The sequence below is a fragment of the Pelodiscus sinensis genome, chromosome 5 (genome assembly GCF_052426305.1).
Source record: "Pelodiscus sinensis isolate ZL-2025 chromosome 5, ASM5242630v1, whole genome shotgun sequence".
Classification (NCBI taxonomy): domain Eukaryota; kingdom Metazoa; phylum Chordata; order Testudines; family Trionychidae; genus Pelodiscus; species Pelodiscus sinensis.
In genome coordinates, this window is record NC_143056.1 from 61,619,480 (window position 1) to 61,686,289 (window position 66,810).

The following is a 66,810-nucleotide window of genomic DNA, read 5'->3' on the forward strand; positions in this document are numbered from 1 at the left end:
CTCTTGGAAATGGAGTTGTCTCATGTCCATGAATTCTTTACTGGTGGAATATTTGAAATACATTTAATTAAATTGGCATCTGAACATTAAAGTCACTCGATTAGATTAGAGAAGTGTCAGATTCTTCTATTCTGCTCTATCAATATTTGTTTCGCTTTCTTTTGGTCACATGCACTGCTCAAAGGTTATCTAATTATTGTTGCTTAAACAAAATTGGTATGGCAGTATGACACCAAGAAGGATCAGCTTTTGAATGATAAGATCACAGATGAAAGGCAAATGCTGGAAGCACCTTCAAACTGTCAGCTCTACTCTTCTGCTTAGTTTCTGTGGATTTTCTTATACTTGCATTTCTAGTGCCTTGCAGTCTCTAGATTCACTCCCTTACCATATCTCTTCAGATATCTAGGTTCTTCTACAAGCAGTCCCCGGGTTACATACAAGATAGGGACTGTAGGTTTGTTCTTAAGTTGAATTTGTATGTAAGTCGGAACTGGTACATATTGTAGGGGAAACTCTAGCCAAACATTTCTCCAGAGCTCAGTTTTATTCTCCCACACCTCACTTCCCTCAGTCCTTTATTCTCAAGCTGAAGTGTCTGCTGAGAAAAGCCGCTCCGCGTCTCCCTGGTCTGCTGGGGGGGGGGGGGGCGCTAGCTTCGCGTCTCCCTGGTCTGCTGGGGGGAAGCAGCTAGTGCGGGGTTGCCTCACCCCGTTTGTAAGTAGGGATCCGATGTAAGTCGGATCCATGTAACCCGGGGACTGCCTGTATTTGAAGCTAGAGCAGCACTATACCGGTATAGCATATTAATTTTAATAATCATCTGCTCCCATAAGTAACCCTTTTGGATACTATTTTCTGCTATTGTAGATAGGGATATAAAATTTCAATTAGTTGGCTAATTGAGTAGTCGATGCAATTAATTAGTCGATAAGGGCACCTCCAAAGCTGTTGCTACACTTCAAAAGTGAAAGCACTGCGGGAAGCACGGAGCTAGCGGGGAACTCAAGCAATCCCCTACTGGCCCCATGCTCCCCATGGCATTTCAAAGTGTCAGTGCCACATGGAGCGTGGGATCCCCAACTGACCATGGGCGCCACACAGAGCTGCTGCTTTGAAATGCTATGAGCAGCCCGGGGTCAGCTGGGGACCCCAGACTGCACATGGCATTTCAAAGCAGCAGACCCGGGGCTCCACATGGCGCTGCTACTTTGAAACTCTGCGTGTAGCCTGGGCCAACTGGGGACTTCCAGCTGACTCTGGTCTGCACTCGGCATTTCAAAACGGCAGTGCTGCATGGAGCCCAGGGTCTGGCCCTGGGTTCTATGCGGTGCTGCCACTTTGAAGCACCCTCTCTTCTTCCTCCCACCCCTTGCTGCCTCTTTCTGACAGAGGCAGCAAAGTCAGGGAAGCGACTAGTCAACTAGTATGTCGACTATCCATCGACTAGCATTTGCTTATCAGATAGTTGACTAGTCGTTCACATCCCTAATTGTAGAAGCACATAGGCTAAAATTTTATTAATGTCCTGGAATAGTTAATAGTATATTCCCATGACTTCATGGTCCAGACCAACATCTTCCGAGGGTCTGTATGCTGAAATCATGTACTACAATGTTGACTGTTATCCTGGAAATTAATTCCAAGAAGACCTTGAACTGCAAGCAGACAAATAAGGATGTGGAGATATACTCTTTCAGTGTCACTTCATGTAATTCCTACCAAGTACCAACAGTGCAGGGGGAACTGTATGTTTCCTCTATATACAATTCATGCTGGAGTGAGTCTTGTTCTTCCCCTACACTTGGAAAATGTTTCTTAGATCAGAGGTTCTCAACCAAGGGTCCGTGGCCCGCAGAGGGGCTCCAAGAAGGACCAGTGTTAGACTTGCTGGGGCCCATGGCAGAAAGCCTAAAGCCTGGGGTCCTGAGCCCACCACCCAAGGCTGAAGGAAAAGCCTGAACAAGTTAGCTTTGCAGACGTTACCGCAGCATGGAGCCTCATGCAATTGCCCTGCTTGTTATCTCCTAACATCATTCCTGGCTTTTATATGCAAAAAGCCAGTTGTTGGGAAACAAGTGGGCTGTGGAGCGTTATAGCATGTTGGAGGGTCCTCAGAAAGAAAAAGATTGAGATCTACTGCAACCAAAGCCACAATTCGTATGTCAAACTAAAACAGAGATGCTGTCTGAAGGCAGCCTCTCAGAGAACTAATTTTAGTGACTGTGTTGGACAGCCAGTGCTGAGCTTGACAGATTGCCATCTTCCTTATGTGTAAAATGCTTACTGGTCGATTTAAGCGTCTCTTAAAATTGATGAAGCACAGTGGCACTTTAAGATACCACATGACACAATGGGTGCAGTCAGCAGTTGTTCAGGTTGACAAATAACTGGCTTAGTGCCCTTGATCTGAACAAGTATGAACTGAATTAAGTCTCTGCTCTCTTTGTCTGTCTGTTTTCTCTTGGCGGGGGAGAAGGAGAAAGATTTCATTGTGTAGAGAAAATGTCTAAGTAGCCACTAGATAGCAAACAGGGGAAATCTACTACCAGTATAGTCAAGGCAGACTGGCTATAACTCTGAAGATTCCTCTAGTGACTTTTCCTGGGAAATCAAGTCACATAAATTGACATTTTGCGGCTCCAAGAGTGAATAAGAAACTAGACCTGCATGACCAAATTAGTTTGGACCCACCCTACCTCTGCAACTTTAATTTCTAGGAATTGTTTTCTTATATCATATTCCTGGGAAAGATCTAAATTGTTCTCTCGGAAGACCACCCCAGCTCACTTATAGTCACAGCTACAAATGCTAAAACTGGGAAGGAGTCATCTACCATTACCAACAAGGAGTCCAAGCAATTGAACACGTTTGGCAGGAAGGCATATCCCTCTGAGGCCTGCTAATTAACAGGATGTTATGGGCAAGCATAACTTTTCATTATAGTCTAGGACAGGAGTGGGCAAGATATGGCCCATGGGCTGGATCTAGCATGCCAAGCTGCCGGATCTGGCCCGCAGGCCACCCCACCAGGATCCTGAGGCACAGAGCAGCCCATGCCACTTTAAGTGATTGGCTGCTCCCTGTGGCATCTGCTTCAGACACTGGGGATAAATTTACCAGTGGGAGCTGAGAGATTGTGCTGGGGCTGAGGGCTCAGAATTATTTTGAAATAGCGTGTCCACAGTGATTGGAACCTGCATCAGATTTAAAGCGCCCACAAGTACTCTGGGGATGGCATCAAGAGGGTGGACACTTCCTGTGGCTGCTTGCTGAGACTAACTGAGATGTATGCTTACAGGGGCTCCTCTCCACAGCTGTATCTCACATACCACTCCTCCACTGCCTACCCCCTCACGGGATGCCAAACTCACATCATGTGCTCTGGTTGCCCTTGTGGACACCACAGCACTCACAGTATGGAGCCAGAGCTGCTGCAAAGCAGTGTCAGGCTCACAGACCTCATGCTGCACCTCATAGCACAAGTCATCCAAATTGCCCACATGCTGCTCCAGCAGGACAATGACTAGCCCCAAATGGAGGACTCCTTCACTCAGGTCCTGGTGCTCCTGCAGCAAATGATCCTCAATGCCTTGGACCCTGTGGAATGCCACTTCTGGCAAAGGGAGACCAGTTCAGACTTGTGGGACCATGTTCTCCTGCAGTTATGGGAAGGTGAGCAGCATCTCCAGAACTTCTGCATGAAAAGGGCCCCCTTCCTCAAGCTCTGCGAGTAGCTTGCCCCTATCCTCAGCTGATTTGACACCTGACTGTGACCTGCCATCCCTCTGCAGAAGTGCTTCGCCATTGCCCTGTGGAAGCTCACTACACCAGACAGCTACTGCTCCGTTGGGAACCAGTTTGGTGGGAGGAAATCCACAGTCAGGGCCATCAACATCTTGCTGTGGAGAGTCATCACTCTGGGGAACGTCAACCCCATCCTGGGTGGCTTTGCCACCATAGGCTTCCCCAACTGCGGGGGGCCATATACATCACACACATCCCCATCCTGGCCCCTGACCACTGTGCCTCAGACTGTATAAATTGAAAGGGTTACTTCTTGATGGTGCTGCAGGCCCTGGTGAAGAACAAAGGACAGTTCATGAACATTAACATCAGCTGGTAGGGGAAGGTGCATGACACTTGCATCTTCTGGAACTCAAGCCTGTTCCAGAAGATGCACACTGGCACTTTTTTCCCTGACTGCACCATCAGGGTCAGGGATGTGGACATGCCCATCTGCATCCTGGGTAACAGTCTGCCCCTTGCTCCCCTGGTTTATGAAGTCCTACATGGGCACCCTGGACCCCACCAAAGAGAACTTCAATGCCAGGCTCAGCAGGTGCTGCATGGTTGTGGAGTGTGCCTTTGGCCACCTAAAGGGAAGGTTCAATAGTCTCTTCACCCGCCTGGACGTCAGCGAGCAAAACATCCCCTACGTGGTGGCGGCATGTTGTGTGCTCCACAACCTATGTGAGAGCAAGGGGAAGACTTTTTTGCCAGGTAGGGAGCAGAGGCTGATTGGCTGGTCAGGGCATACTAGCAGCCAGACATCAGTGTTATATGGAAAGCACATCAGGGGGCTATGTTCATCTGGGAGGCCTTGAGGGATAGTTTCAGCCGAGGCCACCTGTGAGACTCTCATCCAGGCTTCTCCACAATGAGTGCCTGCATTGCCCCTGTGTGCCTCTCCCACCACTCCCTTCCTCTGCTCTTCCCTTCCCACCTTCCTCTCCCCTCCAGAGCAAATAAATAAGCTTTTATATTTGGAAAAAACAACTCAGTTTGTTTCTGTAGGGGAAATACAACAGGGGAGGGACTGGGGAAAGAATCTGGAATGGGGGAGGGGAAAGTGGGCTCAAAGATGGGGGGGACTGGTGCCTGCCTCAGGTAGCTCAGCTTTGGCTGCCCGAGAGGTCCCACTGCCATATGTTCAGGGGTTCCAGCGGTCCCTAGGAGGGGAATCCAAGGGGGGGGGGGTGCAAGATTGAGGGTCGGAGAGTTGGGAAAGTAAGGGTGGGGAGGTGGCTGGTGGCCTGCTCTATGCATGCAACCATGCACTCCATCACAGAGGTTATGGAGGAGCACATGGCTTCATGCTGGCATGCCAGCTGGTCCCACATGGCCTTCCACTGCTCCCAGTCAGCTCAGCGCTCCTCCCGGTTGGCGGCCTGCTCCCAGTGCTCCTCATTGAACCCCCAGATGAGGGACTAGAAGCAGGCCATTTGGTCCCGCAGCAGGTTTTCCCATGCTCACTTCCTCTGTTGGCTCCTGTGAAGTCAGGAAGATGGGGTGAGAGTTGGCCCAGCTGTAAAGAAAAGTGACAAGGGCAATCATCCCAGGAGACACTGTGCATGAAGTCTGCCCTAATCTCTGTACCGACACTGAAGGTTTCAGTTCAGATGATGGCAATGTGCTTTGAGCAAGGCCATCTATTGCCTAGACAGCAGGCACTTTCCTGCAGGACACAGGCATCCCAGGGATACTTGCTATACCCACAGCCTGGGGCCAAGCAGGCATGGGAAGGTGCCATCCAGGCCAGGAGCCTGCAGGTGGGAGGTGGTACCTTTAGTGCTTTATAGCATCAGCATAGGGCACTGCTTCACTGATTATCCCTGCTGTACCTGGGTTAAGGCAATTAAATTTCTATGGCTTTTTGTTCTTTATATTACCACTTTTTAAGTAACAAGCCATTGTTTCTCATTCATTCAGATGCAAGAAGAAATGGTACTTCCTATTTCTGTCTCAAATATAACTGGATCTCTCAAGTTATATTGTGAATTGGTAATAAGTGTTGTCATGTTACACTGGAAGAACTGGTGTTCATGGTCACTGAAGGAGATTTGTAATCTTTAAACACTATGAATCTTCTCCCAAGGGTAAAAGTCTCATGTATTTCTGTGACCTTGTTTTAGCTTCCATACTCTGCCTTGAGCACTCACTGTCTACTTGGCTCTAAGTTTTGATCTGAATATTGGAGCAGGTTGTAACTTGCATTGCCTCGTCTTCACCCATCACTTCTCGCTGGCCCGCTCAGCTGACCTGATACATAAATGTATCATAACCTGCTGCTGGAACAGGTTACCAGCAACTTAATATCTTCCACCAACCTAGAACAAAAAGGAATGGTGGCTCCAAAGTGTATCTGAAGATACGTCTACACAGCAACATTATTTCAAAATAACTAGCATTATTTCGAAATAACTTAGTCCATGTCTACACAGCAGGCAGTTATTGCAAAATAATGTCAAAATGCATTATTTGTGTCTACAAAGGGGCACTAATACCTTTTTATTCGCCCTCAGGTCAGTCAGGCTTGCTGGTGATTGAGGCAGTAAATGAAAAGGAGGAGAAGCAAGGTCAGCAAGCCTCATTACCCAAGGTGCGAGAGGCCAAACCCTTCGATCTGTTTGGTCACAAAGTTTATTTCACCAGTGAGGCTGATACTCAGGATCGCAAACCAACTAGCAAATCAGCTAGTGTCTGGCATTCTTCTCCTCCAGAAACCACAGCCCTGGCTTGATTGTGGTTGTGTTCCTATTTCCATGGGGAGGCCGCCTTCCCACCATTTCCACTGGTGCAGAAGGTGAACTGTGGACCATGTTGCCACTCTGCAGATCTCCTGCAGTGGCACCTAGGCCAGGAATGCAGCTGACAAGGCTCAGCCCTTGTTGAGACCATGGCATGCACAGATACAAGCGGTGATCCAAGAGGAGATGTGTTGGACGGACACCAGAAGTCCCTTCATACACTTTACTACCACCACACAGATTTGTGATGATTTTCTGAGTGGTTTTGTGCAGTCAGTGTAGAAAGCTAGTACCCTTCTAGTGTCTTCTAGGGTGTGCAATCTGTGCTCATGTGGGCTGTTGTGGGGCTTTGGGTAATATTGGCAAAATGATGTCCTGGCTGGTATGGAAATGGAACCCTACCGTGCACAGATCTAAGTTGAACCTCTCTCACTTGCTCTGAGCAAGCAAGTGCAGCTGGTTTTAGTTGCAAAACCTCATTAGATCTTTTTTTTTCCCTTTGGGAGGCTGATTTATATCTGCAAATTAGGATGGGGTTCCTCCTTCCTCCTGCCAACAAGGGGCGTGTCTGTGAGTGAAAAAGTAAGTACAAGCATATTTACATAAATTAGATGGTCAGGATTTTGATCATCGGTATGGAAGGGTGGAGGTGCAGAGTGATTCTCTAGCCTGCACGAGTTTGAATGTTACTGTTGTATTCATCGAGTTCCATGCAGTGGTTTAAAAAAAAAAAAAAAGCTTTGAGACCTTAAAATGAAAGCCAAATTTAAGACCCTGGTAGGTATCCTTGCTTATAATCAGTTTGCTCCTCGAAGTGTACTTTAGAATGAACTCTGTCATACCCAAAGGTATTACTTTCCCATTGTTTTCACCCTGGCATCCTGGTATTTGGATTCTCTCTCTATTTTTTTAAATATTGCTTCAATTTGCTACTGGTTTAAATAAATATTGATCAGGTAGGGTGGAGAACTGCTTTGTAAATGAAATGACTGTAAAGATATCATGATTCTTATGGGTAAGAGATTATGTTTGCTCCAGTGGCCTTGTCAGAAATTTCCTTTCTCCTCACCTTGGGGTTACATGCAGTGCGCTATTTTGCTGTTACCCTTTGCCCCAGAGGTGACTACATTTTAGTGGTGCTGTATGGATCTTTTAGGATGAAAGATGTATAAATGTAAAATACTATCTGACCTCTATTTAGGACTTGAAAGCAGGTGTGAGCTGGGATGCTAAATCCAGATATATGGAATAAATGAAGTCTGAAACCTAACAGCATTCACTAGTTTCAGGGATTTGGAGAATTCTTTTAATGAGAAAATTCATTTTTGAGATTTGCCGACAGGAATATGTAGAATGGAACTGCCGCCTGCCCTTCCTCCTCTACTTCAGCACAGAAGGGGGGAAAAGCAGTTCTTTATAAATAGCTCTGTTCCTGTCCTATTTGTAAATTCAGTGCTTTTTGTGTCAATGACATCACCCTCCTCTCCATGGCAACTCCCTACGATGTTAAAATTTCCAAGCACTATTTGAGAAACTTAAAGCTCTAAATGAACAGGTTGATTCAGGATGATCTAATTGAAAATAAAACAGAGCAGGGGGTGGGGGAAGGGGGTGTGGATGGGAGCAAATGGGCTCCTCTGAGCTCTAATCCTCTGGAAAGCTTGCATCTGTGAGTGCATTTTAGAATTCAGCTTGCCCCGTCAATCTTCTTTTTATAAATATCCTTGTCAAAAGAAGGAGGTGGGTGGACATCTTATTTTCCTATCTCCAGTGGCCTGGAGAGAAGCACTACAGGTGACTAAGCAGCAGGATCCAGATTGACTCACTCCTTAATTACTTTTTCTCTCTCCCTTTTATTGTTGTTTGTTCTTACCTTTTGGCCTGCAGCTTGTATTTTTTCCCCCAGACCCCAGTGAGACAGAATTAGCAGCAGGCTTTATTGTTCCCTAATGTTCCTGAAAATATGTGCTTGTGGTTATACAAGTGAGGAAATAAAACCAAACCTTATTGTCAAGAAAATTAATCATAGGCTTTCACTTGGCAGCAACATTTTTATTAAAAAAATTATTTGTGCTTTATGAGTTTTGTCCAGAAAGAACTAGTATGTCTAACACAACACTGTAACATTTCTTTGTGCAAAATGTGATTGCTTCAGTAGTGAGTCTACTGGTTTTAACTTTTTTACTAGAGTAAGTGGAAGTAGTTCTATCTGGAGGCTTATTTATAGAATTGGATTGTGTTGTGTTTGAACTGGGCCTCATAGTGGGATTGTAATGGCTTCAACTGAAATGTGAAAGGAAATTTTCAGGTTGGTGCAGAGTAATGTCTCACCAGTTACTCCAATGGAGCTGTTCTGATTTGCATGGGTGGAGGATCTGGGCCATGGATGTCTAAAATCCTGGGAAAATATCCCTTCCTTATACTTCACGGTTGTGACATTCCAAGGTCTGTTGCAGAAATTCAGCTTCCTGAAAGGTCAACTCCATATTGCATGTCTGATTTTAAAAATTGCTGGGGACAGATGTAGGACAGTTACATGAGAGCTGATGTCCATGATGTCTTGCCCAGGAGCACTTAGTAAAATAAAAAGAAACGCACCTATCTACTCAAAGAGGGTCCCGGAGCCCCAATCTCTGCTTTAGAAGAGCAAGCAATAACGGCTCACATTCTCCATTTTTCCAATGTGCATGGCAAAGGATTCTATAATCACAGATTTTAGAAGTACTGTATGAGGTCATGTTCCACTAATTAATCCTCCTCCACTTGGAGGGGAACATTAGTCAGCCATCTTCTGATCTCAAGGCTTAGCGGAATGGAGATGCATGAATAATCTTTGTATCTAGAAATCTTGATTAAAATATTGTCCTTGCTTCTGATGTACATGTCACTTAGCCCCTATTCCCATCCTTTCTCCTGAGATCACAGAATCAATATATAATACTAAGGGGTCCTAGAAAATGTCTGTTTGTTGCAATACAAACCTTAATAAGAGCACACATCTACAATGAGATCCAATCAGTTTTAGATGCCAGACTTTAATGGAATTTGTCACTGGTCTCATCCATGCTTCAGTGTGAAGACTGTAACTTCCTTCTATTCTTCAGACACCTTTCCTTATTGCCAGGGAGAGGGGGCGTCTGGCACTTTCATATACTCCTCCACGGCAGCTGGCATTAGGCTAGTGCTGGTGAGTAAGCAGCTGCAAGGATGATGTGTGTGTTTGCCTTTGTGTGACACACAGAACCAGGATCTTTCTGGAGAAGCTTTGAGATGAAATTGCTGAGAATTTTTGCCTGAAGCGAGGGATGTTTCCCTAATCTAAGGCAAGCAGCAGCGTGTAGTCAGAGAGAAGCAGTGGCCAAAGTCACTCTAGAAGAAACAGTTCTCACAGATCTTCTCAAGGTAAGACCCCTTTGAGACTTACTGCTATAGGAAGGCAAGAAGGTCCCACAATAGTGTCCCCATGTGTGAACAGTGGGTGTGATGAGATGATTTTAAAGCTTGGGTTGGAGGTTAGAAAAATCGCAATAGTGAGACTGATCTGAGGAGCCGTGTCTGACACTCCCTTTTCAGGCTGGAAATTTAAATCAGCCAATAGGAACCATCTTCTTTTGCCTGAAGCCACAAACAGAGAAAGACTTTTAACCCCAGAGAACCTACTTCAGCCTGGGCAAATGGCGAACAACACTGACTAGCTATCCTTCTAATTCAAATGCTAGGTGCCAGGATTCAGATCCCAGTCTGATGTCACTGTGGGATTCAAAGTGAAAATGAAATTCTGCAGAGATCAGCTCAGAAATTTTATTAGTTGTATTTTGTGTTTTTTAAACCGGGGCAGAGTGCGTAGGGCTCCGCAGAATGTTTAAAATAAGATGGTCCCTGCCTCGGAGCATATGTCTAAAAGACTTTTGTGATGCTCATAAGATTCTTATTTTGAAACTATAATGTGGTGAAATGCTACTGAAATAAGAACTATGTATTTGTAAAACATGCATCTCAATTACACCTGACTTAGCATTCAGCTGTGCTGACAACTATTCATGAAGGGGCCAGTAAATATTAGAGATCTCTCTGTCTCAGCAGTAAGGAGGCTTTTGAGGGGATTATTTGTTTTAATATCCCATATCTTCTTTTCAAGTGGAACAAAATAGATTTTGAATGTGTAGAGGTAACTCTCAAAGAAGAACCAGTAACTAAAGATACTTTACCCCTAAAATGTAAAACACACACAAACCAAAAAAAAAAAAAAAAAAGAGAAGACAACAAGCTGGAAAATGTATGCTGTGGGATGTAGCTGATTGCTTCCTTTTTGTAAATTATAATCCTGGATGAGACATCACACTCTGACGCACTTTTTCAAGATACCAGAGCCATTAAGAAATATACTTGCTAAGCCTTGAAAGTGGAGTGGAGGAGTATTCTGTTTTTTCTGTCTATGAACTCGATCTCTATTCACAGTAGTTGGTCAAATATCTGCAAACAGATCCCATTTTGCTCTTGGACACAGTAAAAAAAAAAAGTACTCTTATGAACAAAACCATTGTGGATCCAAAGAAGTTAGTATGACTGGCAAATTATAATAGCTGGAGTTGGGATGGAAGAAACAGGCAAAAAGGACATCCCAAGTGACAGCTTTTTGTGAGGTAACATCAAAGTCTTTCTTCTTTGCCATTTCTCTTCCCCCAGCTTGTGTGTGGTGCGGGAGGGACTACTGCCCAGAGACAAGGGCTTGTGCACAATCATGTTGTGTATGGCAGTAAAAGCGTTGGTGAGATTCCCCAGGGAAGGGATTTTGTGCCCAGCTGTCAGGGAGGGAGTCTGATGCCTTTTTGGACTCTGTTGCTGCCAGTTAGATTCCGCTGTGTGCCCATAGTTGAGACATAGTAATTACTGCCAAACTCAGAAATAGAAATCTTTATAATAGAAAGATGTCAGATGGACTCAACAGCAGCATACTTGTGACAAGAAGGCAGGGGAGCATTGGCAACTGCAGGCAGTTACAGGGACAGTATAGAAGGTAGGTACTACCACTTACTACTGGAATTCTGCATAATTAATTTCCAGCACCAGCATTATGTTCTATGTGAGATTTTCCTTATTCAGCAACATTTTCTCTACATTTTTTGGTTTTGGTGGCAACTTTTGAAGGTCCTAAATGAGCTAGCGTAATTAGAAGGAAAAGAAACATATTTCTAGGGAATATAAATTGTGGTAAGCCTGGAAAAGTGTCCTTAATTAAATACTGATTATCCTTCTCAATTACAATTACTACTAAAAATTAGGCAGTCTGGTAGTTAAAGGAAATAATCCCAGGACATGAGGAATATCGCTCAAATGTACATCTGAGGCACAATTACACAAATGCAATAAAAAGGGGGGGGAGGAGAGAGTGCAGCTCAGAGGAATAGAAATGGAAAGCTTTTCATGGCTACTTTCAAACATGGTTCCAGTCACAAATGGGTTTGATATCTGTTTTACCTCATGACTCTTTGGTGACCTAAGAGAACATTTCCTTTTGAATAGTTGTTTGGATCACTGAACCACTGCCAGAAATGGAATCCTACTTAGTCTCAGAAGAGAAGCCAAAGGCCATAGGGACTGAGCTTCTCCCATGCCCTAGCAATTGTCTTGTTATCCCAGAATTATGACCTATAAAAACAGCCATAACAGGTCATACCAAAGTTCCATCTACCCAGTATCTTGTCTTCTGACAATGGCCAATGCTAGTTGCCCCAGAGGCAGTGAACAGAACAAGTAATCATCAAGCAATTCCTCTCCTGTCATCCATTTCCAGCCTCTGACAAAACTGAGGGTAGGGACACTATTCCTACCCATCCTGGCTAAACAGAGTGAATTGCCTTGTAGGCTGAGAATAAGTACACACAACCCTGAGATTAAGAGTCTCATGCTCTACCAATGGAGCTAGCCAGGCTTTATTGACTGGTATAATATGGAGAAGCTTACACTACTACTGTTCAGTTTGTGCATGTTCTGTGGATAAAATAGAGTTGATTTCAAGCCTAGGTTCTGGGTTGTACATGGTGTATCTTGGGGGTATGTTGGGGCATTAAGCCACCTCTATACTTACTTTCCCTCCTTCCTGTCACCTACTGATCCTGGGACCACTGGGTCTGTTCCCTTCTTTAAGTTCAATCTCAAACTCACCATAATCATGATACCCACAAATGGATGGGGGACAGAGATTCATTCATATATGTGTGTGTGCGTGTGCGCGCGCGCGTGCGTGCTTATACATCTATTAAGGATGTAAAATCCCATTCAATTGGCTAACCAGTTAAACAGATTATTTAACTGGTTAACCGATTAAAAAGGGCAAGCAAGCGCCCCTCCTCCCCCGCTGCTGGGCTGGAAAGCCCCTCCCCCTAGGCTTTCTGCTTCAGCCCAGCCAGAACATCATTTGCTGTGGCGGGCCAGGGCACCCTCAGAGAGAGGCTATGCTACTCCGGCATCCCAGTCAGAGCAGCCCCTTCCTGCAGGGTGTCCTGGCCCACCACAACTAAGGGCTGCACAGAAGCAGCCCCTGTCTGCTGTTGGAACTATTTCAGCTCCACTGGTTAACCTTAACTGGTAAGCCTCACCCATTAGATTAACTGATTAAACCTTCACATCCCTAATACCTATGTTATGTATAAGCATAACCTCAAAACCTGCATGTTATTCCTATGGTTAGTTTATTCATGTTTCCTGTGCTCCAGTTGCTGCTATTCTTATATCCCCGCCTTCATCATCTCTAATCTCACCCGTTTACAAGACTAAACTCTTCAGAGAGGGGACTGTCTCCTACTGTATGTCTGTACAGCGCTCAGCATAGTGGGGTTGGATCTTGATCAGGACCTCTGGATACTACAGTAATGCAAATAGTCATTATTGTGCCTTATTTTGTGCTGGGCAATGTCAGCAACTTGCATGTAGAGACATTGTGCCACAACCCCTTTCTCAGAGGCACACCCTTTATACTGGGGGCCAGAAAGATTGATATAGGAGCCTCTATGTCAATCCTGATGTTTTCCCATGCTGTAATAATCCTCAGGGTGAGTTCCCCAGCTCTCTGACTGTTTTGTGCATCTGGAGCAGTGTAAAATGGCTGACATCTGGCCTGGATCTGTTTCTGAGTCTCCAGGGCTGTCAAATCTTAAAAGTTTTATTAGCACTAAATTTACATTTTAAAATATATTATAGATGGGAAGATGGCAATATGCTCAATTCCATTGACCTTAATGGGACTACTTACATGTTTAAAACTAACTTTCTTCAGTGCTATACTGCTTTGCACCCAGTACTCAGAACCTTGCAGAACCGAGCCCCATTGGAACATGAACAATCATATTTATAAGGAGTCATCCTCCAGTAACATCAGCAGGTGAATTAGAATCAAGGAGAAAACAACGCCAATGTGAAAAATGAAAGCAATGTGAGTAATAGCTCCTGGAACCCACCTGTGTGTTCAGGCTCCATTAAAATCTCCAAGCAAAATGACTGGGTATATTTTGTTGTCTGTGCAGGTTGCTTGCTTTAGAATTGCAAGCCTGTACCCCTCTATTATTTTTCTTTCCATGCCCCCTAAAAGCAGCAACAAAAATCCCAAAATAATTAAGGGAAAGGGAAAAATTAAAGATTTGATAGAAAAGTTTTTAAAAAATCCCTAATATCCTTTGATGGTAGAAAAATGACCTGAGGCTATAACAATGGTTGTTAGGAATGCACAAATTGCATGGACCTCCTTCAAGGAAATTATTATATGTCAGGGATTTTTTTAAAAGTTGCTTTTGTTGGGGCTGATCAACGAAAAGCTGTTTTAAGAACCAGACACAAACTTTTGGAAGATTTCTTATCCCCACTCAGTGAATTCACTAGGGACAGAAATGTTTCTTTTATTGCAACAAATATATAAAAGGTGTTTACATTCTAATATCATAATATCTTCTAAACTAGACAGCAAAAATGTAAAGCAGGTTCAGCAGACTCAGTTTTTCACAAGTTAATAACAGCAGTTTGATAAGAACATAAGAAGGGTCATACTGAGTCAGACCAAAGGTCCATCTAGCACAGTATCCTGGCTTCCAGTGGTGGCCAATGCCAGATGCCCCAAGGGAGTGAACAGAACAGGGATCCCTCTCCTGTCATCCTTCCTGGCCTCTGACAAACAGAAATTAGGGACACCTTTCCTACCTATCCTGGCTAATACCCTTTGATGGACCTAACCTCCATGTATTCATCTAGTTCTTTTTTGAACCCTGTTAAATTCCTGGTCTTCACAACATCCTCTGGCAAGGAGTTCCACATGTCAGTTGTGCACTGTGTGAAGAAAAACTTCCTTTTGTTTGTTTTAAACCTGCTACCTATTAATTTCATTTGGTGACCCCTTAGTTTTTATGTTTCCTTTTTCACTTTCTCCACACCACTCATGATTTTGTAGACCTCTATCATATCCCCCTCATAGTCTCTTCTTTACTAACCTGAAAAGTTCCAGTCTTTTTAATCTCTCTTCATATGGGAGCAGTTCCAAACCCCTAATCATTTTTGTTGCCCTTTTCTCAACCTTTTCCAATAACATGTCTTTTTTGAGATGAGGCGACCACATCTGTACACAGTATCCAAGATGTGGGTGTACCATGGATTTATATAAGGACAATAAGATATTCTCTGTGTTATTCTCTATCCCTTTTTTAATGATTCCTAACATCCTGTTTGCTTTTTTGACTGCCGCTGCACACTGCATGGACGTTTTCAGAGAACTATCCATGATGACTCCAAGATCTCTTTCCTGATTAGTTGTAGCTAAATTAGCCACATCATATTATATGTATAGTTAGGGTTATTTTTTCCAATGTGCATCACTGTACATTTATCCACATGAAATTTAATTTTCCATTTTGTTGCCCAATCACTTAGTTTTGTGAGATCTTTTTGACGTTCTTCACAGTCTGCTTTGGTCTTAACTACCTTGAGCAGTTTAGTATCATTTGCAAACTTTGCCACCTCACTGTTTACCCCTTTCTCCAGATCATTTATGAATATGTTGAATAGAATTGGACTGACCCTTGGAGAACACCACTAGTTACCCGTCTCCATTTTGAAAATTTACCATTTATTCCTACCCTTTGTTTCCTGTCTTTTAACCAGTTCTCAGTCCATGAAAGGATCTTCCCTCTAATCCCATGACATCTTAATTTACAAAAGAGCCTTTGGTGAGGGACCTTGTTAAAGGCTTTCTGGAAGTACACTATATCTACTGGATCCCCCTTGTCCACATATTTGTTGACCCCTTCAAAGAACTCTAATAGATTAGTAAGACGTGATTTCCCTTTACAGAAACCATGTTGACTTTTGCCCAACAAATTATGTTCTTCTATGTGTCTGACAATTTTATTCTTTACTATAGTTTCAACTAATTTTCCCAATACTGATGTTAGACTTACTGATCTGTAATTGCCAGGTCACCCCTATATCACTTTTTAAATATTGGTGCCACGTTAGCTATCTTCCAGTCATTAGGTACAGAAGCTGATTTAAAAACCACATTTAATAGTTCTGCAATTTCACATTTGAGTGAATGCCATCTAGTTCCGGTGACTTGGTACTGTTAAGTTTATCAATTTGTTCCAAAACCTCCTCTAATGACACCTCAATCTGGGACAATTTCTCAGATTTGTCACCTAAAAAGTATGGCTCAGGTTTGTGAATCTCCCCAATATCCTCAGTCATGAAGACTGAAGCAAAGAATTCATTTAGTTTCTCCACAATGGCTTTATATTCTTTGAGTGCTCCTTTAATGTCTCGATCCTCCAGGGGCCCCACTGGTTGTTTAGCAGGCTTCTTTCCTGCTTCTGATGTACTTAAAAACATTTTGCTAATACTTTTTGAGTTTTTGGCTAGCTGTACTTCAAACTCTTTTTTGGCATTTCTTACTATATTTTTATATTTAAGTTGACAAAGTTTATGCTCCTTTTTATTTTCCTCACTAGGATTTAATTTCCACTTTTTAAACAATGCCTTTTTATTTCTCATTGCTTCTTTTACTTGGTTGTTAAGCCACGGTGGAACTTTTTTGGTTCCTTTAGTGTGTTTTTTAATTTGGGTTATACATTTAAGTTGGGCCTCTATTATGTTGTCTTTTAAAAGTTTCCATGCAGCTTGCAGGGATTTTACTTTTGTCACTATACCTTTTAATTTCTGTTTAACTAACCTCATTTTTGTGTAGTTCCCCTTTCTAAAATTAAATGCCAGTGTTGGGCTGCTGAGGTGTTTTTCCCACCTCAGGGATGTTGCATTTTATTACATTATGGTCACCATTTCTAAGCAGTCCAATTATATTTATTTCTTGGATCAGATCCAGTGTTCTACTAAATCAAGAAGTGCATCTCCTCTTGTAGGTTCCAGAACTAGCTACTCCAAGAAGCAATCATTTCAGGTATCAAGAAATTTTATCTCTGCATCCTGTCCTGAGGTGATGTGTACCCAGTCAATATGAGGATTTTGATAGCCTCTCTGATCTGCCTTAGCACTTCATAGGCACTATCACTAGTCTGGATAGTTGGTTGATAATATAGCCCTACTTACTGCTATGTTCTTATTATTAGAGCATGGAATTACTACCCATAGCAATTCTATGGAACATTTTGGTTCATTTAAGATTTTTACTTCTCATGAGTCTACATTTTCTGTCACGTATAGTGCCACTCCCACACCTGTTCTGTCCTTCCGATATATTTGGTCCCCTGATATGATTTTGTCCCATTGATTGTCCTCATTCCCCCAAGTTTCTGTGATGCTTATTACATCAATATCCTCCTTTTAAAATGAGGCATTCTAGTTCACCCATCTTATTATTTTGACTTCTAGCATTTGTGTATAAGCACTTTAAAAATGTCACTCTGTATCTGTCTGCCATTTCCTGATGTGTTATACTCTTTTTCATTTGATTGTTTCTCATCTGATCTTACCCATACTTTATCATCTTCCATCGTCTCCGCCTGACTAGACATAGAGAATCTCTATTAATAGACCCTCCTCTAAGAGATGTCTCTGTCCCATCCATGTGCTCCTCTGCACCCGTCTGCTTTCCCCAGCCCTTAGTTTAAAAACTGCTCTACAACCTTTTTAATGTTAAGTGCCAACAATCTGGTTCCATTTTGGTTTAGGTGTAGCCCATCCTTCCTGTATTAGCTCCCTCCTTCCCAAAAGTTTCCCCAGTTCCTAATAAATCTAAACCCCTCCTCTCTACACCAGTGTCCTATCCATGCATTGGGACTTTGAAGTTCTGCCTGTCTACCTGGCCCTGCATGTAAAACTGCAAGCATTTCAGGAATGCTACCATAGAGGTTCTGGATTTCAATCTCTTTCCTAGCAGCCTAAATTTGGCCTCCAGAACCTCTCTCCCACCCTTCCCTATGTCATTGGTATTATATGTACCATGGCCACCAGATCCTCCCCAGCATTACATGTAAGTCTATCTAGATGTCTGGAGAGATCCGCAACCTTTGCACCAGGCAGGCAAGTCAATATACAATTCTCCCGGTCATCACAAACCCAGGTATCTAGGTTTCTAATGATCGAATCCCCCATTACTAACACGTGCCTTTTCCTGATTACCAGAGTTCCCTCCCCTGGAGAGGTATCCTCAGTGCCAGAGGATACCACACGTCATCTGGAAGAATGGTCCCAACTATGGACTGTTCTCTTTTCCTGAGCCATTCACCCTCTTTAACATCACAGGGGATGGCTTGGATCTTATTGTTTTCCCCCAGAGAAGCTGGTTAAATTATATTTCCTGTAGCATCTGTGTTGTCCTATTGACAATCTTCTAATTTTCAGACTTTACTCTCTCTGATACACAGGACCTCCTAATATGCAGTCTTTTGTTTTTATTTCCATCTGTTACCTTTTTAATTAGTTGAAAGTGAACAAATTCCACTCTGTAATCTGTAAACAGTCATTCTCGAGCTCTAACTGCTATCATAAACTGCCCAATTTAGGCATCCAAATGTAATTCACATGCACAAATCAGAGTTCTTGCATGAGCAAAAGCAGATATGGAAAATTGTGCCACTACTGAAAATTTGGGCCCTAAAGTAACAGTATATTTTACTGGTAATCTAAACACACAGATACCTGAAGTAATTTTATGAGGACTTTTGGAACATAATATACCTTTGTCACCCTTAGGACTGTGTGTTCAGGAGAGGCTGAGAAAAGTATTTGGAATGTGACTTTCACTGGGAAAATTTCCTAACTTTAACACATATAGATATTTAAAAATAAGTGCTGCCAAATTTAAAAAAGAATTTAAAGGATGTCCCCCCAAATATTTCTAGAGAGAATCTTTGCTCAAGAACTTGTATATAATCCATGAGCATTTTCCAGATTTTCACTTCCAATGAACATTCTGTGGAACAAAAACAATCTATCACTTGTAATGAATGTCAGTGACAAACAAATTTAATAGTATCACAAATACCTCTGAGGCAAATTCATGTTTTTTATTTAAACCAATTTTTGCATATACAGGGAGAGGAAGAGCAGCAAGGGGGCACGTGCATGTGTCCCAGCCTCCCTGGCCTCTGGAGCACTGGGGGAGGAAGGGCGCCATGCAGCACAGCTCCCGGAGCATCAGAGGAGGGAGAAGGCTGTGCAGTTCCAGTCTCCCCAGCCAGGAGCATGGGGAGGATGGGTGCTGAGGGCAGCAATGCTCCACCCCCAGCGCGCCTACAGTAGACATTCTGGGGGTGGAGTGTGGGCATACCTGGCAGCTTGGGAAGGCAAAGCCTTCCCCCGCCTAGGCTACTAGACGCCTTGCAGGCAGGGAAGCCTGCTTGAGAGTGCTGCTGGCTGAGAGCTGCTTAGGTAAGCATCTCCAGGCCAGAGCCTTCCTCTGGTATCCCATGCCTCTCACACCCAACTCCCTCCCAGACACTACACTTCCTCCTACCTTCCTCCCCCAGGCCAGAATGGACCCTGCACTCCAATCCCCTCCTGCAGGTCACCTCCCAAACTCTGTGCACCCTCCCCCCCCCACTCCGTGCTGCATGTCACAACTCCCTCCCAGAACCTGCACCTGCTCCTACATCCCTCCTCCAGAATCCTCTCTTGCACCCATACCTCCTCCTGGACCCTGCATCCCAATCCTCTGCCCCAGGTCACAACCCCCTCCTTCACCCAAACACCCTCTCACCCCTCATGTCTTCTCCTGCACACTAGTCACCTACCCCGAGCTCCCTTCTGTATCTAACTTAGAGCCCAGACCCCGTATCGGCGTACTCACTCTATAGAAAAGTGTGGTCCTTGACCGCTTACCAAAATCTTGGAGTGTCCCTCCCCCCATCAAAAATTATTGCTCACCCTTGGGCTAGAGACACACAGAACATGGTGTTGGATCCCTGCCCACCTTTACTACTAGCCATTAAGAAACCTATCCTCCAGGGACTTATCTAGCTCGCATGGAGCCTTGTTATAGTTTTGGCCTTTACAACATAACCTGCAAAACCCTTTGCCGGGGGACTATGAAGAAACACTGTCATTTGGTTTACATCCGCTGCCTATTAATTTCATGGGAGGACCCCTTGTTCTTGTGTTATTTGATGGGAATAAATAAGATTTCCTTATACAATTTTTCTTCACCATTAAAGATTTTATAAACCTCTATCATATCCCTGCTTTGTCATCTCTTTTCCAAGATGCAAAATTCTAATCTTTCCTCATATGGAAGCTGTTCCAGATACCTAATCTCTGTATCTTTTCCAAATTCACTGTATCTTCTTTGAGATGGAGTGACCAAATCTGTATTCAGTATTCAGCATATGGGTGTATCATGGATTTATATAGAGGCAATATGATATTTTTTGTCTTATTATCTATACCTTTCCTAATGAGTCTCAGTAGTCTGTTAGCTTTCTTGATTGCCCTGCACTTTGAGCAGATATTTTCAGAGGACAATTCACAATGACTCTAAGATTCCTTTCTTGTTGGGTAACAAATAATTTAGACCCCCATTATTTTGTATGTATGGTTGGGATTATATTTTGCCAAGTGCATTATTTTGCATTTAGCAACATGAATTTCATCTGCCATTGTGTTCCCAGTCATCTAGTTTTGTGAGATCCCTTTGTAACCCCTTTCTGTTTGCTTTGGATTTAACATTTTTAGTAATTTTATATCATCTGCAAAATTCACTAGCTCACTGTTTACCCCCTTTTCCCGATCATTTATGAATGTGTTGAACAGCACTGGTCCCAGTAAAGACCCCTGCAGGATAACACTATTTATCTCTCTCTATTCTCACAGTTTATTCTTACTCTTTGTTGCCTATCTTTTAACTGGAGTGCCTGGCGATGCTTTCAAGATCATCTAAAAATCCTTAATTTAATTACAAGACTTTTGTTATCTTAATCACCCTGCCTCTGTGTATAAACAAACTCCCTGCCCCAAAGGCAGAAGTTGGGAGCAGCACAGAACTCATATCACACTCAAACTGTTTTGCAGTTAAGAGCTCTGTCTGGGTCTAGGCAGTAATGCACTGTTAGCACACAGGTGTGAAACTCTGAGGGGAGCTAGAACCCCCCACTGCTCACCCTAAATGAAGCTCCTTTTCTTCATTTTATATCTCAGACTGCTGAGCTGCTCAAGCTCCATCCAAAGAACTCATTAGGACAAGTAAAGCCAGGTCCTTCCATCTGCGGTGAAGCCTCTCTCCATGACTAGGATGTGCTTCTTGTTTTAGAGAGCTTCATGCAATGCTCCCTAAACCTTTAACACCATGAGGGCTCTTCCTTGTGTAGATTTAAATGCTGCCCAAACTTGAGTGATGCCCTGTGGAGCACATGTGAGATTTCTTTGTGATACTTCTCCAAACTTACCCATATAAACTGATCCTCACTGCTTGACACAGTGGAAATGCATAGAAGTTGTAGATGCTATATAGACAGTGTAACAGACACAACTCAGTAGCAGGCACATCCCCTGCCAGCATGGCAAATGAAATGAGGGATCATGCTCATATCCTAAACTTATTCTTCACATGGCGCCACTTTACCTTTTGCAGCTCAGATCCCAGTCTTCTGAAAGGAGACCTACTTGGAGGCTAACTCTGGCCTTTTTTGAGCACTCTGGTGTTTGCTGTCACAAATAAAAACACTCTTTTTCTTGGTTACAACTGCTCTTGGGACTCCAATTTCACACGCCCCAATGGGAGCAGATAGGCCAATCCTGAAATAGAAACTGTCTTGGCCAAGTTTACTTCCTAGACACTAGAGAGACTGCTACAAGAACCAGTAGGAAATCTCCTTGGTGGGCCTCAGCAAACCAGGACGGGTAGAATAATGTATGGAAGCAGTGATTGCACTTCCTGTCTCTGTCAGAAAACCTCCTTGTGGGCCATGGCAGGCTGCCAGAAGCTGTAAAAGGAAGAGGAGGGAATATTAACCCCAGATTGTGAAATAACATCAAACTTTATTCCAGTACAGACCACAGTCCCTGTGTATACACCTTCACCCTGTCTAAGGGCAGGTTTATACTAGTGTTTTAGTCGATCTAAGTTATATCACTTGGGATTGAAAAAGACATCACCCTAAGCCATGCAAGTTACAGGAACCTAAGGGGGTCTTATGTCATTGGGAGGTACTCTCGTACCAACAGCTTCTGCTTCTCCTGGAAGTGGGGTAATTATGCCGATGGAAAATTATGCCTATGGTTCACCAGACATACTACAGTGGTGCAACTGCATTGGTGTCCTCAATATTATTATCATGATTCTCTGTGTTGCAATAGTTCCTGTAGATCTCAGCTGGAAACCTGGGCCCATTGTGATGGGCAACGTATATGCACATAGTAAAAGACACCGTGCCCTAAAGAATTTGTAATGTAAATAAACAAGAAAGGCAGCAGGAGGGGAAACTGAGGCACTTAGCAGTGACGTGACTTATCCAAGGTCAGACAGGAAGTCAGTGGCAGGATAGGATTAGGATCCAGGTCTCCTGAGTCCCACCCCTTTGCCCTATCCACTGAGCCATAATGTCTGTCTGTCATGCCTGTGACAGTTTAATTGATCAGGGTTACTTCTGTCATGCTTTTTAGTTAATGTCTTGTTAGCAAAAGACACACACAAACCAAAGGGAGTAAATTACACAGTGTGGCATTCAGGAGTTTTAAATGTTATTTTTATCTTTGCTCTTTGGAACTAAACATCTCGGTATTAGACTGGCATTGTTTGTAAGACTGTTGCAATAAGCCAAGAATCCCCTTTATTTGCTCTAGGGAAAGAACTGTTGATGGCTTTGGCAGACATGAACTCTGATCTCCTTCTGTGCCTCATCCATGTTCCACCTCTTCCCATCCCCCTCTGCTGACTGATGTTCCAGCAGACAGAAGTCGCTGATGCAGAAATGCATATTTCCAGGAGTCAATAAGCCCCAAGCCATCGCACAATTGGAGCAATAGGATTATAGGGTGATACTAGGCAGTAAACCACACAGTACTGACTCGTGGCAAGCACAGAAGGAAAGTATTGGCACCAGGTCATATGCTGCACATCTACAATGCAAAATTAATTAATTATCTTCTGTCCAGATCTGTATCAAATGATCAAAGTTCCCCCTGCCAGGAATGACTAGGAATTTGTGGCAGGTCCTGAAATTCATAACAAGTACAACACAGCAGGAGATGTCAGGATTCATTAGGAACTGCGGAAGCTCTAGGCCCCAAGGCACTAGAGCTAACAGAGAAGCATTAATGAGCAAGTTGGAGCATTAATAGGTCAGCCAGTGAGGAGGGGTGCAAAGAAGGTGGTGACCTTACATAGGTTCTTGCCTGAGACCTCACAAACTTCATTGCTCTGATGCCACTCTGAGCACCTTCTCTGCCCTGTCTCTTCCAGGGTCCAAAGGGAGTCCAGTGTCAGCATTCATTAGGCTTTTTCCAGCGTTGAACGTTTCTGTGTCTCATCTACTACCACACCCTGAAATCAAATTCACAGCTAGGTGAAGCAGGCACTGTACAAACATGTCAGATCTGCCTCCGCCCCCTTCTCTCCCGCTCTCCCTTGCCTTCTTTTTTCTCTCTCAAGTTCCTTGGAGAGTCAACGGACTCTGGTGTGAGAATATTTCCATCTCACCACTGATTCCGGAGCAGTGAGAAATCTGGGGTAAGCTTCAGATTGTAGGTTGGGGACGGTCACTGGGTTTGCTTTCTGTATTTAAAACAACAACATTCTAATGGCTGTTGTTTCATGTGGTTTGTTGCCTCTGTTTACAGAGGACTAAGTTTGTCAGTTTAAACTTCTCAGCTCTCAGGTGGCTGTGCTTCTGTGGGTTAACCCTTTCTCTTCAGAACTGCATTTTCAATCTTAGGGAATGCATGTGCTAAGTACTTGTGTGTTGGCAGTACCACCTTAGGGGTACCATGAGAGAGAAGCAGTTTGGGGGTTGTGGAGCTTTTCTCTTTTATGTCTGGTTCTGGAAGAGAAAGAAAACTAGAAACTGGGCTCCTTTGGAAAGGAATTTACTCCATCCTTGCTCCTATAGCCCAGCAACACTGTCCACCAATCAGCTTTGCTGGATGGCAGTGATAGTTCCCTGCAGTCCTTTCTCTCTTTTCACTTGGAATTGTCCTCTGCTGACATTGGCACTGTGGGACAGTCAGTGACATCTCCTTTCTTTCACCTCCCCATCTCCTTTTGACGAGAAAGCGTGCGTGTCTCTTATGGGGATGTGGCACTGGGGACCTGTTTGTGTAAGTTGTCAACAGCTTGGAGTGTGGAATGAAAATGCCTTGCTGGACTTGGCAGTTAGCAAGGAAGGTTAAAGTCACCCTTGAAGATCTGTGGGACAGCAGACCGCCTCTGTCAGGAACATGCCCGTTTGCTAGCTATATGTAAGATGTAACAATATCTCTAGAGAGCCTCTTTATATCTGCAGGGACCTTTACTATATCTATCAGAGATATTCATGCACCAGCTAAAACCCCTCATGCCCATATCCCTGGATTTTTCCCCTGCTCTGTCAGCTAAGACCCTTTCAGCACAGCTATTGGCTTACTGACTTGTAACTCTGTATATCTGAAGTATCAGGGAACTGGCTAACTTCCTTTTATTTGAAAACCATTTATCAAATTACATTGGCAATGTACACACAATCTCTTTTAGCCAACCAATAGCACTCCTTCTCTCTCTCTCCCCACAGAAAAGATAGGTCTGTGTTAGAATTGTCTAGTAATATTTACGGATCCATTTGTCCTCTTGATTTCCAGGATATTAAAGACTTAATGTACTGGCGGACTGAGCAGTGAAGTAGTCTGAGAGGAAGAAGAAGAGAAGCACATTGCTGGTGAGTGAGTACTCAGAGGTGGGGTTTGGGAATATCTATGTACAAAATGAGGCATTTGTTGAAAACATAAATTGCCAATCCCCCTTTCTGAACCTCATCTATTAAACGATGTCCAGTGCAGCTGAATCCCTAAATTACTGCTTTTGAAAAGAATGTTGCTGCACTGGCATTGTATGCATTCTCTTTTCCTTAAGCAGTCTACTTATTAATCATTTAGTGAGGCTGTGATGCTCACATTGTGCAGCACATTGATATTAATGAACAATGGCTAATATGATAATAGTAAATAGAGCTGGTAAACTAAAATAAAGCTCAGCTTGCAAAGTTTGTGAAATTAACAGCTTGGCTTAAAAGCAGGCATCTCTGTGGTGTGCTGCCTGTGAACATTCATGTGAACAAAATCTGTAAGAATATTCATGAGAGAGAATTTGGGGCCCTGTAGGTGAGATTCAGTTAACTGAGAAACAAAATTTGTTTTGTGACTAAACAAAATTCCTTCCGGAGAAAAGTGTATGCCCTTTGTAAAAGTTCAGCCATCCTATAATGGAACAGAACCAATATCATAAAAGCTGGCTAATAGTCCCAAATATGAAATAATGAATTCTGAGTATCAGTAACTGAATGGATATTTGCTGTGAACAGTTTTTGGAAAAAGCCACAGGTCAAAAATGTTTGTCAAATTTATTTGATGCGTTCATAATACTCACTATCTGTTCAAACACAATTCATGACAGAAGAAAAGGCTAAATGTTGAGTAAACTGAAACAACTAGTCAGATTAGCTCTAATTGTAAATAAAAATGCATTTAACTACATACATCCCATTCCCTTGAATCATATAGTACGTATTTATTTTTCAAACCTAGACTGCATAATTTTTGCTACTGCCAATCTGGGAGTACCTATCTTTGTAAAAGGGTGGTATCTCAGGCCCCAAGTCACCATGACTTTCCCTTGGTCGGGCTCAGACATAACTCCCTGGGAGTCCAGTTAATACTCCTCTTCAGTCAGCAAGAGACACTTTGGACGTTCATGTAAGATGCTGCCCTCCTCAGCAGAGGTTAGGGGAGAGCACATTTATCATCACAGCAATTTCAAATCCTGCTAGATCAGGATCTAAACTATAGGACTAATTCTCCACTCTATCACATCACTTTTGCTCCTGATTTGAATGGGTTATATTAATATAGTAAACTTTCTGCTGAAATGTTCCCAAGTAATACTGAGTTGTTAAACATAAGGATCCAAGAAAACACAGCTTGGTTTTCAGTTCAAGCACTGAGATTGGTTTCAGAAAAAAAGTTTAGTAGAGGATCACTAGGCAACACTTTGAATGATATAACTAAACTTTATCAAAAAGCAAAGTTATTAGTTAAGCCAGCAGGCATGCAATTACTACTTACCCAAATGCAACTATCAAATGTGTGTTGATGGGTAATCAGTCCATTGACAACACAGTGAAGTACAGCCTTATAGTCCTGGAACCTAACAGTAGTACCCTTTGGATGTTAATTGGAGCTTTCCTTTGCAATTAGCAAAACTACTCCTTTTATACTGTATTATAATATTAATTAACATTAAACTCCTTTACCATAATTATCTTTCTCCCACCTTCTGATTGGCTCTTTACAATGTATGTTATTTAAATTAACAGCTGCACCAATGTCCTTCACATTCTAGCAATATAGATAACATTTTAATAAACCATTCACAGTTTTCATAAACACTTATTTAAAAGGTTGCTTAGACCAGATATATATTCAAAACATAATGATTACAGAACTCTGGGTCATGTCCTTGCTAACTCTTATTTTCCCATGTCACTCTGTCTCTAACTTGCCTTTTGCCTTTTTTTCATACTAGTAGCAATTTCAATTTCCCATACTCCTTTACCCATAGGTTTTTGACCCAAGTTAGTGTAACTTCTATTTATTTATTAATCCAAACTATCCTATAGGCTACAGTGAAAACGAGCTGTAATAGAGTGGGGAATCAGGCCGTGTCTATTTAATATAGTTCTTAATTTTAAGTTACTACCAGTATGGTATCTAAAGGACACGCGTAGGTTCCTGCAAAGTAACATGCTGTGTTGCTGCAACACTGCTGTGTTAACCCTTGATCAAGGCTGGCAGAATCATCCTATCCATAGGATGGTTTGGAGCAGACATTCTAGGCACCACACTTTGCGGGTCGCACAGCGGCTGCCTCAACTGTCCTATGTATGGGGACCAGAGTGGCCCAGGAGATTACCAGCTGCCGTGGCTCGAATGCAGCTGGCTCGAATATAGGCAGTGAGGCAGAGCAAAGCAAGCTGCTGGGTTGCTCTGGCTCTCACTGCAGTGGTGAGTGTGTGTGTGGGGGGGGCAATCCCTGCTGCTGCTGCACCACACCAAACCCCCCAGTAATCCCACAGCTCATGTTGTTCAGGCAAGGGAGTAGAACAGTAGGGTTTGTGGGAAGGAATGATGTTGAGGGCAGGAGTGGAGCAGAGCCAGTGTGGGGATGTGGGCGGGGGATGGGGCTTCTGGAAGGGGGATTGCCTTGGGTCCTGTGCCTGGGACACTGGGGGAAGTTGCCCTGGACACTGTGCCTGGGGCACTGGGAGGGGTTGCACCCTCCTAGGGATGGCCTTGAGAACTGATACTACTTTTGTGTTTAGATTGATTGGCTTGGTCTTATATAAGAGACAAACATTAACACAGCTGGTGAAAATAAAAATCAGGCTCTTTTCTTCTAACCCTGTTCCCCTCACAACCCATTATTAGAAATATTTCTTAGCCCTGTGTAGGATGCAGCTATATATGATGCTGTTGCCCTTACAAATCAGAGGCTCCTCCCATTCCCATCCCTTCTACACTCTGAGAACTAGATGACAAAATAACTGACACCTGAGAGGAGGTGTGGTCTGATGTGATGTTACTTAATTGTGGCTGCAGGATCAATGTAGCACAGTGGCTGCTGCAAATGGCTGGGGGGCAGTGAGGGACTCAGTTCATATAATGACTCACTATGTGATTTGGGGTAAGTCACTTCACAGTTCTGTGCCTCAGTTTCTCCATCTGTCAAATGGGGATCATACAAGTGACCAAACTCATGGGTGGGTGGCACGTTTAGTGTTTTTGTAAATCATTTTGAGATACTCAGCTGCGTGAGTACAAAGCCATTATTATTACCTCTATTCTGACAAGCAGAGAATCAACTTGTCTTTATTATTGTCTGGAAGATGCTGTCACTGTCTCTATGTCCTTGCTAGCCTTGCTGCTGGGGTCATCATGATCAGGTGACATGTTCCTGCCACCATCCACCTCAGCACATTTCAACCACATTGCTAAGGCAAAAATACTGTGGCCTGAGTTTTCATTGCTCTGCATCTAGTATAGGCACTTACTTCTGGGCACAGTGAGTGTAAAATGCCCCCATTTTGATTAGGCAGAATTTCACTCACTTTGCACAGATGGATGGTGGTGCCAAGTGCAGAACAATAAGGAATCAGGGTCTGGGCTCTCCCTGCCCTTATATACTGAGTCCCAAGGAAGGGCAAGCTAAGCAAATGTCTCCACAGTGCCTTGACTTAATGAAGGGTCTATTATGGTGGAGAGTGGAGAATATGTGGAAAAACATGTTTTGTAAAAGTCCATCTACATTTTTGATGCACCTTAGGGAAGCTATAGGTGATCAGTGTGGTGCCTGGAGCATCCACCTGTGAATGGCATGGGGCAGTGAATATACAGAAGTGTCCATCTGCAAGGAGAGGCAAGTGTGAGTGGAGAGAGAGGTGGATGGAAGGTGCCTTTCTTTCAGCAGAGCTAGCTGAGAGTCCTATGGATTGATCTCTGGGTCTGAGTCAGGGAAAAGCAGTGCTGCTGTTGATCTGTGTTGGTATTTGCCTCTGTATCAGCAGCGTGGGGGCGAGAGAGGGGGCAGCTCCTCAGGGGCCTGTGAGCACTAAATCCAGAACACAATGTGTGCTGCTGCCTATGATACAGAGGCAGCAGCATGTGGGGAGAGGCAGTTGGCTCTGCAGGAGCTGGTGCTTGAGGGGAGCTGGCTTAAAAGGGCTCCTACGGGGCTGCCTCCCCCAGCATGTAAATTTTTCAGAGGTTACTTGTTTACAAAAAAAGAACTCCACTTCTTAACATCCCTACTACACAGTAATTTTTAGCCACATGAGCCTGAGCCCAAATGTCTACACAGTGATTTATACCCCTGCAGCCCAAGCTCTGCAAACCTGAGTCAGCTGACCAGTGTCAACATGAGTCTGTTATCCCCATGTAGATGCTGAGACTACTCTTCTAGGTCTGTAGCTAAAGAAGTGAACTGTGACTCAGGAGAGCAAAATTCAGTTCTTGGCTTTGCCACAGACCTCCTATGTGAATGTGAGCAAGTCACTTGATCTCTTTGTGTCTGGTCTGTACATGAGGATGATGGTAGTTCCTTTTCCCCCACCTTTTGTCAGTTGTCTCTATTTAGATTGTAAAATCTTCAGGGCAGAGATTTGGGGGGGGGGAGGGCGCTCAGCACAACAGTGCCCTGATCGCAGATGGAACCTCTAAATGCTAATGTGAATAATAATATTGTGATAACAGATACAGCCTTATTATTTCATAAAGAAAGAAGCTGGTTTACATTTGGGCTATGATAGTATTAGATTCACACAGTACGAAAGCACCTTCCTTTAGAAGAGTGTTTATGTCATCAGGTGTGAATTTGACCCAGTTTGTCTAAAACCCACCATGGAGCATGACAATAAATACTGTTCACAGTAAGCTCAGGAAGACATATGTATTATGTTTTTGTTCTCAATGTTTGAGAAAAGAAAAGAAAAAAGCCAACAATTTAGTTTCATGGTCTTTCTCATCCTTTGGGTAAAAGCCATGCTTCAGTTGTTGGGAGTCTGCCTTTCTTTTCTCATCTGTCACAAAATAAACCCAGCAACATAACAAATAAGTCTCTTCTAATCTTATTTCTAATGGACTATTAATCTGTATGGCTGGGTATGTAGTCACTCAGGATTTAGAGCATTACCTCAGTTTGCAGTCCTGTTAGGTTGCATGGCGCACCCATCTTCTCAGACATACAGTTTTAGTATCAGAAAAAATGAAGGACTTGAAATACTAAAAGTTAGAGGGCAGCAGCAAATATAATCTCTTCCTTTAGGGAAGCATCTAAAACAGCATTTCCAAAGCCCAGAGCCTCAAATAAAGGTGGGGAAAGGGCTCACAGCTGGACATAGCACTCTCTGATCACATTTCAAATATTGATTCATAGATAGGTAAGGTGGGAAGGGACCTTGAGAGGAAATCAAGTCTGGTCTTCTGCCATTAGCTCCCACCTTTTTTGCCTCCAGCCACTCTTTACACTCTCTCTCTCTCTCTCTCTCTCTCTGTGTGTGTACACATAGGTACACACACACAATAACATAGTTATAGCTGCATTGTACACGTGCCCTATATACCACTGCAATACAATTATATCAGGGAAGCTGATGAAATAACAAAGCCCAAGAAAAAAATTGCTTTAGTGTTCGAGATACTGTGTGATAAAAAAGACTATTCCTACTACCATTTACATCCTTTTTCTTCATCACACTGATCATTTTCTATTCCCCTTTCTGTCTCACGGTCACTCCTATCTCCTTTTCTATCTCTGATTTCCTTCCCTTCTTCCAAGCTAATTTCCCTTCCTAGAATGCTTCTTTCTCCTTACCCTTCCTTTCCAGTTGATCCCTCCTACTGCTCTGATTCTGCCCTCTATTTTTTTTTCCTTGCTTGCTAGCAGATGTGACAGCTTTTGGAATTATATTATCTATGAAAAGCTATATCTGGAGTTAAAAAAATCTGACGTGATTTCCCAGGCATCAGAAAAGGATCACTGAGAGAATTTAAATCTCCAGCTGCTTTTGTCTCAGGGTAGTGACTTTTATTATTTATATTTATGACAGTTCTTACAGTACGGCTATCAGCAGCGAATGAAAAGACTAGGGTCTAGTATGTTACTATATATCAGTGACATGATATGCATGACAGATTAAGGGGATGTAGTCTAATCGTATAAGACTAAAGTGTCGGCTTTGTGTCTAGTTACAAAATCTAAAACTTATATGATAAAAATATTTTTATTAATTTGTTTTGGATAACAAAGGGTATGTTTATTTTTTTCTTATTTAAACAGTCTGCAGCCATGTTGGAAATTCAAATATTATAGCCCATGCAGGAGAGAACCACAAGTGTAATTGACCACTCTCATTTTACTATCCACGCTGAATGAAATGCAAAACCTAAAGGATTATTAAAGCTGATATCTATTTTTAGTATATGATTTTTTTATCCTGGCAGTGTCCCTTTAAACTGCAACCACCTGTCCAATATCAGACAGTATTTATAATCAAAGCAATGCAAAGCAAATATCAATGGAAACCCTGTAGAACACACATGTGTACAGGGTTGGATGCATTTTATCATTATAATACTCACACTACTAGCCAAAAAGACACACAGGCCAATTTTTCAGCCAGCTATTGTAAGTGTGACCCTGAACTTAATGGATACATGTGTCTGCATATGTGAACCATACTCTTGTGTATAAAGATGGGGTAAGTGCTTTCTAAATGGTGATGTGCAGGTGCAATTAGCTGATACGAATACACCAATGTTTTGTTTATGTGCCTGCAAAGTATACACTGGGGCAAATATACTTTTACAAAACAACTGGCCCCAAATGGAAAAGTGGACTTTTTAACTCAGTAATTCACACACAAATCCAATCACAAAGGGATACTAATAATTATTATTATGAAGATTTACTTTTACAGCACCCCAAAGTGTGCTAGGGCTTTACAAACCAAATAGAAAGTCATGGTCCCTGCCCTGTAGATCTTACAGTATAATTATGGATGGGATGAAATGAGGGAGGGTACAAAGAATAAGGACCGAGTAGAATGAGGAAGAACAAGGTTTAAAACAATAAGATTACTCAATTTAGGAATGCTTCCCTCTTATGGCTCAATAAAGAGGTTTTAAATAATAATTATTGACACACTTCTTGTCCCAGCAGAGAGTTGAGATTTACAGCACTTTGCCCAGTGCTTCCCATTGCCAGATGCTATGGAGCCTCTCGCCCCACTTGTCCTTCGAACAGTGCCAAAATGATTAGCTGCAGGTCACTTCCTTTTCCATGGAAATCTTCTGCAGTTCTTTTCCTCCAGGAAGTGCCTCCACAATGATTTCTCATTATTATCTGAATTGCAGTAGCATTTAGGAGTCTCCAGTCCTGGACCAGGATCCCATCGTGCTGGGCTCTGCACAGCTAAGAACAAAGACCATCATTGCCCCAGTGAACCCACTATTAGAACTTATGTGCCTGGGTGCCACTGGAACAATCACCAAAGCAACAGAAGGCAGGGGCAGTGCCCCTCTGTGGCAGAAGTGTCACGCTGTCCCCTGTGTTTCTCTAAATGTTTTATTTGTCTGGCCTTTCTCTGTCGTTTCTCAGTTCTTCAGATGGAATAGCAAGTTCTGGGGTCTCTTGAGGGCATTTTGATGCAGCACAGTAATGCTGTGTTGCACTTGAAAAGTCCATATAGATGCCCTGCTGTGATAGACAATGTGTGGCCCAAATCCCTCCCTACTGTTTCAAGAGAAATTAGCATGGTACCGGTTGTACTTTTGAGATTCTCTGGTCTGGACCACGGATGTTCCTGGACAGAGAGCCCAGGGACAGGGAGGTCTAACGGTGTGGCTGGGAGCCTGTCCGGGGGACCAGCAACATGACTGGGGTGCCAGCAGCATGGCTGGGAGCCCCACAGCAAAGACAGGAACCCCACAGGGCTGGCAGCAGTGTAACCAGAGGTGGCTGGGGAGCTCGAGTCTCAGCGAGCCCTGGTTAGGCCAGCAGCAGTGGGGCTGGTGGCCACCAGGGAGTTCCAGCCCCAGGGAACCCTGGCTGGGCCAAAAGCATCAGGCCTGGCAGCAACCGGGGAGTCCTGGCCCCAGGGAACCCCAGCCAGGCTGGCAGGAGTGGGACCAGCAGTAGCCGGGGAGTCCCAACTGGGCTGGCAGCAGCAGAGCTGGCAGTGGCTAGTAAGTTCTGGCCCTGGGAAGTCCCAGCTGAGCCAGTGGCAGGGGGACCATGGCCAGAGTCTGAACCTGGCAGCGGGGCCAGAAGACCTTCCCTGGTCCAGCAAATTTCCTTGCTTGGGATCAGTCAGATCCTAATGGGGGCTGGACCAAGGGAGGTCCAACCTGTAATAAAGTTAAGCATATGCATACATGTTTGCAGGGGGGAGAACACACAGGGCCTGGCAAAGCCTTGGTACTCCTCTGCGGCTGGGGGAGTGAGGAGGGAAAGCTGGAGCAGCCTCGGTCCTTTCCAGTGGCTGGAAGCGGTGGAGAGCCAAGGCTGGTGCGGGGGAATGGATAGTGGGTAGAGGCCTTGGCTCTGCAAAATAGCTGGGGGGAGGGGGGAAGAGAACAGGTGCTAGCACAACCTCTGCCCAGTGCCTGAGGGGGAAGGGGCAGGACAGGGCTGCCATGTCTTGGCCTGGCCCTCCCCGGCAGCTGGTGGGAGACCTGGGGCTGCCTAGTGTAGCGAGCAGAGGGTGCAGCCCCCTAGTTAAGGTTTAAAATGAACAAGAGAAGTAGATAAAGAAAATTCTACATATGCAACATAATCAACTTCTGGGAATAACTTTAACTTGCAGGACTGTCTTTCTTTTGAGTGCTTAATTTTTCCAGCTTTACATAGCATTAGCACTGTTTTTCCTTTCAGTTCCAAAAAATTAAGAAGTTATAAAACTAAATAGATCTCAAGTTCTTTGGCTTTGGAAATGTGCATCAGTGTCTAGAACCATGCATAAGAATGAAGAAGTCACAGTGTTCCTCTCCTGAGTCACCCTATCCTTAGGTGTTAGTACCTTGAATAAATGAACAGAATAATTACTTCTGAGTCATGCTTGTTAGCTCTAAATGGGATACAAGAGTGACTGGTATGTCTTTCTGAGGGAAAAAGACAGAGAATCACAGAGGAAGTCCTGAAGGAAACCCTAAGGACAGTGAAGCCTGGGGAGAAAGTTTTGGCTCAGGTTTGTGTTTTGGTGTGTAATTTTGTGGAGGAGCTCAGCAGAAACTTTACCCATTTACTATTTGTTCATGAGGGTGTATAATGTGTGCTAGGCCTTTTCTAGACATCCAAGAACTCACAATTTAAGGACAGATAGACAAAGTAAGCAGCCATTACAGGAAGGGAGACAAACAGGGATTTTCTTCAGTGGAGATTATACATTGTTTAAACTAAAGCTGCTCATTTTATGCTACAGAGCTTTAGCACTGAGCCTGTACTGAAACATTTTACCTAATTGAGCTATCTAAAATACTGAACTGTGCTGAATGTGCTGGGATGTTGCACCTCTATTTTTTTTATAGAAATTTGAGTATGAATATGCCTAATTCAACATCCTTTATGCAAAATGTGGCATGTGACCTATCATTGGAGACCTTGTAATCCCCTAAATGTGTATAATCTATTTGTGTGCATGTGTCATTCCTGTATTTGAAGTTAGAAATCCAAAGTATGAACCTGTTCATATATCTAAATATGCAAATGAAAGTCATTAGTGGTACTCAAGATTCATAAATAGTCTTGTTCTTGTAAGCTGGGATTATGGTTGGCTTTGCCAAGACATGTCACCAGGTCACCTGTTGCTGGAACCCATTTTGGATGTGGTATTTTTCCATGGAAGGGTAAAAGGGTTGAAACTGAACACAAAGGATTCCCACCATAGGCAAAATATATTTATAGGCAGGGAACCAAACAATAAAAGAGTTGGCTGTTGCCAGACACAGAGAGAACCTCTACTTACCACCCAGATGATAGCTAGAAACATCTAAGACTGAACAGGGAGAAGGATTGAGCCCTAGCAAGAAGGCTGCCTAGCTTATGAGAAAAGATAATTAAAACTAATATTAGGGTAAGAAATAGCATGCAAGAAGTGTCTTAGAGTATTAATCTTAGCTGGCCTGTTTTGTTTCCTTTATCTTAGTACAGTAAAACCTGTGTTAACCAGAACACTCTAATCCCCGAGCGTGCCGGATATCTCAGGGTCCCATCAACCTAGGAAAAACTGATGGACAATAATAGTAAAACTCAAGTTTTTAATATTGGTAGTTTCGTAGTGTGAGGCAGTTGGTCTCACATTTCTATTTTGAGTTAAAGACGATTCGTACTTCTTAAATAAAAATTTAAGCCAATTATGGTAAACCAAACCAGGCCTGTGCTCCTGAAGATGTGACAGTATTGTGGCTGGGGACAATGCCAGTTAAAGTGTTCTGGTTAGAGTGCTGGATAACAAAGGTTTCACTGTAACGTAAATGATGCAGATCAAAATAAAACAACTTACATCCTTCTTTTTATGCTTAACATCACTTTTGTTTATTATTAAACCCAGTGTAAATCACTGTTATCCTGCGTACACTAAAGATATACATCTCTCTCTTTCATTGATAAAGGGAGTGAACACCTTATAAAAGTTTCATACAGAGCAAGCTTGTAACAGGTAAGACAGATTTATGTGGGGTCCTGGTCCCACTGGGGCTGTACACCTGGGTGCTGTGTCAAGTCCCTGTGCTTGAGCCTTTGGTTCAGGCTTATATCAACTTTAAGTTACCTGCAGATAAAAATTTAGTCTCAGCCTACATTGCTTACAATGTCCAAAACAATTCTTTTTGGCTTTTTCTGCTCTAGGAAGATGAGGCCCCATTACTTACCACCTCTACAGCACTCTTGGTGTTAGCCGTGATGGCAGCTATAGTTGGGCTTAGGCTCTTTTTTTTTCTCCTGTTCTCTAAACTTACTCCAAATAGGTGTTTTTATGACTTCTCCTTGAAGTCTATCTGCATTCTTCTTCGTTACTCCCAACAGGGTAGCTGCACCAGTGGTGATGTATGGATCCTAGTGTAAGATTAGTTATTTAAGCTAAGACCAAAACTCAGACTTGTAGGTGCCAACTTCTCATTTTGCCAGTGGGAGCTCCAGGCCCTGCCTCCACTCCATCCCTTCCCCTAATCCTCCATCCCACCTCTGCTCTACCCCTGATGTGCCTCCTCCCCACCTCTTCACTCTAGGGCAACCCATCCCTGCTCATTCCCCTTCCCTCCTTCCCCCCTGAGATTGAACACACTGAATCAGCTGTTCATGGTGCTCTGGAAGCAGTGGTAGGAAGGGGGCAGAGTAGGCAAGCACGGGGCTGTCAGCTTGTGCGAGGATCACGCGGAAGGAACTTGGCACTGGTGGGTGCTCTGCACCCACTAATTTTTCAGTGTGGGTGCTCCGGTCCCAGAGCACCCAGAGTCAGCACCTATTCTCAGGCTAAAAGAATGTGTCTAAGCAATGGAAAAAGAGGGTTTAGATTGGAAATTATAACTCCTCTATAACTGTAGCTAGGTTGCCAACCCTCCAAGGTTGTCCTGGAGCTTTTAGGAAATAAAGATACATCATGAAGTGAAACCTCTAGGAATATGTCCAACCAAAATTAGCAACCCTAATTGTAGCAGGTGCTACCTACATACTCCAGCAACTATTGAGAAGACCATAGACATGACTAGATCTAATGCTTTTGATCTCTGTATTTAAGGCATCATGTTCCGCAAAAAGAAGAAGAAACGTCCTGAGATCTCTGCTCCACAGAACTTCCAGCATCGGGTCCACACCTCATTTGATCCAAAGGAGGGTAAATTCATTGGCCTGCCCCCTCAATGGCAGAACATTCTAGACACTCTGAAACGTCCAAAGCCAGTTGTAGACCCTTCAAGAATTACCAAGATGCAGCTTCAACCTATGAAGGTGAGAGAGGAAAGTTATTCCATACCATTCTGTCAAATGCAATGCCGCCCAAGAGAAGCAACACCTCCCATGTTCCTCAGAATAAAAATGTACTATTGATGTTACAGGGTGATTGCTAAAATGTCCAGGGAAGGTCAAGGTGTAGGTTTTGACCAACTATCTTTTGTGAAGGCAGAGTAAAATCTCTCTTGTTTTAAAAGAAAAACAGGGACAGTAGTAGGACCTCTGGGATAACCATAACAACTACACTACTACATTTAAACTAACCCAGAGATTCTCAGACTGGGGGGGGGCATAACCAGTGTTTCCGCTACATTTTTAATGTCCATGTGCAGGATGAATTTTGTAATGTGCACCAATACGGACATGTGTGACCCGTCGCTTCCATATTGGTGCACATCACAAAATTCGTTCTGCACATGGATGATCTGTGGTGGGGGTGGGGCTGAGGAGTTTGAAATGTGGGAGGGGATTCATGGGGGGGGTGCGGAGGCCTCTAGTTGTGAGTCTGGGCTCTGTGGTGGGACTGGGGGATGAGGTGTTTGGGGTGCAGGAAGGGGCTCTAGGCTGGGGCTAAGGGGTTTGGAGTGTGGGGTCTGGGAGGGAACTAGAGTGCTAGAGTGGGCTCAAGCTGGGGTGCAGAGACTGGAGAATGTTAGAGCATGGGAGGAGGCTCGGGGTTGAGGTGCGGAGCACTTACCTGGGGTAGCTTCCTTTCATTTGTGGTTGAGAACAGGTGGCTCTGAGCTGCTCCATGCTCACCTATAGGCACCACCCCTCACAGCTCCCATTAGCCATGATTCCTAGCCAATGAGAGCTGCAGGGACAGAACTTCCAGGCGAGGGCACTGGTGCTTGCAGTGGCATGACTCAAGCAGGGGGGGAAGGAGGGGAGGAATGGCAGCGCACAAAGCCACCTCCCCCCACCAAAAAGGGCTGGCCCAGAACAAAGGGGGTTTTATGGGTTGCAACATGGGGTCTTGGGCTGCAGTGCCTAAATCCCCTTTCTTAATCAGGTCTTGCTGCTGGGGCTGGAGGAGCATGTCTCTCCCCCAGCTGGGGCAGCTCACTGCTGCTGGCCCTGCTGCAGCTGGAGGAGAGGCATGCGGAGTGGCCGGGGAAGAGGAGGCTGTAGCCACTCCATGCACGGCATCCCTGAGCCCTTGTGCAACGCTTATTAGGCAGCTGTACAGCCATTGTGACTGTGCAGCTTAGATGGATCTGTGGTCATGACCCCAGGGGGTTGCAAGGTTATTCTGTGGGGATTTCAGGCTCCCAGCCCTGCACATGGCAGGTCTCTGGCTCCAAAGAAAGAGAGTGACAAAACAGAAGTTCAACCATGGTGCCATTTTCCCTAAGGCCATTCCTGGGACTGAGAAAACATTAAGGGGCTTGATAGGGCTGTAAGCGACTAGTCAACAAGCAAATGCTTATCAGATAGTTGAGTAGGGATTTGACTAGTCACTTCTCCCCCCTTGCTGCTTCTATGAGGCTTCCTAGTCCGAACTACCGTTACTCCTCATTTCACAAGGAGTAACGGTAGTTCGGACTAGGAAACCTAGTCCGAACTACCTAGTCCGTGCCGCGTGTAGCCGCGCGGCACGGAGTCCACACTAGCGGACATTTAAAAATGGCGGCGCCTGGCTTTATGCAAATGAAGCCCGGGAAATTCAAATCCTGGGCTTCATTTGCAACTCTGGTTGCCTACATTACCACCATAGTTCGAACTAGGGTGGTAGTTTAGACATACCCTTAGAGAGATGCAGTGGGGGGTGGGAGGGGAGGGAGCAGGAGCCGTTTCCCCCAGCACCATCTTTGTGAAGGGTAGGGGAGGCAGAGGCACAGTGAGGAAACGGCGTAAATGGGGTCTGCTTCAGTCCTCGCTCATAATGGTTCCTACCTTGGGTGCTTCTGCTTTTGAAATGTACAAGAGCCCTACAGGGCTCAAAAGCAGAAATGCCAAAAGGAGCATGGGGCAAGCAGGCCCCGTGCTCTCTGCGGGCCCTCCTTGTTCACAGAAGTAGCTAGTGGGGGGACAGGAACCGGTGCTGGGGGGACCTCACTTAAAAGCTGGTTCACCCCAGCACCATCTCCGGGGCGCTGCCTACCACCCCTCTCCTGCTGGGGGGACGGGGGACGCTGCTGTGAAGCAGCCCCTGTCCACAGGGGCCTCCCTGCAGACAGGGGCTTTTGCCGCCAACCAACCCTGTTTGCGGCAGTCAGGGCTGGCCGTAGGCAGCAGCCCCTGTCTGCAGCCAGCCCTGGCTGCCATGAATAGGGGCTGCTGGACTCAGCGCGAACCGGGACTGAATGGTCCCGGCTTGTGCAGATTGTTGCGCCTGTGCATTTTAAATGTAGTAAAAGCCCAGTGGCTCTTACTGCATTTAAAATACAGAGCTGCAGCACTGGCAGCTCTGGAGCTGGCATGAGCCAGGACTGCTCAGCCACGGCTTGAGTCGGCTCCCTGAGTTACTCTGCAAGCCATAGTGAGGGTAACGCTTATTGACTTGTCAATACATATTGAATCAATTAAACAATTAGCCAGATATTTGCATTTTTAACATCCTTAGGGCTTGATTGTTCAGAGCTGAAGAGCTTCCTTAAACTGCAGATCAGTCTGAACACTAAGATCGGCCATAAAAAGTAATTTATAATTTGACACATAAGAACAGCCATACTGGGTCAGACCATGGCTGTGTCTACACTGGCATGAATTTCTGGAACTGCTTAAAACGGAATACTACTCCGTTTTCAGTTTTTCTGGAAAAGGAGTATCTACATTGGCAGGCTGCTTTTCCAGAAAAGCCCTTTTTCCGGAAAAGCGTCTGTGACCAATGTAGACGCACTTTTCTGGAAAAGAGCCCCGATCGCCATTTTCGCGATCGGGGCTTTTTTCCAGAAAAGACTACTGGGCTGTCTACACTGGCCCTTTTCCGGAACAGTGTTCCGGAATAAGGACTTATGCCCGAGCGGGAGCAGAATAGTTTTTCCAGAATAGCGGCTGATTTTGTACAGTAGAGCATCGTTGCTTTTCCGGAAATTCAAGGGCCAGTGTAGACAGCTCGCAGCTTATTCCGGAAAAGCGGCTGATTATGGACCCCATAAGTCCATCTAGCCCAGTATCCTGTCTTCTGAAAAAGTGGACAATGTCAGATGCCACAGAGGGAGTGAACAGAAACAGGTAATCATCAAATGATCCCTCTCCTGTCATCCATTTCCAGCCTCTGACAAAGAGGCTAGGGACACCATTCCTACCCATTTTGGCTAATAAGTATTGATGGATTTAACCTCCAAGAATTTATCTAGTTCCTTTTTGAACCTTGTTAAAGTCTTGTCTTCACAACCTCCTCTGGCAAGGAGTTCCACAGGTTGACTATGTCATGCATGAAGAAAAACTTCCTTTTGTTTGTTTTAAACCTGCTACCCACCAATGTCATCTGGTGACCCCTATTTCTTATGTTATGGGAACAAGGAAATAACTTTTCCTAATTCACTTTCTCTATACCTGTCATGATTTTTAGTCCTCTATCATATCCCCCCTTAGTCTCCTCTTTTCTAAAATGAAAATCCCAGTGTTTTTAATCTCACAAGGGCAAGGGTGGTGCTGGGGAATCTTGTGGAGGCTATAGCTACTGCAAAATTTGCCTTAGCCTGAACATAGCCACCTCTCCTAGTATTGAGGGCACACGTTCCTCAAAAGTAAGGGTGGCACAATATGGCATTGCCAGCCTTATTTCTGCAGTTCTACACTGCAGATAGTGGTACCACTGCCTTCAGAGTTGGGTTCCCAGCCAGCAGCTGCTACTCTCAGGCAACACAGCTCTGAAAATAGCGCATTAATAAGGGTGGTGATAAGGCACTAAGTCTGCTGTGAACGGTGATATTGATAGGTTCTTTGCATACCTTCCCAGTATTGAATAGTAACTATTTAAAAATAACACAGTAAAGGTGTTTATCTTAATTTAAAAGCTATAAAAAAGTAACTATTAAAAACAATTAGGGAGCTGCGCCCCCTGCTTGCTATGCTTGCCAACCCCCATCTCTCTGGGAGTAGCTGTCTGGCCGGGGGGAGGGTGCAGGAGTGGGCTGGGGGTGCGGCATCTCAGTGGAGGGGGAAAGTGAGGGGGCTATAGGTGTGGGGTCTCAGCTTGGGGAGGTATAAGTGAGTGGGCTGAGGGTGCAGCATCTCAGCAGAATGGCAAGGTGTGGGCTGGGGGTGCAGGTTCTCGGTCATGGAGGTGTGTGAGAGGGCTAGGGGTGTGGGGAGGAGGGAGGCCACATAGCTCATGGCTTCCACCTTCCTGGAGCACCAGAGAGCAGGGAAGGCTGCATGGCTCCCACCTCCCCGGAATACCAGGGAGAAGTGAAGGGGGAGGCTGTGTGGCTGGGGGTGGAGGCAGGCAGTGGGACACAGAGTGATGTGATGATGTAACTGTCATCCCACAGGAAAATATTTTTATATATAGAGAGATTATATTAGTACATTTCAATCTAAGTAAGTAGGTGGGTAGGTTAGCTTTAGCGATTTGCAAAATATGACAGCTTTAATTCATCACTGATTTGTCATTCTATAACAATTTCTTGGCATAAGTCCAACAGTGACTATATTAAAATCCAGCCATCAGATCAGTTTTAAATCCCCAAATTCAACAATTTGATGATATACTGCATGCATCTGCTGGTATTTAGGGCAAACTTCTTTGGTCTGAATGAGATGTATACAGGATTCCGACATTAGCCCAGAAGTTTAAAAAAAAAAAATCTAAACCTCTTCCTACCACACAGCTGTTGATAAAATAACTCATCTGCATGCTTTAACTCATCTGTGTGCTTTAGTTTAACCAACACTAATCTGTCGCAAGCCACAGGGAAGTGGAGCACATAGGAGTGGAAGATACGGGGGAAGAGTGTGGACTCTGATTCTGTCATTACTATCAGAGTTAAGGAAACCCAACACAAGAAAAGACATGCAAAAGCAAAAAATGGGGCGGGGAAGATTTGTCCTTAGCACCTATGTCTGGACACAGTGCTGGGCACTGAGATGAGACAAGGAAGAAGAGGAAACCATGTTAGTTTATTCTCCACTCCTGGATAATTGAAGGGAGGAAGTCAAGTCTCATTATACCATCCACTCAGCCCCATACATTCCCTGCAGGTGCCCCTACCAGTCAGCCACCCAGAGCTACATGCCCTGTTCTCATTCAAGTCAGGGTCCCCTCAAAGCCCCCACTGTCAAGTTCCCCCAACCTGTGTCCCCCTGCTCCCCAGCACCTCATGGCTAATACCTCATGGCTAATTCCCCATCTCCGTCCCTCAAAGCCAGATTCTCTGAGCCAGGTCCCTCCCCTCTCTTGACAGCTGGGTGTCCCCAGCTAGGCCCCGCTCCCTAGCTATGACCTGCTTAGCTGCTCCTGAGGCAGGGTTAGGCTGGGTGCACTGCTCCTGACTCCTTCACGCTCCAGTGGGTCTGCAGCCCGGATGCTGTGTGTTGGGCCAGACCACACGGGACGCACCAGGGAGGGGGGAGGCTGCGCAGCTCCCACCTGCCTGGAGCACCAGAGAGGGGTGAAGGAGGAGGTTGCGTGGCAGAGTTCAGGTGGCAGGACACAGTGTGACATGATGACATCACCTTGTCATTCTACACGAAAACATTTTCATTTAGAAAGAACTAACAGTAGGGCTTTACATTTAGCATTTTAAAGTGTTAAATATAAAAAGTACTTTAATTTATAAGAGTGGGTCACACTCAGAGGCTTGCTGTGTGAAAAGGGTCACCAATACAATAAGTTTGAGAACTGCTGAACAGCTCAGTCAACTATCCTTCAGTAAGAAATGGACCTTGGAGAGCTCCCAGCATATCCAGAGTACAAGGAATATGATCCTAGGTTTGGCCTAACCAATTAAGCACCTGTAAATCTGAAATAGGGCTTTGCTCTTTCATCCCTATCTTACTGCCCCATTTGCAAGAATGAGAGATGAGTCTGTGTTGCCTTTCTTGTGCTCCAGTCAGGAGGAGGAGGTGAGGTTACACTGACCACAGCTTAAGATGGTGGATTACTATTACCATTGCTATTATCCCAGCTTGCATTGCTGAGGTAAACTCGATCGTGGTTCTCAAACTTCATTACACCATGACCACCTTTGGACAACAAAAATTACAACATGATCCCAGAAGGCGGGACAGAAGCTTTAGCCTCTTTAGCCCCACTACCCCAGAGGGGGTGGGGCAGGAAACAAAGCCACATCCCAAGGGCTTCGGTCATAGGCAGGAAGCCAGTAACCCAAGTCCTTCTGCCCCTCGAGCTTCGGCCCCAAGTCCCAGCAAGTCTAATGCCAGCCCTGGCAACCACATTAACATTGGGAACAGTCTGGGAACCCTTGAACTGTATAAACAGACTGCTGAAGTTTAGGAGTAAACTAGAATAGACAAAAGGCTTACTCACCATACTGAATAGACTCCTGGGGCTGGGTTTCTGACCCTTTTCTCTTGGCTTTTTCCTTTTCATCTCCTTTGTGTGAAGGTGGTAGAACCGGTTTGCAGTCAATGTCCCAATCAAGATGTGATTGACAGAGCAGTTCAAACAGAAAGCAGAGCAAGTCATGCATGTATATAGATATGAAGATGTTGTCACCTCAGGAGTGAAAAGATGAACTTACCCAGGCCCAAGATACTGGACATACAATGAAATGAGTTTGAGTGGCCTCATCTCACCTCTAGTTGATAGGATCTTTCTCCCTGCACTTCCTTCCTTAACTCAGTGAGCCTGATTCTCAGCTGGTTCAAATCAATATTGCTCCAGTGAAGCTGTGTCAGTTTACACCAGCTGAAGATCTGGCCAGCTGTAATTAATTTAGCATGATTAGAGGAACCCCAGAGTTGAGAGAGAAAACAGATTACCACCCCTCACTCCACCGGAAGATTTCCTCATACAGACTGAGATTCACACAAGGGGAGGGAATGATATTATACTGCATCTTCTTGTGGAGAATAAATGGTTTGAGTGCATAGCTTTAGGCTTTTCAGTTCCAAAATAAACAAGATGGCTAAGTTGCTGTACAGCATATTAAATGTATAGGGCGTGGCACTCATACAGTATTGGTGACTGTTTGGATGGATGCCTTATCCTTCATCATTTGCCTAAAAGGCAGTTGTGAACTGCTGCAATCCTTTTGTTTCCAGTAGTGTGTTCACCATTTTTAATTGCAATGGCTTGGCAGAGAAGATGGGGGACCCAGAGATGGAACAGCATGAGGTTTACGAGAAAGGGTGAAGAAGCACTTGAAAAAAAAATTAGAAGTAGACGCAAACTAAGGCAGGATTTGAATGTGTATTCACAGGCTCCAGCTTCCAGATTTTCCAGGGGGTCCTCAGCCCATGCTCAGCTATAGGCCCCCCCTCATCCCTTCTGCCAGTATCCCACTCCACCCCTTCCCACGTATGCTCCACCTCTTCCTTGCCTCTTTCTGCCCTCTCCCCTGAGTAAGGATGTAATCAGTTAACTGGTTACTTGGTATCACCCTTACTAGTAACCAGTTAACCGGTATCCGGCTGATCCAGAGCAGCCCCCAGCCTGCAGTGTGGTGAGCTCAACCTCGCTGGGCCCACCAGACCGCACCATGGATGGGAAGTTGCTCCTGCCTGGCTGCGCTCACTGCTCATGGCGCAATGCTGTGGGCGGTTAACCAGTTAAACATACAGTTAGCATTTTAAATGCTATTTTACATCCCTACCTCTGAGTGTGCCCTGTCCCTGCTCCTCTGCTTCCTTCTGAGCTCCTGCACGCTGCAGAACTGCTGATCAGTGGTGAGCAGGAGGTACTCGATGGGAGGAGGAGAGGTTGATCAGCAAGGTATCTGGTGGGTGGGAGGCAGTGCTAAGCACCCACTAACTTTTTTTCCATGAGTGCTCAAGGACTGAAGCATCCATGGCGTCAGCATCCATGTGTGCATTAACAGAGCTGTAGGAGAAAAGGATGTGTAGGTAGAGATTAAGAAGTGTTGGGATTTGTGGAGACTTAGTCGTGAAAGTAGTGCCCAATAAATGAAGAAGAAACTTTTGCCCCATGCTCAAAATCAAAGTTCTTAACCCAACTCTAAGGACTCATTGCTAGTTCAATGCACAATTTTTCCAGCCAGGACATTTTCTGTGTGTGTGTGTGTGCGCGCGCGCATGCGTATCTTCTTTGGCTGCATTTCATTTGTGAGGTGTGGTTACAAAATGAGGTGAGAGCCCAGTGTAACAGCAGAAATAAATAGAAGTCAGGACTGAAGGAGAGCCCAGTCCTGGAACTAGTAGGTATGTTGCAGGTCAGGGTTGAGATGCATTAGAAGAGCAGTGTGAGGAACACAGTGCCTCACTGCTCTGTTACTTTAGTTAGCGCCAGTCTTTGTCACAGCAATTTACACTTCATCAAACTTGAAGAAAGTAAAAATAACAGAGAAGCCAAACATTTCCCCCTGCCCTGAGCTTCAAAGACTAGCCAAACACAAAACTCCTGTCCTTGACCTCCTGAGCCCTTAGGGTTAAGCTCTAACTTTGTCTTTTGTTTCTGTATGTTTGACAGACTGTGGTGAGGGGCAGCACCTTCGGAGTGGAGGGATATATCTCTGAGATACTGAATGATATTCAGAAGCTTTCTGTCATCAGTTCCAACACTCTGAGGGGAAAGAGCCCTGCCAGCAGGAGGAGAGCTCAGTCACTTGGACTTTTGGGAGATGACAGGCTCCCAGATATGTATCTTCAGAACCCTGAAGTCGACTGGGAAGACAAATATGGAAACTACCTCAACTGCAATGGTGGAAGCAAAGCAATCCGAAGGCAGACTATGTGGCCAGATTATAAACCCAGGACAGATGGGCAATCTCCTCCCAATGGTATGGTAATGAAAGCACAGTCCCTTGGGCCTTCAGAATTTCAAGGTGAGGGTAGAGGCTGCTTCCAGATCACTTCAGTTTCACAGTACCAACAACGCCCCTGTGTTCTGGTTGGGGAGAGTGACAAGGCTGAAAGAAGCTCAGAATGCTGGCCCCAGCCTTGCTTGGTGGCACAAATGAATCCCAGGCCTTCTGGGGAGGGCAGCCCTTGCCCCAAATCAAGAGAAAACAGCTTGAAGCGGAGGTTGTTACGAAGTGTGTTCTCATCTGGTGATTCTAAGTCAGCCTCCACCCTGCACATAAAGGTATATTTTATTTATATTTATTTACTGAAGAATTTATAGAGCTTCATTTTTTCTTTCATATTCAAGCAATTCTAATGGCAAAGAACATACTTACAGATATTCAAAGATGTCCTGATCAAAAATACAGAACTAAACTCTCCTTCCTCTTTTGTTCATGCAAAGAAGCATGATAATGTTCCTCACAAAGTAGGCTTCTGAGCATTGATCAAAACTACAGCCAGCTATAGCAGGTCTAAAGTGCATTTGCTGGTTTTGGTTGGGGCTTACCTTGTACTGGCAAAAATACTCTATTAGGAGCTATATCTTCGAGGAGAACTTGCCAGGATAGCTATGTTGATAGAGCTATCCTGGCAAACCATTTTTCAGGGCTTGTCTAAATGAACAGTTTGGGCATGTCTACACTAGGAAATTATTTTGAAACAACTTATTTCAAAATAATAACTCCAAAAATAACTGTTTTGAAATAGCAAGTCCACACTACAGGGAAGCCTTTAAATTAGTCTGAGGCAGGCTCCCTTAATGTGGATGTGCTATCTTCACTTAGTGCCTCCAGAAGCACTGGGGAGTTGTTACTCTGAATGACTCTGGGGAGTAGTTATTTCAAAATAGCAGCAGTGGAACAGCCACGCTACTGCTATTTCGAAATAACTATTTCAAAATATGCATTATTCCTCATGGAAAGCAGGGGTTATTAATTTGAAATAATGATCCTATTATTTTGAAATAACAGGCTTGGTAGTGTGGACACTCCGCTTGTTATTTTGAAATAAGGGGAGTTATTCGAAATGACTCCTTAGTGTAGACCAGGGCTTAGTATGTGGAAAGCTGTGATATGCATCAACCTTTTTTCTAATATGCCTAGCATTGTCTCTGTGGACCCTGCAACTACACACTGAAAGTTCCACAGTGTACTTTAATTTACTCTGTTTTGAAATGGGAGTAAATCATAGCACACTAGAAAGCTTTTACCACTTGGCCATAGGGACCACCTGAACACTTAGGCTACATCTACACTATGAGTTTTGCCGGAAGAGGCAATGCAAATAAAGCGCGGAATAGCATTTTCTCATGCTTCATTTGCATAATCTCTTCCAATCTGTTTTTGTATAAGGGGTTTTTGCACAAAAAGAAGCAGTGTGGACATTTCCTTTTTGTGCACAAACCCCTTGCGCAAAAAGAAATGGCAGAAAATATGCTAATGAGATCATAATTTATGTTAATGAGACCCTCATTAGCATATTTTCTGCCGGAAGAACTCGCAGTGAAGACGTAGACTTAGTGCACAGCAGACTAGTGCAAAGTAGATTTACACCCCAAGTTTCCACATGCTGTTGATATAGATACACTGTATGTGTAGAATAGGACTACAGATGCAAACTGAACCTTTCTGGAAAGAGTAGTGGGCAGGGCTTAATGGCCCTGGGGTTCACATCTGTTTTCTATCTTATGCTCCTGAAGTTAATGCTACAGGGATCCTGCCAGCCACCAGCAGGGCGAGAAAGGGATTATCCTGCAATGTATTCTGGGAAGTTTTTTATATTCTTCCTCTGAAGAATCAGAGCTGGGACACTGGATGTGATGGGCCAGAGTCCTGAGGTGGCACCGAGCAGTGTCTCTCTCAGATGTTTGGCTGGCTGGTGTCACTTGCTCAGGGTCTAACTCAGGGCTATTCAGCTCTGGAAGCCTTGGCGGCCACAGTGATATTCACAGCACACGCTGAGGACCGCAACTTAACTGGTGTTGCATATATATGCAAATAGCTTTTTTCACACTGACAGGCATGAATTCAAAGATTAAAGCAAGACTACACTACATGCGGGCCCTATTTAAGTCAGTTCTGCTGATATTAATAACATGCAGTATTTCCACCCATATGACAGCACTTTTAATGAGCAATGACAGTCCAGGAATTTAACTACTAAAATGCATATTAACAGAAGACCATTATATTGACTACTTTTTTGTTTTGACTCCCACCCATGGGCCATGTGTTGAGCCCTGCATAAACCCAAACCGCATTGTGGGTCACAAACAAACGGGCCAGCCCACGGGCTGTGTGTTCAGTAGCGCTGGTCTTACTGATGGCTGTATGTGGAATCTGGAAGGCTTTTTTTTTCTTCCATGTCAAATTGGCAATGACTTGGTTTTTTTCACTTTCCTCTGGAGGGTCTAGGTCACTAACTAGGATTATCTGATCTATATCCCTGCCTTAATCATAATTGCAGATACAGACTAACATGGCTACCCCCTCTGACTTTTAACTTAGGAATGTGTGTATCCATCGGGTGATAGAGGGTTGGAGCAGGAAATGCATGTGGTTAGACATGTATGAGCCTGTGTTCATGTAAAGGCCTTTTGCGTGCTTTAGGTTATTAAAAAAAAACAAAAAAAACCCCTATTTTGTGCAACAAAATAAGAGTTCAGAAATAAATACCTTCCTGTCAGGAACATGTCTGTGCTGGAATGCAAGGGTAAAGCTTTTATGGAAACAGGAAGTAATTTCTAACTGGAAGTTACTTTTGTGTGTGTTTGTGCTCTGTGTACGCTACTGACTACATAGTGACTACCCATGCTGGCGCACATGGGTGCCTATATATGAGTGCCTGAAAATGAGTATGTGTATGGAAATGTTACACTTCTGTAGTTTTTATTGTTAATAGAAATCCTTAATAGAAATCCTTAATAAAAATTTAGGCTTATATAGTTAAGATCTAGTTTAGTCTCTCTCTGGATGTTTTAAGATTTCTAAAATAAAGAATTCTCCCTATAGCAGTCACTATTATTCGTCTTTCCCTCTGAGCCTGTACCATCAGCTTTCAACTCTCTGGCTATGTCTAGACTACAGGGTTTTTTTTTTTTTTTTTTTTTTTAAAGTGGCCTTTTAAAAAAAAAAAAAACTTCATCTATGCCTAGACTGCCACCGTGTTCTTTCGAAATTAAATCAAAAGAATGCGGCAGTTTTTTTGACAGCGGTAAACCTCATTTTACGAGGAAGAATGCCTTTTTTCGAAAGAGCTCTTTCGAAAAAAGGCGTTCTTGACTGCAAACAGGGCTTTTTTGAAAGAGAGCATCTAGATTGCCTGGGTGCTCTCTTTTGAAAAAGCGATCCACTTTTTGTGTGAAAGTATGTGTATTCTGAAGTCCTATCACTGCAAGCTGTGATCTTATTAGCTCTCATAACCTAAATAGGACTGGGTCTATTTAATACTTGAGTAGGAGATCACAAGAGAGAGGGAGCCCTGAGTACTGCAGGAAAGAGTATTTGGTAATTCAGATTCCTTTTGAGTCAGGCCTGAACCTGTAGCATATTAAGGTGTCACATTGCTCTGTGCTGCTGGAGGTAAGACTTTTCCAATGAGATACTGCCCATTTAGACTGTTTAAAATCCCATGACCAGGGCTCGACAAATAATACAATCTACTCGCCATCGGCGAGTAGATTGTAACCCGGAAGAGCCAGGTTCAGGCAATCTGCGCATGCGCAGAACGATCTGTGCACGCGCAGATCACCGGACAGCGCAGCTGGTGAGCGGGGCTCATCACAGTTCGGCGAGCCCTGCCCATGACACTTTTCCTAAAACAAAGCATGTTAACTCTGTCTTGGCCAAATTCCAATTTAGGGAATTATGTTCTACCTCCTTAAAATTCTCCCTGCATCCGTAACTGAATATTTACACAATACTTTTCATCCAACAACACCAAGTGATTTACAAAGTATGTATGACTCATTATCCTCTATTTTCACAGATGGAAAAAAATGAGATACAGAGAAAACCATGTTTTCAAAAGTTCCTAGTGATTCTGAGTGCCTCCATATTTGGGTGTCCAGTTTGAGAGACTTTCTAGGGCCTGATTGACTTAAAATCAATCCTTTGAAGGCCTCTTAAGCTGAACACCCAAATCCCTAGTTATTTTTGAAATTATTGGCTTGTGTGACCTGTCCCAAGTCATCCCATAGGTCAGTGGCAGGACAGGGAATAGCATTCAGCTCTCCTGATTCCTAGTCTGGTGCACTATCCACTGGACCACTCTAGCATAACATACTTCTGATCTCTACAGCCTTCTGTTTGTTACTAATCTAATCAACACTTTTTTTTTAAATTCACTCTTCTCAGTCTAATGCTTTCTTCAGACCCCAGCACTGGGGTTCTCCACGCAGTCTTGCAACCAAAGCCCAGTCTCTTCCACCTGACCAGCCAGCACCAGATTTAACCAGAATGATTTCAGAAGCTGATACCCCACAGAAGAGCCCGATAACTGAGACAGCAACCACACTGCAACAGGGTAGGCCGTCACCAGCTGGATCTCCCAGAAACAGACACACTCAGACCAGTTCTAGCAACCTTCACCTGTCCCAAGACTCTTCTGCAAAAGGACAGTTGGCCAATGAAGACCCTGTGATTGTGACTCATGAACAGTTCAAGGCAGCCCTCAGAATGGTAGTAGACCAGGGGGATCCCCGGACATTGCTGGAGAACTATGTGAAGATTGGTGAAGGGTCCACAGGCATTGTCTGCATCGCTCGTGAGAAGCACTCTGGGCGACAGGTGGCAGTAAAGATGATGGATTTGAGAAAGCAGCAGCGACGGGAACTTCTTTTTAATGAGGTGAGGATGGTAATGGGAGAGTAGAGGAATGTGCTTTCTGTAATGAAGCAAGAACAGCAATAGGCTCATCTTTATTTGTAATGCAGAGAAGATGGTAAGGAGATGAGGATAGTAAAAGGAGGACAGAGAAGGACCCTCTTCCTCTTAATGAAGTGAGTCTGGTGACAAAAATGAGAGGGAGTATAAGAGTGCTTCAGGAAGCCTACATCACGTGAGACAGAAAGATGAATGGAACCCACTTAGATCTTTGGGGGAGGTCTTTGCTTTATGGGTAATGTCGTTGTGTAGTGAAACATATTCCCTACTTTCTCAGGTGGTGATTATGAGAGACTATCAGCACGTCAATGTGGTGGAGATGTATAAAAGCTATCTGGTGGGAGAGGAACTCTGGGTGCTCATGGAATTTTTGCAGGGAGGAGCCCTCACAGACATTGTGTCTCAAATCAGGTATGAAGCACAAAGCAAAGAATTATGCTACCTGATGGACGATAGCGTGACTGTAGGGCCTGTGTCATGAAATTCCGTTCGATAACTTATTCTACAAAGATTTTGTAATTCTCATGATTGCAATGCCCTGCAATTATCAAATGTTATAATCAAAGCCACAAATTCTTTTGAAATGAGTAATTGTTCCTCTAACCTAGGAAGTGGGAAGCATCACGATCATACGGGCCAAAGCTGTCTCTACTAGTGACTCAGTATCTGAAATACTGGACATACAAAACTCTGCACTTTAACGATATTTGAGTGTAATACAGTAGAACCTCAAATTTATGAACTGACCAGTCAACTATACACCTCATTTGGAACCAGAAGTTAGCAATCAGGCAGCAAAGTCAAATACTGTAAAGCACAGTACTGTATAACACACAAACAACTAAAAAAGCAAAGGGAAAGTTTTGTGCTTTTGTTTTTTAAAAAAGTTTGACAAGGTAAGGAAACTTTCTGTGCTTGTTTCATTTATATTAAGATGGTTATAAGCAGTGTTTTCGTGTGCATAGTAAAGTTTCAAAGCTGTATTAAGTCTGTTCAGTTGTAAACTTTTGAAAGAACCAGCTATAACATTATGCTCAGAGTTATGAACATTTCAGGTTTACAAACAAATTCCATTCCTAAGAGGTTGGTAATTCTGAGGTTCTACTGAATGCAGTCCAAGGAGCTTAGTCACTGGAGAACACCTTGAACTAGTTTTCGATGGTACAATATTAGGGTGAGTTGGGATCAGCTGGTAAATCCTACCTGAATCCTCCAAAGTATGTTGCAATCTGGACACTTCCTTAAATCATATCCACTAACGAATGAAGTAAATAAACAAATTACAGACACGGGGGCTACGTCTACACTGGCCCCTATTTCGGAAGGGGCATGCTAATTTTGAAAGTGGGAATAGGGAAATCCGCGGGGGATTTAAATATCCCCCGCGGATTTAAATAAACATGTCCGCCGCTTTTTTTCCGGCTTGGGGAAAAGCCGGAAAAAAAGCGTCTAGACTGGCCCGATCCTCCAGAATAAAGCCCTATTCCGGAGGATCTCTTATTCCTACTTCGAAGGAATAAGAGATCCTCCGGAATAGGGCTTTATTCCGGAGGATCGGGCCAGTCTAGACGCTTTTTTTCCGGCTTTTCCCCAAGCCGGAAAAAAAGCGGCGGACATGTTTATTTAAATCCGCGGGGGATATTTAAATCCCCCGCGGATTTCCCTATTCCCACTTTCAAAATTAGCATGCCCCTTCCGAAATAGGGGCCAGTGTAGACGTAGCCTGCATGTTCTGCTTTGTAAACATCTACTATGTGGGGAAAATAACATTCTTCTTCAAGGGTGCATCTATGCAGCAGGGCTTAATTCAAAATAAGCTATGCAAATTGAGCTACATCAATTGCATAGCTTATTTCAGAATATCTTATTTTGAAATTGAGAGTGTCTACACTTCTAGCACTTATGTTGAAATAGAGCACTCTTCCTCCAACTTCCCCAACTCCTCATACAAGGAGGGTTACAGGAGTCGGAGTAAGAAGTCCTCCAGTTTGACAGTATTTCAAAATAACTGCCTGCTGTGTAGATGTGGACTAAGTTGTTTTGAAATGTTGCTGTGTAGATGTACACAAGGGGCTTGTAAACATTACCAGTAATGCTGCATCACTAGTGCATGACTTTGGTGATGGAACACTTCATTACAGTGCTTGCTGGAGCACTCGCACACCCGCTCTTGCTCTCCTCTCTTCTCTGTTGTCCCTGAATATTCTGAGGGTGAGGCCTCAAAATGGGACATGGCAGTCTGGCTGTCTCAATTCCTTCCAGTTGTGGAATTGAGCCTCTCTGGGCTGATCTAACCTCTTCAAAGACTTGGTGTCTTAGGTAGATTTCTTAAGTTAGGTGTGCTGATAAAGCTACTGACATGTGCCTTCTTGCTTTCTGGAGCTCCTCACCACCCTGTCCTACTGGACCAGATTTTCTGGTCTCCTCCAGACAAGGCACAGAGCTGAGATACTCTCTCCCCCCCTCCCCCAAGAACAATACACACACTGAATCACTTCAGCTCTGGGCGGATGTAGTTCACAGGCACAGCATCCAGGCAACCAACCCCCAAATGGGATCAAAACCTCAAATCAATCTGTCTTTCACTGTGTGACAGTTTCACATGTTGAAAGCTCATTCAGGTAAGCCCCCTTTTCTAATGAAAGGAGGATATGTTCACTGATGGTCTCTTCCCCCCCTCCCCCCCAGTAACAATTAATTATACTGGGCTTAGTAGTAAATAAAAACAATTTTGTTAGGTACAAACAATAGGATTTTCCATGAGGCGTACAGATAGTTTGGAATGGCTTGCTAGTCCGAACTATCTAGCCCGTGCCGCGTGTAGCCGCGCGGCACAGGGTTCGAACAAGTCGGCATTTAAAAATGGCGCCGGCCGGCTTATGCAAATAAAACCCGGGAAATTCAAATCCCGGGCTTCATTTGCACGTTCAGTATGCATACATTACCCCGCTAGTTCGCACTAGCGGGGTAGTGTAGACATACCCTCACTCCTTCTATAGTCTTGCCCTCAGAACACTCAGGAACATGCCATAAGCAGGAATGTGCAGAATCCTTTTAAAAGAACTCTGGTTACAGATGAGTAACATTCATTTAATCCTGATTTATAAATGGAGAAATTGAGACACAGAGAGCATAAATGATTTATGTTGTGAAAGATTCGGCATTCATATGCCAGGCAGACGAGTCCTTGCAGAGATCAGAATTTTAGGTGTTTCTGTAGAGTTACAGAAGTAGGGTTTGAACTTAGGAGTTTGACTTCTTAGCTCATATTTAAGTGAGAAGGCCAAGCTTCCTGTGGTCAGATATTCTTTTTAATACATCTTTCTTATGCCAATTTTAGCACAAAGTGGAAATTAGTTAGATAGTGTCCAAACTGTACAATTGCATAAAACCTGGAAAAGATACTTCATCAAATTGATTATGTAGATCACTGCTGCATGGAATCACACAGCCTTTCTCACAAGTCATAGAATTATTGCTATTGGGTAAAACCTTCCTCCATGTGTGTTTATGATATTTTGCCCACATTCTGAAGCAGTCTGATCTCTGTTGCAGAAATTGCTTAGAGAGCAGTGGTTCTCAACCCATTTTTCATTGTAGGTTACATATGCAGCTCTCTGTATGTTATCTGGGTTGCATGCACACAATATATATACTACTTGTATGGCCCAGAAGGTGTCACCTGAGCCATACCTGTGTTCTGATTGGGCCACAGATTGAGAACCACTGGCATAGAGTATCAGGTTGGAATATGAATTTGAGGGAGAGCTCTTGTTTAAATCTAAAATCTGTTTTACAAACATGATTTGTTTGAATGCAATGTTTGTGAAAGATTCTGGATTGCCAGCCCTAGAGACAAAACTCTACTTATCAACACAGCAAGGCAATGGGAGTGTGTCTACACTGCACTGTTATTTTGAGATAACTAGTGTTATTTCGAAATAACAGTGTGAGAGTCTACACGGCCATTCTGTTATTTTGAAATAACCGCAACTTATTCCAACTTCTGTAAACCTCATTCCACAAGGAATAACACCTATTCCGAAATAGCTATTTCAAAATAAGGCGTGTGCCGATGCTCCACTGTTGCTATAGTGAATCCTCCCCACTCCCCCTGCCCAAGGCCATCCTAAGTTATTCCTCCCCGCTGCCTCCTGGAGTTCTAAATCGAGATCACACATCTACATTAGGGAAATCTGCCTTGGACTAATTTTGAGACTTCCCTGCAGTGTAGATGTGATATTTTGAAATAAGCTATTCCGGAATAGCTATTCCAAAATAGCTTATTTCAAAATAGCTGTGCAGTGTAGAAGTACCCTGGTAGTGCAAACTTTCCCACATTGCCTTGCTTCAATCCTGAGCTGCAGGAACCACTCAAGAGCTCAAATTACAAAATAGCTCAGGCTCCAGGCTCATACACTCCTTTGCTTTTATTGCAAAAATTACCCACAATGGTACCAGTTGGTGCTGATTGTGCTCATTTTTGTGTGTGTGTGATGAGGGCAGTTGGTCATTGTGAACTACAAGTAAACATCTTGAAAAATTACAGACAATAGAAAGGAAAATTGAGGGGTCGCACTGCACTTTTAGGAGATTTTCATTGATTCAAACTGTACAATGTTAATCATGATGCATGTTTACAATTCTGGGCTTTCTTTCAGACTAAATGAGGAACAAATTGCAACAGTGTGTGAGTCGGTGCTACAAGCCCTTGCATACTTACATTCCCAGGGTGTGATTCACAGAGACATTAAGAGCGACTCCATTCTCCTGACCCTTGATGGAAGGGTAGGCTTCTTCTGTTTAACTTCCCGAGTGTCCAATTCACCTAGGTTTTTTCACTTCACCTTTCCAAACAGCCTTTCCCTTCCCTTCCTCATCTTCCCTATTTTCACTTTCTCATTGATAGTCTGCTGCTGTAACCTTATTTAATCTCCTCCCCATTCTTACTGTTTTCCATCTCTTTTTCTTTTTTATCTTATCCAGTCATCTTTGTCCACTTGGTCTTTATCTTTGTGCCATTGTCAACTCCCTTATTTTGTTTAAAGATTTCATTGATCATCCTTCTTTCGCTTCTCACACAGGTGAAACTCTCAGATTTTGGCTTTTGTGCTCAGATCAGTAAAGATGTACCAAAAAGGAAGTCCCTGGTAGGAACTCCCTACTGGATGGCTCCAGAGGTTATTTCAAGGGCCCCATATACTACTGAGGTAATCTACCATTTTCCTAATTGAAATGCTGGCAAATAACAGATATTACAGGCTTCAGAGGGGTAGCCAAGTTAGTCTGTAACTCGAAAAACTTAAAAAACAAGGAATAGTCTAGCAGCACTTTAAAGACTAACAAAACATGTAGATGATATCATGAATTTTCATCTGTTCCTCTTCTGAGGAAACCATTTGGGCCCATACCAACATAAATACAACTATGTCAGAAAACTTGGTTACTACATAGTTGTCCCTGACATGGTGAAAATATGTAAGGATGTAAAACTAATTGTTACTGACTCTTGCTATAACTCTGCATGTGTGGACAGACTCAAGCAAGGCACAGCTTGGGACATGATATGAAATCACTGATTGAATCCCCTTTCCCTCAGCTCTCCTCCTGGAAAACAGAACAGGCACAAACCTGCACTCACATTTTTTATGAAATGTGCAGGAGACAGATACAAGATTGATAGGCCTGGAGATTTTCCAGGCCTTTATTTATCTGCAGAACAGACAGTTTGAACAATGATTATTGAGTCTTCTTGAAGCTACATCATTGTTATGGCTCAGTCACAGTCTCCATAATCCATCCAGTCTTCACAATTTATGCTAAGACTGCATGCAAGGGTTCTAGTTAGTGCCAATCTGGATTAATACTTCAATTTTTCACTAAGATCAGAGAGCTGAGATGTTACAGCAGTTGCTTTACACCAAAGAGCTCATGAATAAAGAGCAGTTGGCTCTTGCTATTAACTTTGTTCACAGTTGTAATGCTCTGCTGTCGTAGGTGGATATCTGGTCTCTAGGAATCATGGTGATAGAGATGGTGGATGGAGAACCCCCCTATTTCAGTGACTCCCCAGTCCAAGCAATGAAGAGACTCCGTGACAGTTCTCCTCCCAAACTGAAAAATTCTCACAAGGTCAGTATGTTTGCAAGACACTTTGGCATCTGATGAATCATTGATTGCCATCTGGGGGACTAAGTAGCTGAAGTCCAGATATATTAATAAACCATCTGGGAATCCCAGTCCCACCAGGACATTGTATCTGGAGAGGCACTTTTGTTCCTGTTGGAGGCCATAAGCTGGTGGATTTATCCCAAAGCTTCTGTGTGGCTCAGAAGACACTACACAAAGGTCTTTTTCAGCTCTCAATGCCATGATAAGGAACTGACACCTAGTGGCTAGTGTGTAAACTATATTCTAGTCTAGGTAAATGAGAGCTCATGCAATGAACTTCAGCCACTCTGATCATTAACCTAACTTGATCACTACTCATGGAAAATTAGCACTAATATTTAGAAATGGTGATTTCCTCTTCAGTCATGAGTTAAAACATTTTCTTTTTATTCCACTCCAAACATTGGAAACCAAATAATTTTTATAGCTTTGTGAACAATCATGTTCTTCCAATGTATCTGATCTTCAACTATTAGAGCTGAATTATTCGACTGAGAGGACAATGAGAATTTAACAGGATAAAATTAGTAGAAATCGCAGTGGGATTTTTTTTGCCTTTGCAACGCTAATATTAAAATTTCAGGACCAGACTTTTGCCCCAGGGAAAAGATATTAGTGACATAGAGCCAGTTCTTCCATCCCTCTCTCAAGAGTGACACATGGCCGATGGGGTTACTGCTTAGGGGCAGTTACCAACGAGCACAATTTATAGCCCTTGAGTCCTCTAAATTGCCTTGGATGGGAGCCTGAACTGATTTACAGCAGACATTGGGACCAGAATGGGGACCATAAAAATGTCTATGATCAGCTCTCCCTCCAGCCATGTGAGTGGAGCTCAGTTATAACTGAGGATTCAGTGTTCCATCACTGCAATTAACTGTTATTATGAACAACTTGTGCAGTACTGAGTGGATCAGATTAAGCAGAACTTAACTATGGAGTGTGTCCCATTTGTAACATTCTCTTCTAATTGTAACCAGTACATGGAGGAGTTATAATCTAAGTACTAAAGGCCAGATTCTGCTACATGCATTTAGTTGAATAATGTCTCATGCCATCAATCAAGTCAGTGAAATTACCCATGCAGCACAGTGCTACTAAATGCAAATAGTGTTGGTAGAATCTGAAAATTATCTCTATATGAAAACCAGTTTAATTAGTGACATTAAAATAGATGTGTGAATAGTGATTACTTGTTACCTATTTTTAATCCTGATATAGATAATTAAATGTCCAACATGTGACATGAGACAAACAGCTTTTGTTATTAATGGGAGGGATCCATATCAACATATTCTCCCATTACAATTATTAAAACATTGCAATGGAATTCAGAAATAATGTTTTAAGGGTATTCAGATTTATTCATCTTCATATATCAGCTCGATCAGATTTCCTCTCCAGACACTGGAGATTCATCCTGATTTTTTTCCCAAATTTGCTACCTTTTTCTATTTTCCCCAATCTATGTGATTAGAAGGAACAAGGGTTAATTTCCTAAAATCCTCATTTCTGAAGGGATATATTGTAACTTCAGCAAACAAGAGTTCTAATGAGTTTCCTTATGTTCACACAGAGCAAAGAACAGAGAGGAAAAAGCTAACATAAAGCTGGGGACAAGAAGAGATAATCCTATAGTCCCCATTTGCCAACACCATTAAAAATCATGACCTACACAAATGTGTAAATATAGCACCTAGTTTTAATATGAAGTACTGCAGAATATCCAAAATTCTTTCCCCTGTTGAATATTTCTTGTTTTTTTTGGAGGGGGAGGGGAAGGAACACCTGATATTTCACCTACGGTACATCTAGACTGCTGGGTTTTTCTGGGATACCTCTCTGCTGCGTCCAGGAAACGTATTTGCTCTTCTGCTTTTTTTTTTTTTTTTTTGCAGAAGAGCAAACGCTCTATTTCAGGGAGCCCTGTATACCTTGCTCTGAGTAATAAGAGCTCCTCCGAAAGAGGAGGCTTTTCCGCCATTTGGCCCCATCTAGATAGGGCCAAAAGGTGGAAAAGCCTCTTCTGGAAAAGCAATCGGAAAAAGCTACGCAAATTGCAGAGCACAATTAACTTTTTTTCAGAAAAAGCTACACAATAATGTAGACTTAACCCTAGAGTTGATCAAGTGCAAGAACCTTTTTTTAAACTAAGTAGATGCGATCCAGATAGACTGTTTATTAATATATCATACTATTGTGTAAACTCTGACCTAATTCCATAAATTGCTTGACCTGATTTGTTCTTTTTCCAGACTTCCCCAGTTCTGAGAGACTTCTTGGAACGGATGTTAACACGAGATCCCCTAGAAAGAGCAACAGCACAGGAGCTTCTGGATCACCCCTTTTTGCTTCAGACTGGACTTCCAGAGTGCCTGGTGCCCCTTATTCAACAGTACAGGAAGCGCACCTCCACCTGCTGATTCTGGGCATGAGGAAAAGCCAGTGTCCCAGCACTGGAAATGCAATGTCTATGCTGGAAATACTGGTTGTACTTGACCAAGACCCAAACAGCGTCACTCTGCGAACAATACTTAAAACTTGTCAGTATTTTTTTGAAAGGATGAATGTGAAAATTCCCCTCACAGCCTTTAGCTGCTTCCCTTTTGCTGAAGACAATCAAGTCAGACTGTCTCCCAGTAAGACCCAGTATCTTTCAAGAACAACATAGAGGCATTACATAGCTTCTGGAATCTCATATTTCTCTTACAAGAATGGCATTTTAAAAATATCTGAATTTGTATATTGAAGTGTCTGCAAACTACCAATTGGAACTATATTTCCCAAACAGAAATGTGATCTTTGCTTTTAATATTAGTAGTACATTGGAGTCCTGAGCTGACCTAAAAGACACACATTTTGGGACACCGATGTCCTAAAAAGTCTTATCTTAAACAATGCACAAGGATTTAAACACTTTTTGAGACTTTTTCTCATATTATTTTGTCTTGTCACAAGTGTGGACATTGGGCCTGAAAAAGCTACCTAGAGGACAGATGTGATATGATTCATTGGTTTCCAATTGCCTTCATTCTAAACTGCTTTATTGCTATGGAGAATATATGTGGTTTAAAAAACAAAAAGATGGTCTATCTTGAGTCCATTGCATGATCTTATATGTGCGGAGGGATGACACTCCTAAGTGTCTCTTTGTCTTCTCTACTGCCTGCCACCAGAATCCTGAAGCTGAAGCTTCATAATATGTGATATGTGACACCACTGCCTTCTCCAACATGGACTGAAATGGGAGGTAAAATGGTGCCCTCAATAAGAAGGGTTTAAGAAAACTTATCCTAGGATCTACATCCCCCTGGGTACATTGGATTCATATCAACAAATGCTGCCTTGAAACAGGTGTTGGGTAGCACTTTGTATCCATTGTGAATCCTGTAACAGGCTCAATAAAAAGTTGAAGATGTCCTGTTTATCCCATTGGAAGATGTTTATTTTCTTGGTGAGAATGTTTGGCTTCCACCTCCCAAGTTTGTTACAGTGAAGGGTGTGGTTGTGTGTGGTTTGTTATTGGCATCTCCCCCATCCCGATATATGTACAGGTTTGTTTGTCTAAGGAGCCCCTTCAATCTTTTCTGAAGTAAATTTAGAATTTTTTCATAAGGTCATTGATCAGTCAGATTGTAAAGGTCATTTTGACTCCTAGGTCAGGTTTTAACATGGACACTAATGTGTTTAGAGTCATGCAGATACCTGAAACTTAGTCTTATTTGTGAAACTGGGATCCCATTTTGCAGCCAAATTATGCAGATCATAGAAATTTGGGTTATTTTAGGGCACCCCAGCTGCCTTAAAAACTTCACCTCATTCCTGTATTTTCTTTAGGGGATTATCCTCCTCTTTCCCTCTACCACAGTGGTGAGCAATAAAACAGCAGTAGTTCACCAGGGTTAGCCCCAGTGGACTGCCACCACAATATTTGCCTGCACTTCCACAAGTATGGGCGATTGCAGCTTCTGTTGGCTGCAGATTGCCCTTCCTGGTGGTCCATGGGAGCTGTGGGAAGCAGCACCGACTGGGATGCTGCTTCCTGGAGCTCCCAGTGGCAGGGAAGGGCGATTGGCTACCAACAGGAGCTACAATTTTCTATATCTGCAGAGGTGCAGGTAACTATAGCAGTAGTGGCTTGCTGGGGCTAACCCTGGAGAACCGGATCCGGCCCATGGGCTGGTGTTTGCCCACCCCTGGTCTACCACGTGTCCTGTTACAGATCTTGCTTAGACTTTTAGCTGTAATAAATAATTTGAAATCCTCTAGCCAAGTTGGTGAAACTTTGATGCAAAAATTTTCTGTATTTCCAGGTATCCTGCCTTTTTATGCAAAGGAGCAGAGCCTTTTTAAACAGGCTTTTAATTTAAAACACTTTCTATATTTGTGAATTGCTTGCACTTGTTTTAAATTAAAGTAGATCTTGATCTATTCATTAAACAGTTGCACTTTTGAAATCTTTTAAAATGTGCTAGTTTTGAAATGGAAGGGACTGGGTAAGTGTGAGAACCACATGTCTGTTCTGATTAATTCACCTATTTTTAGAGGGGATGATTTCATAACTAGAGGGATCACAGCAAGAAAGCTGGACTTGAAAGGAGGACTGACGGTACATAGGTTGGAGAGTTCAAATTCTACAGCAGGTTTTGAGCTTTAGCCCAATAGTGACTAAGAAAGGGACACTGAACTCTTAATAGGGCCACATTTTGATGGTATGTGAAATCAAAACACCTGTTGCACTATTTGAAAAGACAAATTACAGTTTCCTCTTTAAAACACACAAAAGCACAAGTTCTAATGCCCAAGGCACTGTGATAATCTGATTTGTGTTTATCTACACAATTCTTGCAGGTATCCATTACATCCATTGCTTTGTAAAGTAGGTGAGATACTATGAATATTAACACTATATAAATATCAAAATTCTATTCCACAGCTAAAACTTAAAATCATAGTCTCTGGGTGCAATACCAACTTTCCCAGGAATTAGGCTGCCAAGCCTCTCACAGGATTAGCATTGATTTATTAAATTCGTATTGCAGAAGCATTTACATGTTCTAGTTTTACTTTATATAACATTCAGTACCTTAGACTGTAAGCTGTTCAGGATATGGACCATATGTTAACTTAGCCATTAGAAACAGTTTTATAATGTATGCAGGTAGTGGGGCGACTGTTCCACATTGGTCAGAATGAGTTAATACAAGCTGGAGGGAGTCTGTGCAGAGCCCTGGCCAATGAGAGAGAGGCATTTTGGTAGCCAATTAAGGTGTGGCTTGCTGTGGCAGCCATGCATATAAGCAGCTGCCCAGCAGAAAGCCTCAGTTAGGCATTAACCAAGGATAGGGTTGCCAGGTACCCAGTTTTGAACTGGACAGTCCAGTATTTGAGCTTTCTGTTTGGGAAACAAATTGAGAAAATATAAATGTATTTTCTAAATAAGATATAATGTAGATTATGATGTAATGTCAAGCGTGTCAGGTATTTTTCTTGAAACCGGAACCCCCAAGGTCTGGCAACCCCAAGGAAAGTGCAGGACCTGGTTCTTGGGGGAGCAGTGGTGGGCAGGCTAAAGAGGGAAGCTCCTGTCTGAGACCTGCCAGGCTGCTGGCCTTGCCACTAGGGCTGGGAGGGTGCAAAAGGTCACAGGTGAAGTGGCTCAAGGAACAAAGCAGTGGAGTAGAAGAGGGCAGGACAAGGCTGCTGCCAGAGGGTCTCTGGGTTGGGATTCAGAGTAGTGGGTGGGCCTGGGTATCCATTCCCCCCTCCCCTGCACCATATCTTGCTACCAAGGTGAGGCCTATACAAACTGAGGTTTGCCCTTGAGACAGAGAGGCTAGGTTTGGAGGTCACAGTGTGTGTTCGAATCAACATAGGTGCCAGCCGGTGGCAGTTCTCGCAGCCTCAAGGCCAGCTTATTGCCTTAATCGCTCTCTTCTCATATCTATGTTTCAGCTCCTCAGGATCAGATGAGCCAGCATAGACTATGCTGATATTATTGCTCCTTCTCTGCCCTGTGCTTCAGAGAGGCAAATAAGATGGATGATATGGGGTTAGTCTGTCTGGCTACACCGGGTCCTCTGAGGCTTTGCTCCGTGTCTCCCTGGTCTGCTGGGAGGGGGGCCCCAGCAGACCAGGGAGATGCGGAGGACCCGGGCGGCGGGACCGCGGCGTCTCAGTCCCGCCGCTCGCGTCTCCCTGGTCTGCAGACCAGGCTTTTCTTGGGATGCCTGTGGTAGAGCAGCTGGGGCGCTGCCGGTTGGTCCCCCAGCGCCGCTCTCGGTGCTACTGGACTAACCGGGCAGCACCCCAGCTGCTCTGCCCCAGGAGTCCCCAAGTCCGCCACTGCAGAAACTGACCAGCGGCTGACTACAGGAAGCCCAAGGCAGAGTTGCTCTGCCCCGGGCTTCCTGGAATCAAGCTGCTGATCAGTTTCAGTAGCAGCTGACTTGGGGTCTCCTGGGGTAGAGCAGCTGAGGTGCTGCCCGGTTGGTCCCCCGCAGCGCCGAGGTGCGGTGCTGTGGGGACCTACCCGGCAGCGCCCTAGCTGCTCTGTCCCAGGCCTCCAGATTCAGCCGCTGTTGAAACTGATCAGCGGCTGATTCCAGGAAGCCCGGGGCAGAGCAACTCTGCCTTAGGCTTCCTGTAGTCAGCCGCTGCTGGTCAGTTTCAATAGCGGCTGAATCTGGACGCCAGTTCCGACTTACATACAGATTCAACTTAAGAACAAACCTACAGTCCCTATCTTGTACGTAACCCGGGGACTGCCTGTACTTCAGGCAAACTGCCATCAAAGTTTCCCAACCCAGATGCAAAACTCACTCTCATCCTTTACCATGAGTGATAAATTAAGAATTAAATTAATGGAGATTGCCTATCTCCTAGAACTGGAAGGGACCTTGAAAGGTCATTGAGTCTAGTCCCCTGCCTTCATAGCATCCTCCTCCATAAATTTTTGCCTCGAATCCCTAAATGGCCTCTGCAAGGATTGAACTCACAACAGGCCAATGCTCAAACCACTGAGCTATCCCTCCCCCTGATGTTTATAATAATCATGATATTTTACTTGCCCATTTTTAACAACCGCTCTAAAACACTGGGTGAACTTAACTCTTAATTGCACGTTTCCCCTTAACTCTCCTGGCTCTTGCCAGTGTACAAGGAACCTTGTTGCTTTGCTACATGATGTCTTGCAGCCAGTATTACTGCTATAGCCTGATCGGCTCCTGCTCCTGCTCCCTCCCGCGCGCACTGCGCAGCTGGGCCCTCTGCAGGTTCCCACAGGCCCGCCCCACCCTAACTGGCAGTGGTTTCCATTCGGCTCTCAGCACCCCCCTCCCTCCTCCGGGCGCGATTCCAGAAGCCTGGCGAGGGGAGGGGCGGGGCGGAGCCTGTTGCGGGGAATGCTCGGGATCTGCCAAGATGGGTAACGCGGCGTGGCGGCCGCCATACTCGGGACCATGTGACCACTCTCTTCGCCCGGCGCAGTAGCCCCGCCCCCCGATGAGCCACGTCGCTGCGAGTGGGCATGCGCCGGCCACGGAAGCGTTTTCTAAGCAACTACCTTCCCTCTGCGCGCTGTTCTGGCCGGCGGTTGCTGCCCCCCCCCCTTCTCCCAGCCCGGCCCGGCTGTTGCCCCGTGCGGGGAAAACCTTGGCTCGGCGACGGGCCCCAGGGTCACCCCACGGCCGCGGTTCCCCGCCCGGGGCCCCTCTGTTGGCGGCCCGCTCGCCCCCCGGTAGCTATTTGAAATAAGAGTCAAAGTGCAGCGGGTTTTCCCCTCTGGGACGCTGAAGGCGTTTATCGGTAGCTCGGCTACAGGCGGGGCGCGGAAAGACCGGCGGGGGCGGGGCTTAGATTTCATAGAAGTCTATATGTGCCCCAGAGGCGAAGGTGTCCTCCAGCAGAAGACGCACTAGCTTTTGGGCTGACACGCTGCAGTCCAGCAGCTGGCCACGCTCCTTCATGTTGCGGAAGTGCTGGCGCAGTTCTGGGTCTCCTGATGACGTGCGAGCCAGCTGCTGCATGTCTGTGTCCAGAGGACCGGGGGCATAACTGAGGACTCTCACCTCAGGCTGTTCAAGTGCCAGGACCTGGAACATCATGTCCCGTGAGGCCTTCCCGGTGCAGTACAACGTCCAGCTCTTGAAGGGCTTGAGGGCACACAGTGAAGAGATGTTTACAACAGTCTTGCACAAGCCAGGGCGCCCTGAGAAGGCCTTCAGGATGGAGGATGTGAGGCACAGCGCCGAGGTGACATTGAAGGCAAAGTAGCTGTTGACTTCAGCTGGGCTGGTGAAGTCCACAAAAGCTTTGGAAATATCTCCGAGTGATCCTGCGTTGTTGATGATGATGAGCCGCTCCAGATCAGCCGCTGCCGGCAGCTTGTCCTGGACTGCTCGGAGCACCGGCTGTAGTCCGTCCTCCGTGCTCAGGTCGGCCTGCACTGAACTCACTTTCAAGTCGGGGAAACTGCACCGCATCTCATCCTTCAGCTCTGCCAACCCCCCCTGCGATCGGGCCACCAGGATCAGGACGGAGCCAGCCTTCAACCGCGGAGCCAGCAACAGGGCTAAGCTGCGGCCGAAGCCCCGAGATGCTCCGGTGAGGATGCAGGCGGCCTTGCCCAAGGAGGGCTGCCTTTTGCCGGCTCTCTCTCCAGCTTCCATTTGCTCGCTATGTGGAGGCCGCTGAAGAGGGGTGGGTCGGGCTGGTTAGACAGGCTCAGGAGCTGCGCTTATGGACCATGTAATTCCTCCGGCAGCCAGCTGCAGCCAGCCTTCTGAGAATCTCACACTATTTAATATTCAAGTCCAGTGGGGTTTTTGCCGAGCAGACAGTTGCAGCTCAGCAAGAGCCCCGGTTGGTCCGCTTCCTGATTGGCTCAATCCCCTCTGTGCCTGGTTCCAGCGCTGGGGAGGGGGTCCTGCAGGGAGGCACTGACTGGCGGCTGGAATTGGGTCCTCGGCCTGTTCCAGCTGCTCTGCTACCGTGACAGGGACGCCTTCACCCTGTGAGTGCCACCGTAACTCTCACTCCCTCACCTCTAGTGAGTTGCCCTGCTGCAGGTGTTCCCTCCAGAACCCCCAGGTGACCATACCCACATACCCCTTCAGTTCTCCCATACCCAGTGTCCCCTTTTTGGGGACCTGAAATGTGATAACCCTGGGGTGATCCCAGGCCAGAGCCCACATATCCCCCGGGAACTGAGTTCTGACCTGGCCAGGAGTTCTATTCCCTGCCCCTTTGCTTAGCGCAACCTTTGACCAGCACTGGTGCTAGCTCACTGGGGGGCCTGACAGAGGAACATTTTGTCCCGCCACCACACGCACAACACACACTAATAATTAATAAACTTAAAAAATAACAAAGCGTCTGGTAGCACTTTATAGACTAACAAAACATGTAAATGGTATCATGAGCTTTTGTGGGAACAGCACACTTCTTCAGATGACTGTGCCCATGAAAGCTCATGACACCAGCTACATGTTTTGGTAGTCTTTAAAGTGCTACCAGACTCTTTGTTGTTTTTTTAAGTTTATCCTGTACAGACTAAATTGGCTAGCCCCTAAAGCTAATAATTAATAGGCTGCTTGGGGCAGTAGCCAATTACTTATTCTGCTTATGCCTAGCACCAGCTTTGTCTCCAACACTATGGTTGCCAATTTTGGTTCAACATGTTCCTGGAAGTTTCATTATATGACATAATCTTTAATTTCTGTCAACTCCAGGACAATCCTGGAGGGTTAGTAACTTGACATTAATCTGACTGATTCCACCCCCCCTGCACCTTCCTCAACCTAACCTTTTGGGAGCAGGTCCCTCCAATGAGCCCTGAAGGGAAACTCTGACCCCTAGGACTCATCTCCTCATTCCAGTACTGGGAAATGTGCCCTGTACTTGCCACTTGGCTTGTATAGCACTGATGGGCCAACTCTTGCAATGTGGTAACTAAGCATTTTTACGCCCGGGGCAAAAAAATTAATTATATGCCCCCTCTCCTTAAGTTAGCATATGTCATGCTCTTTACTTTTGCATCTTATTATTTTTACTTATTGGCTACGTCTACACTGGCATGATTTTCCGAAAATGCTTTTAACGGAAAAGTTTTCCGTTAAAA

The 66,810-nt window shown here is 44.4% G+C and overlaps 1 protein-coding gene and 1 pseudogene across 5 annotated transcripts; one reads left to right on the forward strand and one right to left on the reverse strand.

The window, feature by feature from the left end:
* Positions 1-9,775: 9,775 nt before the first annotated feature.
* On the forward strand, positions 9,776-60,110 carry PAK6 (p21 (RAC1) activated kinase 6). Of its 5 annotated transcripts, none has more exons than XM_006128651.5 (10): positions 9,776-9,932; positions 24,789-24,865; positions 36,491-36,699; positions 45,263-45,877; positions 49,992-50,483; positions 50,797-50,930; positions 55,181-55,307; positions 55,604-55,729; positions 56,517-56,651; positions 58,946-60,110. In XM_006128651.5, exons 3-10 carry the CDS (start codon positions 36,496-36,498, stop codon positions 59,111-59,113), a joined length of 2,001 nt encoding a protein of 666 aa, XP_006128713.2. In that variant the 5' UTR covers positions 9,776-9,932; positions 24,789-24,865; positions 36,491-36,495; the 3' UTR covers positions 59,114-60,110. The 5 variants fall into 5 exon arrangements, with proteins under 5 accessions (XP_006128713.2, XP_006128712.2, XP_075783198.2 ...); XM_006128650.5 differs by lacking the exon at positions 9,776-9,932 and adding an exon at positions 23,539-23,685; XM_075927085.2 differs by lacking the exons at positions 9,776-9,932; positions 24,789-24,865 and adding exons at positions 27,814-27,885; positions 35,367-35,413.
* A 3,106-nt stretch (positions 60,111-63,216) lies between these two features.
* On the reverse strand, positions 63,217-65,690 carry LOC102461493 (sepiapterin reductase pseudogene; annotated as a pseudogene).
* Positions 65,691-66,810: the final 1,120 nt, after the last annotated feature.

Excerpts from the sequence above, each read along its gene's own strand:
- PAK6 (XM_075927083.2), top strand. The coding sequence starts at position 27,864 with ATGACTCACTATGTGATTTGGG. Across the intron at positions 27,886-36,490 it reads GACTCACTATGTGATTTGGG|GCATCATGTTCCGCAAAAAG; the intron begins GTAAGTCACTTC and ends TCTGTATTTAAG. Across the intron at positions 50,931-55,180 it reads GACATTGTGTCTCAAATCAG|ACTAAATGAGGAACAAATTG; the intron begins GTATGAAGCACA and ends GCTTTCTTTCAG.